At 38.4% G+C, this 72,089-nt stretch overlaps 3 non-coding genes across 3 annotated transcripts; 2 read left to right on the plus strand and 1 right to left on the minus strand.

Moving 5' to 3' along the window:
- Positions 1 to 13,936: 13,936 nt before the first annotated feature.
- Positions 13,937 to 14,040, plus strand: LOC148576186 (small nucleolar RNA R71). Its single transcript, XR_015902779.1, has one exon. It is a non-coding gene; the product is annotated as a small nucleolar RNA R71 (small nucleolar RNA).
- A 17,498-nt stretch (positions 14,041 to 31,538) lies between these two features.
- Positions 31,539 to 31,646, minus strand: LOC148576187 (small nucleolar RNA R71). The gene has a single exon (XR_015903840.1). It is a non-coding gene; the product is annotated as a small nucleolar RNA R71 (small nucleolar RNA).
- A 17,503-nt stretch (positions 31,647 to 49,149) lies between these two features.
- LOC148576188 (small nucleolar RNA R71) lies at positions 49,150 to 49,253 on the plus strand. The gene has a single exon (XR_015904030.1). It is a non-coding gene; the product is annotated as a small nucleolar RNA R71 (small nucleolar RNA).
- The last annotated feature ends 22,836 nt before the right edge of the window (positions 49,254 to 72,089 follow it).

A 72,089-nucleotide genomic window follows, 5' to 3' on the forward strand; every position in this document is an offset into this window, starting at 1 on the left:
CCATTGGCCATGTCTAATCTTTTGGACCGAAGCTTTCACATAAAGCTTGGTTGGCTATTAATCCATGTCTAAATTTTTGGACCGAAGCTTTAGACTAACATTGCATGATTCCTGGAATTCTTATTAAAAATTTTGAATTTATTTATTTTCTTCTTCCAATTAATTTTCGAAAAATCCAAAAAAATTAATAAAATCATAAAAACCAAAAATATTTTGTGTTTCTTGTTTGAGTCTTGTGTCAATTTTTAAGTTTGGTGTCTATTGCATATTTTTAATTTTCACTAAAATTTTCGAAAATTCATGCATGTGTTCTTCATGATCTTCAAGTTGTTCTTGATGATTGTCTTTGTTTGATCTTGTGTTTTTCTTGTTTTGTGTCTTTTCTTGTTTTTCATGTGCATTTTTGAATTCTTATTGTCTAAAAGTTAAAAATTTTTAAGTTTGGTGCCTTGCATGTTTTTCTTTTCTTAAAAATTTTCAAAAATATGTTCTTGATGTTCATCATGATCTTCAAAGTGTTCTTGGTGTTCATCTTGACAGTCAAAGTGTTCTTGCATGCATTGTTGTTTTGATCTTAAATTTTTATGTCTTGTGTCTTTTAGTAGTTTTTTCTCTCCTCATTAAAAATTAAAAAAAATCAAAAAAATATCTTTCCCTTATTTTGCTCATAATTTTCAAAACTTTTCAAAATTTGGTTGTTTCTTATTAGTCAAGTCAAAATTTCAATTTAAAACTTCAATATTTTTCAAATCTTTTTCAAATATCAAACCATTTTCATTTTTCTTTCCTGGTTTTCGAAAATTTTAAAAATTAATTTTCAAAATCTTTTTCGTATTTTTATCTCATATTTTTGAAATTAATGCTAACATTTAATATTTTGATTCAAAAAAATTTTCAAGTTGTTACTTGCCTATTAAGAATGGATCAATCTTTAAATTCTAAAATCATATCTTTTAGTTTCTTATTAGTCAAGTAATCAACTTTAATTTCAAAATCAAATCTTTTTAGTTTCCTTTTCAATTCTTTTTCAAAATAAATTTCAATCATATCTTTTTCAAAATCAATTTCAAAATCTTTTCTAACTTCTTATCTTTTCAAAATTGATTTTCAAATATTTTTCAATTAACTACTTGACTTTTTGTTTGATTTTAAAAGTTTACTATTTCAATTATATCTTTTTCAAAACTACCTAAACTACCTCTCTCTCTCTCTCTCTCTCTCTCTCTAATTTTCGAAAACTACTAACCCCTTTTTCAAAATTCTTTTTAATTAACTAATTGATTTAAATTCCAATTTTATTTTATTTCTCTTTTTAAATTTCGAATAATAACCAATAATTAAAATAAAAACAAAAATATTTTCCTTTTATTTTAATTCAAAATTCAAATCCTCTCTCTCATCTCTTTCTATTTATTTATTTATTTACTAACACTTCTCTTCTTCTTATAATTCGAACCCTCTCTCCCTCTCTGTGTTTAAATTCTTTATCTTCTCTCTTCTTCATTCTACTCTTCTATTCTTCTACTCACATAAAAAAATCTCTATACTGTGACATAGAGGATTCCTATTCTTTTCTGTTCTCTTCTTTTTCATATGAGCAGGAGCAAGGATAAGAAGATTCTTGTTGAAGCTGATTCGGAACCTGAAAGGACTCTAAAGAGGAAGCTAAGAGAAGCTAAAGCACAACACTCTAGAGAAGACCTGACAGAATTTTTCGAAAAAGAAGAAGAGATGGCCGAACCCAACAACAATGGTGGAGATGCAAGGAAGATGTTTGGTGACTTTATTGCACCCTCTTCTGACTTCTGTGGAAGGAGCATCTCAATTCCTGCAATTGGAGAAAACAACTTTGAGCTTAAGCCTTAATTAGTTTCTCTAATGCAACAGAATTGCAAGTTTCATGGACTTCCATTGGAAGATCCTCATTAGTTCTTAGCTGAATTCTTGCAAATCAGTGACACTGTTAAGACCAATGGGGTTAATCCTGAGGTCTACAGACTTATGCTTTTCCCCTTTGCTGTAAGAGACAGAGCCAGGACATTGTTGGACTCACAACCTAAAGATAGCCTGAACACTTGGGAAAAGTTGGTCAATGCTTTCTTGGCCAAATTCTTTCCACCTCAAAAGTTGAGTAAGCGTAGAGTGGAAGTCCAAACCTCCAAACAGAAGGAAGGTGAATCCCTCTATGAAGCTTGGGAAAAATACAAGCAATTGATCAGAAGGTGTCCTTCTGACATGTTTTTAGAATGGAGCATCATATGTATATTCTATGATGGTCTATCTGAATTGTCCAAGATGTCATTGGACCACTCTACTGGAGGATCTCTTCATCTGAAGAAGATGTCTGTAGAAGCCCAGGAACTCATTGAAATGGTTGCAAATAACCAGTTCATGTACACTTCTGAAAGGAATCCTGTGAATAATGGGACAACTCAGAAGAAAGGAGTTCTTGAAATTGATACTCTGAATGCAATATTAGCTCAGAATAAAATATTGGCTCAGCAAGTCAATATGATTTCTCAGAGTCTATCTGGAATGCAAGCTGCAACAGGCAGTACTAAGGAAGCTTCCTCTGAAGAAGAAGCCTATGACCCTAAGAATCCTGCAATGACAGAGGTGAATTACATGGGAGAATCCTATGGAAACACCTACAATCCTTCATGGAGGAATCATCCTAATCTCTCATGGAAGGATCAACAGAAGTCTAATCAAGGCTTCAATAATAATAATGGTGGGAGAACACGGTTTGGCAATAGCAAACTTTTTCCATCATCTTCTCAGTAACAGACAGAGAATTCTAAGCAGAGCCACTCTGACTTAGCAATTGTAGTCTCTGATCTATCTAAGACCACCATCAGTTTCATGACTGAAGCAAGGTCCTCCATTAGAAATTTGGAGGCACAAGTGGGTCAGCTGAGTAAAAGAGTTACTGAACTCCCTCCTAATACTCTCCCAAGCAATACAGGAGAGAATCCAAAAAGAGAGTGCAAGGCCATCCATATAACCACCATGGCCGAACCTAGAGAGGAGGGAATGGCAGTGATTTCCACTGAGGAAGACCTCAATGGACATCCACTGGCCACTAAGGAGTTCCCTATTGAAGAACCAAAGGAATCTGAGGCTCATATAGAGACCATAGAGATTCCACTAAACTTACTGTTGCCATTCATGAGCTCTGATGAGTATTCTTCATCTGAAGGGGATGAAGACATTGTTGAAGAGCAAGTTGCTCAGTATCTAGGAGCAATCATGAAGCTGAATGCCAAGTTATTTGGTAATGAGACTTGGGAGGATAAACCCCCATTGCTCATTAATGAACTAATTGATCTGGTTCAACTGAAATTACCTCAGAAGAAACAGGATCTTGGAAAGTTCTTAATACCTTGTACCATAGGAACCATGACCTTTAAGAAGGCTCTGTGTGACCTTGGGTCAAGTATAAACCTCATGCCCCTCTCTGTAATGGAGAAACTAGGGATCTTTGAGGTGCAAGCTGCAAGAATCTCACTAGAGATGACAAACAATTCAAGGAAACAGGCTTATGGACTTGTAGAGGATGTCTTAGTGAAGGTTGAAGGCTATTACATCCCTGCTGACTTCATAATCCTAGAGACTGGGAAGGATGAAGATGAATCCATCATCCTTGGAAGACCCTTCCTAGCCACAGCAAGAGCTGTGATTGATGTGGACAGAGGAGAGTTAGTCCTTCAAGTGAATGAGGACTACCTTGTGTTTAAGGCTCAAGGATCTTCTTCTGTAACCATGGAGAGGAAGCATGAAAAGCTTCTCTCAATACAGAGTCAAACAGAGCCCACACACTTAACTTCTAAGTTTGGTGTTGGGAGGCCAACATCAGGCTCTGAGTCTCTGTGAAGCTCTCTAAGAGCTCACTGTCAAGCTATTGACATTAAAGAAGCACTTATTGGGAGGCAACTGGTGCGCAGAAATTGTGATCGTTCATTCTTTGGTAACGGCGCTGAAAACTTAATACGCACGTTCATAATCTTAGTTCTTTGTCACAACTTCGCACAACTAACCAGCAAGTGCACTGGGTCGTCCAAGTAATAAACCTTACGTGAGTAAGGGTCGATCCCACGGAGATTGTCGGCTTGAAGCAAGCTATGGTCACTTTGTAAATCTCAGTCAGGCAGATTCAAATGGTTATGGTGAATTGATAATTAAAATATAATTTAAAATATAAAATAGGATAGAGATACTTATGTAATTCATTGCCGAGAGTTTCAGATAAGCGTATAGAGATGCTTTTGTTCCTCCTGAACCTCTGCTTTCCTGCTGTCTTCATCCAATCATTCCTACTCCTTTCCATGGCAAGCTTATGTAAGGCATCACCATCGTCAATGGCTACATCCCATCCTCTCAGTGAAAATGGTCCAAAATGCACTGTCACCGCACGGCTATTCATCTGTTGGTTCTCGATCATACTGGAATAGGATTCCGTAATCCTTTTGCGTCTATCACTACGCCCAGCACTCGCGAGTTTGAAGCTCGTCACAGCCATCCCTTCCCGGATCCTACTCGGAATACCACAGACAAGGTTTAGACTTTCCGGATCTCAAGAATGGCCGCTAATAATTCTAGCCTATACCACGAAGACTCTGATCTCATGGAATGGAAGGCTCGGTTGTCAGGCGAGGCAACCATGCGTCATGAACCAGGAGGTTAAGAGATACGCACTTAAGCTATTGCAAGTAGAACGGACATGGTTGTCAAGCACGCGTTCATAGGTGAGAATGATGATGAGTGTCACGGATCATCATCTTCCTCAGGTTGAAGAACAAGTGTATATCTTAGATAAGAAATAGGCTTGAGTTGAATCGAAAAATAATAGTACTTTGTATTAATTCTTGAGGAACAGCAGAGCTCCACACCTTAATCTATGGTGTGTAGAAACTCTACCGTTGAAAATACATAAGAACAAGGTCCAGGCATGGCCGAGAGGCCAGCCTCATGATCTCAAAACTAAACATCCAAAGATGTTCCAAAAGATCCCAAATACAATAGTAAAAAGTCCTATTTATGCTAAACTAGTTACTAGGGTTACAAAGATAAGTAAATGATGCTGAAATCCACTTCCGGGGCCCACTTGGTGTGTGCTTGGGCTGAGCATTAAAGCTTTCACGTGGAGAGGTCTTTCTTGGAGTTAAACACCAGTTTGTAACGTGTTTCTGGCGTTTAACTCCAGAATAGGGCTGAGAGCTGGCATTGAATGCCAGTTTGCATCGTCTAAACTCGAGCAAAGCATGAACTATTATATATTTCTGGAAAGCCCTGGATGTCTACTTTCCAACAAAATTGAGAGCGTGCCATTTGAATTTTTGTATCTCCAGAAAATCCACTTTGAGTGCAGGCAGATTAGAATCCAACAGCATCTGCAGTCCTTCTTCAGCCTCTGAATCTGATTTTTGCTCAGGTCCCTCAATTTCAGCCAGAAATTACCTAAAATCACAGAAAAACACACAAACTCATAGTAAAGTCCAGAAATGTGATTTTTAATTAAAAACTAATAAAAATATACTAAAAACTAACTAAATCATACTAAAAACTATGTAAAAACAATGCCAAAAAGCGTATAAATTATCCGCTCATCACAACACCAAACTTAATTTGTTGCTTGTCCCCAAGCAACTGAAAACCAAATAGGATAAAAAGAAGAGAATATACTATAAATTCCAAAATATCAATGAAACTTAGCTCCAATCAAATGAGCGGGACTAGTAGCTTTTTGCCTCTTGAATAGTTTTGGCATCTCACTTTATCCATTGAAGTTCAGAATGATTGGCATCTATAGGAACTTAGAATTCAGATATTGTTATTGATTCTCCTAGTTCAGTAAGTTGATTCTTGAACACAGCTACTTTATGAGTCTTGGCCGTGGCCCTAAGCACTTTGTTTTCCAGTATTACCACCGGATATATAAATGCCACAGACACATAATTGGGTGAACCTTTTTAGATTGTGACTCAGCTTTGCTAGAGTCCCCAATTAGAGGTGTCCAGGGTTCTTAAGCACACTCTGTTTTTGCTTTGGACCTCGACTTTAACCGCTCAGTCTCAAGTTTTCACTTGACACCTTCACGCCACAAGCACATGGTTAGGGACAGCTTGGTTTAGTCGCTTAGGCCAGGATTTTATTCCTTTAGGCCCTCCTATCCATTGATGCTCAAAGCCTTGGATCCTTTTTATTACCCTTGCCTTTTGGTTTTAAGGGCTATTGGCTTTTTGCTCTTGCCTCTTGGTTTAAAGAGCTTTTGGCCTTTTCTGCTTGCTTTTTCTTTTTTTTTTCACCATTTTTCTTTTTGTTTTATTTTTTTTCGCAAGCTTTTGTATTCACTGCTTTTTCTTGCTTCAAGAATCATTTTTATGATTTTTCAGATTATCAAATAACATGTCTCCTTTTTCATCATTCTTTCAAGAGCCAACATATTTAACATTCATAATCAACAATTTCAAAAGACATATGCACTGTTCAAGCATTCATTCAGAAAACAAAAAGTATTGTCACCACATCAAAATAATTAAACTAATTTCAAGGATGAATTCGAAACCATGTACTTCTTGTTCTTTTGTAATTAAAACATTTTTCATTTAAGAGAGGTGATGGATTCATAGGACATTCATAGCTTTAAGACATAGACACTTAAAAACTAATGATCATATAGTGAAGACATAAACATAAATAAAACATAAAGCATAGTAAACAAAAAACAGGAAAATAAGAACAAGGAGATTAAGGAACGGGTCCACCTTAGTGAGGGTGGCGTCTTCCTCTTCTTGAAGAACCAATGGTGCTCTTGATTTCCTCTATGTCCCTTCCTTGTCTTTGTTGCTCCTCCCTCATAGCTCTTTGATCTTCTCTAATCTCATGGAGGATGATGGAGTGCTCTTGGTGTTCCACCCTTAGTTGTCCCATGTTGGAACTTAATTCTCCTAGGGAGGTGTTGATTTGCTCCAAATAGTTTTGTGGAGGAAAGTGCATCCCTTGAGGCATCTCAGGGATTTCATGGTGAGAAATTTCTTCATGCTCTTGTTGAGGTCCATGATCTCTTGTTTGCTCCATCCTTTACTGCAGAGGTGGCAGATGAGGTGAGGAAAGGCTAAACTTGCCAAAGTAGAGGACTTGTCAGCCACCTTGTAGAGTTCTTGAGGTATAATCTCATGAACTTCTACTTCCTTCCCAATCATGATACTATAGATCATGATGGCCCGGTCTATAGTAACTTCAGACCGGTTGCTAGTAGGAATGATTGAGCGTTGAATAAACTCCAACCATTCTCTAGCTACAGGCTTAAGGTCCAGTCTTCTCAATTGAACCGGCTTGCCTCTTGATTCAACTTTCCGTTGAGCTCCTTCCACACATATGTCCATGAGGACTTGGTCCAACCTTTGATCAAAGTTGACCCTTCTAGTGTAGGGGCGTGCGTTTTCTTCCATCATTGGCAAGTTGAACGCCAGCCTTACATTTTCCGGACTGAAATCTAAGTATTTTTCCCGAACCATGGTAAGCCAATGCTTTGGATTCGGGTTCACACTTTGATCATGGTTCCTAGTGATCCATGCGTCTGCATAGAACTCTTGAACCATTAAGATCCCGACTAGTTGAATGGGGTTGGTGAGAACTTCCCAACCTCTTCTTCGGATCTCATGTCGGATCTCTGGATACTCATTCTTTTTGAGCTTGAAAGGAACCTCAGGGATCACTTTCTTCTTGGCCATAACTTCATAGAAGTGGTCTTGATGGACCTTTGAGATGAATCTCTCCATCTCCCATGACTCAGAGGTGGAAGCAATTGCCTTCCCTTTCCTCTTTCTTGAGGTTTCTCTGGCATTAGGTGCCATTAATGGTTGTGGAAAAATAAAAAGCAATGCTTTTACCACACCAAACTTAAAATGTTTGCTCGTCCCCGAGCAAAAGAAGAAATAAAGAAGGAGAAGAAGAAGAGAAATGGGGGATAGGGAGAGAGGTTTGTATTCGGCCAAGGCGAAGAAGAAAGGGTTGTGTTGTGTGAAAATGAAGAAGGGATGAGGGGTTTATATAGGAGTGGGGGGAGGTTTAGGGTTCGGCCATTAGGGTTGGGTTTGGGAGGGAAAATAGTTTGAATTTTAGAGGTAGGTGGGGTTTTTTGGGGAAGAGAGGTGGATGTGAATGGTGGAGAGGTGATGGGAAAGAGTGAGTGAGGTGATTGGTGAAGGATATTTGGGGAAGAGAGTTATAAAAAGTTGTGAAGAGGAGAGAAGAAGTGGTGGGGATCCTGTGGGGTCCACAGATCCAGTGTGGCCAAGGACTTAACATCTTTGCTCCAATTAGGCGTGTAAAATGCCCTTGCTGTGCAATCCTGGCGTTTAATGCCAGACTGCTGCTTGTTTCTGGCGTTAAACGCCCAAATGTAGCCTGTTTCTGGCATTTAACGCCAGGTAGATGCTTGTTTCTGGCGTTAAATGCCAGCTTGGTGCTTGTTTCTGGCGTTAAACGCCAGAATGCTCCTCCTCCAGGGTGTGCTATTTTTAATGCTATTTTTTATTTTGTTTTTTAATTTTCAGTTGTTTTTGTGACTCCACATGATCATCAACCTAATAAAACACGAAATAACAAAAAGAAAATAAAATAGATATGATTAAATAACATTGGGTTACCTCCCAACAAGCGCTTCTTTAATGTCAATAGCTTGACAGTGAGCTCTCATGGAGCCTCACAGATAATCAGAGCAAGGTTGGAACCTCCCAACACCAAACTTAGAGTTTGAATGTGGGGGTGCAACACCAAACTTAGAGTTTGGTTGTGGCCTCCCAACACCAAACTTAAAGTTTGACTGTGGGGGCAGCATCCTGGTGCTGAACGCCCAGAACAAGCATGGTTCTGGCGTTCAACGCCAGAAATGGCAACAAATGGGCGCTGAACGCCCAGAGTTGTGTGCAAGGGCATTTTACATGCCTAAATTGGTGCAGGGATGTAAATGCCTTGACACCTCAGGATCTGTGGACCCCACAGGATCATCTCAGGATCTGTGAACCCCACAGGATCATCTCAGGATCTGTGGACCCCACAGGATCCCCACCTACCTCATCATCTCTCTTTCCATTCATGATCATCCCTTCTGTTTTCCATTTACCACTCACATCCATCCATCTCCTCCATATCTTCTTCTTCTTCTTCTATTCTTTCTTCTTTTGCTCGAGGGCGAGCAACATTCTAAGTTTGGTGTGGTAAAAAGCATAGCTTTTTTGTTTTTTTTCATAACCATTGATGGCACCTAAGGCCAGAGAAGCCTTTAGAAAGAGGAAAGGGAAGACAAAAGCTTCCATCAAGGGTCTATAGCTCAGTGGTAGAACATTTGACTGCAAATCAAGAGATCCCTGAGATACCTCAGGGGATACATTTTCTTCCACACAATTATTGGAAGCAACTAAGGGTGGAACATCAAGAGCACTCCATCATCCTTCATGAAATCAGAGAAGATCTAAAAGCAATGAAGGAGGAGCAGCAAAGACAAGGAAGAGACATAGAAGAGCTCAAGGACATCACTAAGGTGGACTCATTCCTTGTTCTTACTTTCTCGGTTTTTCGTTTTCTATGTTATGTGCTTATCTATGTTTGTGTCTTCATTACATGATCATTAGTAGTAGTAATTATGTCTTAAAGTTATGAATGTCCTATGAATCCATCACCTCTCTTAAATGAAAAAATATTTTAATTCAAAAGAACAAGAAGTACATGAGTTTCGAATTTATCCTTGAACTTAGTTTAATTATATTGATGTGGTGACAATGCTTCTTGTTTTCTGAATGAATGCTTGAACAGTGCATATGTCTTTTAAAGTTGTTGTTTAAGAATGTTAAATATGTTGGCTCTTGAAAGAATGATGACTAGGAGACATGTTATTTGATAATCTGAAAAATCATAAAAATGATTCTTGAAGCAAGAAAAAGCAGCAAAGAACAAAGCTTGCAGAAAAAAAAAAGAGAAAAAAAAATAGGCGAAAAAAAAATAGAGAAAAAGCAAGCAGAAAAAGCCAGAGCTCTTAAAACCAAGAGGCAAGAGCAAAAAAGCCAATAACCCTTAAAACCAAAAGGCAAGGGCAAATAAAAAGGATCCCAAGGCTTTGAGCATCAGTGGATAGGAGGGCCTAAAGGAATAAAATCCTGGCCTAAGCGGCTAAACCAAGCTATCCCTAACCATGTGCTTGTGGCGTGTAGGTGTCAAGTGAAAACTTGAGACTGAGCGGTTAAAGTCAAGGTCCAAAGCAAAAAAAAAAAGAGTGTGCTTAAGAACCCTGGACACCTCTAATTGGGGACTTTAGCAAAGCTGAGTCACAATCTGAAAGTTTCACCCAATTATGTGTCTGTGGCATTTATGTATCCGGTGGTAATACTGGAAAACAAAGTGCTTAGGGCCACGGCCAAGACTCATAAAGAAGCTGTGTTCAAGAATCATCATACTGAACTAGGAGAATCAATAACACTATCTGAACTCTGAGTTCCTATAGATGCCAATCATTCTGAACCTCAATGGATAAAGTGAGATGCCAAAACTATTCAAGAGGCAAAAAGCTATAAGTCCCGCTCATTTGATTGGAGCTATGTTTCATTGATAGTTTGGAATTTATAGTATATTCTCTTCTTTTTATCTTATTTGATTTTCAGTTGCTTGGGGACAAGCAACAATTTAAGTTTGGTGTTGTGATGAGCGGATAATTTATACGCTTTTTGACATTGTTTTTAGTATGTTTTTAGTAGGATCTAGTTACTTTTAGGGATGTTTTCATTAGTTTTTATGTTAAATTCACATTTCTGGACTTTACTATGAGTTTGTGTGTTTTTCTGTAATTTCAGGTATTTTCTGGCTGAAATTGAGGGACTTGAGCAAAAATCAGATTCAGAGGTTGAAGAAGGACTGCTGATGCTGTTGGATTCTGACCTCCCTGCACTCAAAGTAGATTTTCTGGAGTTACAGAACTCGAAATGGCGCGCTTCCAATTGCGTTGGAAAGTAGACATCCAGGGCTTTCCAGTAATATATAATAGTCCATACTTTGGTCAAGAATAGACGACGTAAACCGGCGTTCAACGCCAGCTCTCTGCCCAAATCTGGCGTCCAGCGCCAGAAAAGGAGCCAAAACCAGAGTTGAACGCCCAAACTGGCACAAAAGCTGGCGTTCAACTCCACAAATGGCCTCTGCACGTGCAACACTCAAAGCCCAGCCCAAGCACACACCAAGTGGGCCCCGGAAGTGGATTTATGCATCAATTACTTACTCATGTAAATCCTAGTAGCTAGTTTATTATAAATAGGACATTTTACTAGTCTTTTTGACCATCCGGGATTGTATTTTGATCCTGTGATCACGTTTTGGGGGCTGGCCATCTCGGCCATGCCTGGACCTTCACTTTTGTATTTTCATACGGTAGAGTTTCTACACTCCATAGATTAAGGTGTGGAGCTCTGCTGTTCCTCAAAGATTAATGCAAAGTACTACTGTTTTTTATTCAATTCATCTTATTTCGCTTCTAAGATATCCATTCGCACCCAAGAACGTGATGAAGGTGATGATTATGTGTGACGCTCATCACCATTCTTCCCTATGAACACGTGCCTGACAAACACTTCCGTTCTACATGAATTAAGCTAGAATGAATATCTCTTAGATCTCTTAATCAGAATCTTCGTGGCGTACGCTAGAATGATGGCGGCATTCAAGAGATTCTGGAAAGTCTAAACCTTGTCTGTGGTATTCCGAGTAGGATTCAATGATTGAATGACTGTGACAAACTTCAAACTCGCGAGTGCTGGGTGTTAGTGACAGACGCAAAAGGAGGGTGAATCCTATTCCAGCATGATCGAGAACCGACAGATGATTAGCCGTGCTGTGACAGAGCATGTGAGCATATTTTTCACTGAGAGGAGGGGATGTAGCCACTGACAACGGTGATGCCCTTGCATAAAGCCAGCCATGGAAAGGAGTAAGACTGATTGGATGAAGACAGCAGGAAAGCAGAGGTTCAGAGGAACGAAAGCATCTCTATACGCTTATCTGAAATTCTCACCAATGATTTACATAAGTATTTCTATCTTTACTTTTATTAATTAATTTCGAAAACTCCATACTATTTTATATCTGTCTGACTGAGATTTACAAGGTGACCATAGCTTGCTTCATACTGACAATCTCCGTGGGATTCGACCCTTACTCACGTAAGGTATTACTTGGACGACCCAGTGCACTTGCTAGTTAGTTGTATCGAAGTTGTGAACCATGGTATTGGCACCATATTCTTGGTGCCACTGCCAGGGAAAGAAAGAGCCATGAATTTTACATAATTAAAGTGTAATCACGATTACGCGCACCAAGTTGCTCACGTTGCCAGGGATTGTTTGAGCCTGGACATCACAATTTCGTGCACCAGTTACAGAAGGAGAACCTTGAGTCTTAAACACAAGGTAGTCCTCATTCAGTTGAAGGACCAATTCTCCTCTGTCCACATCAATCACAGCTTTTGCTGTGGCTAGGAAGGGTCTTCCAAGGATGATGGATTCATCCTCATCCTTCCCAGTGTCTAGGATTATGAAATCAGCAGGGATGTAAAGGCCTTTGACCTTTACTAACACGTCCTCTACCAGTCTATAAGCCTGTTTTCTTGAGTTGTCTGCCATCTCTAATGAGATTCTGGTAGCTTGCACCTCAAAGATCCCTAGTTTCTCCATTACAGAAAGTTGCATTAAGTTTATTCCTGACCCCAGGTCATACAGAGCCTTCTCAAAGGTCATGGTACCTATGTTATAGGGAATTAGGAATTTACCAGGATCCTATTTCTTTTGAGGTAATTTCTGCCTATCCAATGCATTTAGTTCATTGGTGAGCAAGGGAGGTTCATCTTTCCAAGTCTCATTACGAAATAATTTGGCATTCAGCTTCATGATTGCACCAAGGTACTTAGTAACTTGCTCTTCAGTAACGTCTTTATTCTCTTCAGAAGAAGAATACTCATCAGAGCTCATGAAGGGCAGAAAGAGGTTCAATGGAATCTCTATGGTCTCTAGATGAGCCTCAGATTTCTTTGGTTCCTCAAAGGGAAACTCTTTATTGGTCACTGAACGTCCCAGGAGGTCTTCCACACTAGGATTCACGTCCTCCTCCTCCCTTGTAGGTTCAGCCATGATGATCAAATCAATGGCCTTGCACTCTCTCTTTGGATTTTCTTCTGTATTGCTTGGGAGAGTACTAGGAGGAGTTTCAGTGACTCTTTTACTCAGCTGGCCGACTTGTGCCTCCAAATTTCTAATGGAGGACCTTGTTTCATTCATGAAACTCACAGTGGCCTTAGATAGATCAGAGACTATATTTGCTAAGCTAGATGGATTCTGCTCAAAATTCTCTATCTGTTGCTGAGTGGATGATGGAAAAAGTTTGCTATTGCTAAACCTGTTTCTCCCACCATTATTAAAGCCTTGTGTGAGGCTTTTGTTGATCCTTCCATGAGAAATTTGGATGATTTCTCCATGAGGGATTATAGGTGTTTCCATAGGGTTCACCCATGTAATTCACCTCTGCTATTGCAGGGTTCTTAGGATCATAAGCTTCTTCTTCAGAAGATGCCTCTATAGTACTGTTGGATGATTCCTTCAATCCATTCAGAGTTTGAGAGATCATATTGACTTGCTGAGTCAATATTTTATTCTGAGCCAATATGGCATTCAGAGTATCAATTTCAAGAACTCCCTTCCTCAGAGACGTCCCATTACTCACAGGATTCCTTTCAGAAGTGTACATGAACTGGTTATTTGCAACCATGTCAATGAGTTTCTGAGCTTCTGCAGGCATTTTCTTTAGGTGAATGGATCCACCTGCAGAATGGTCCAATGACATCTTTGATAATTCAGATAGACCATCATAGAATATATCCAGGATGGTCCATTCTGAAAGCATGCCAGAAGGACACTTTTTGGTCAGTTGCTTGTATCTCTCCCAAGCTTCATAGAGGGATTCACCTTCTTTCTGTCTGAAGGTTTGAACATCCACTCTAAGCTTACTAAGCTTTTGAGGAGGAAAGAACTTGGCTAAGAAAGCTGTGACCAGCTTATCCCAAGAGTTCAGGCTATCTTTAGGTTGAGAATCCAACCATATTCTAGCTCTGTCTCTTACAGCAAACAGGAAAAGCATCAGCCTGTAGACCTCGGGATCAACCCATTGGTCTTAACAGTATCACAGATCTACAAGAATTCAGTTAAGAACTGAAAAGGATCTTCTGATGGAAGTCCATGAAACTTGCAGTTTTGTTGCATCAGAGAAACTAATTGAGGCTTTAGCCCAAAATTGTTTGCTCCAATGGCAGGGATTGAGATGCTTCTTCCATGCAAGTTGGAATTTGGTGCAGTAAAGTCACCAAGCATCTTCCTTGCATTGTTATTATTTTCGACCATGTCTCCTTCTTTTTCAAAAATTTCTGTCAGATTTTCTCCAGAGAGTTGTGCTTTAGCTTCCCTAAGCTTCCTCTTTAGAGTCCTTTCAGGTTCAGGATCAGCTTCAACAAGAATATTCTTATCCTTGTTCCTGCTCATATGAAAAAAAAGAAAACAGAAAAGAAAATATGGAATCCTCTATGTCACAGTATAGAGATTCCTTATGTAAGTATAAGAAGAGAAGAATAGAAAAAGGAAAAGATAAGAATCCAAACACAGAGGGGAAGAGTGGGTTTGAATTCTTGAGTGAAAGAGGGGTGTTAGTAGATAAATAAATAAATAGAAGGGGATGAGTGATAAGAGAATTCAAAAATTAAATAAAATAAAATAAAAATATTTTTATTTTTAATTTAAAAATTAAAGTTAAAATTCGAAAATTTTTAAATGAAATTAAATTAAATTAAATTTTAAAACAATTAGTTAATTAAAAAGGAATTTTGAAAAAGAGGGAAGGGATTTTCGAAAATTAGAGGGAGAGAGTTAGTTAGGTAGTTTTGAAAAAGATAAGAATCAAAGAAAAAGTTAAGTGGTTAATTGAAAAAGATTTGAAAATCAAATTTTGAAAAGATAAGAAGTTGGAAAAGATTTTGAAATTAATTTTGAAAAAGATGTGATTGAAATTTATTTTGAAAAAGATTTGAAAAAGAAATTTAAAAAGATTTGATTTTAAAAATTAAAGTTGATTACTTGACTAACAAGAAACAAAAAGATAGTATTTTAAAATTTAAAGATTGAACCTTTCTTACTAGGCAAGTAACAAACTTAAAATTTTTGAATCAATCACATTAATTGTTAGCATTAATTTCGAAAATATGAAATAGAAATAAGAAAAAGATTTTGAAAATCAATCATAAAGTTTTCGAAAATATGAAAGAAAAATTGAAAAAGATTTGATTTTTGAAAAAGATTTGAAAAAGATAGAATTTTTAAATTGAAAATTTGATTTGACTCATAAGAAACAACTAAATTTTAAAAACTTTTTGACTAAATCAAACCAAATTTTCGAAAATTTATGAAAAGAAGAAAAGGGAAAGATATTTTTTTTATTTTTGAATTTTTAATGAAGAAAGAGAAAAACATCAAAAAGACTCAATGCATGAAAATTTTGGATCAAAACAAATGATGCATGCAAGAACACTATGAATGTCAAGATGAACACCAAGAACACTTTGAAGATCAAGATGAACATCAAGACTTATTTTTGAAAATTTTTAAGAAAAGAAAAACATGCAAGACACCAAACTTAGAAATTTTAAATTTTGAGACATTAATAATTCAAAAATGCAAATGAGAAACAAGAAAAGACACAAAACAAGAAATTTTAAAGATCAAACAAGAAGACTTACCAAGAACAACTTGAAGATCATGAAGAATGCAATGCATGGATTTTCGAAAAATGCAAGAAAGAGATAAACATGCAATTGACACCAAACTTAAAAACTGACACAAGACTCTAACAAGAAACATCAAATTATTTTTTTTGATTTTGTGATTTTATTAAAATTTTTGGTAGTTTTCGAAAATTATTTGGAAAAAGGAAAATAAGGATTGCAAAATTTTTAATAGGAATTCCAGGAATCTTGCAGTGTTAGTCTAAAACTCAGGTCCAGGAATTAGACATGGCTTACTAGCCAGCCAAGCTTTCAGTGAAAGCTCCGGTCCAAAACACTAGACATGGCCAATGGCCAGCCAAGCTTTAGCAGATACAAATCAGACATATAACAGCTAATACTTCATTCAACTTGCTTCTGTGCTGATGAGTGGAAGCCTCGGTCCAAAAGAACTTAGACATAGCTTTACAGCTAGCCAGGCTTCAACATATCTCATGAAACTCTAGAATTCATTCTTAAAAATTCTGAAGAACATAAATTAAATTTTTTTTTGGAAAATATATTATTTTTTCTTTCGAAAATAAGAATAATAAAAACAAAAAGATTAAAATTAAAGTAAAATTACCTGATCTGAGCAACAAGATGAACCATCAGTTGTCTAAACTCGAACAATCCCTGTCAACGGTGCCAAAAACTTGGTGCGCAGAAATCGTGATCGTTCATTCCTTGGTAACGACGCTGAAAACTTAATATGCACGTTCATATGTGTTTCAATGGATTAATGCAATTACTACTGTTTTCTATTCAATCACGCTTGATTCTGTTCTAAGATACTCACTCGTACTTCAATATAGAGAATATGATGATCCGTGACACTCATCATTATTCTCAAAATCTATGAACGCGTGCCTGACAACCACTCCCATTCTATCTGAGCTCAACGTAGTCATTGGGCGATAGCTTGAGTGCGTATCTCTTGGGTCTCTAATTCACGGATCGAGTCCGTGAGATCTGAACCTTCGTGGTAGAGGTTAGTACCAATTGGCAGCATTCCTGGCATCCAGAAAGTCTAAACCTTGTCTTTGGTATTCCGAGTAGGATCTAGGAGGGGATGACTGTGACGAGCTTCAAACTCGCAAATGTTGGGTGCAGTGACAGTGTGCAAAAGGATAGAGAGATCCTATTCCGACGCTAGTGAGAACCGACAGATGATTAGCTGTGCAGTAGCTGTATTTGGTATTTTTCATCCGAGACGAGAGATCCGACAGTTGATTAGCCGTGCAGAAATCATACCTGGTATTTTTCATCCGAGAGGATCATACAGCCTGCCATTGAAGGAAGCCATGCGTGTTTGGAGAAGAAGACAGTAGGAAAGCAGAGATTCAGATGACAGAGTATCTCCGGAACCTCAACCTGTTCCTCGTTACTGAATCACAAGTACCATTTATTTCATGTTATTTACTTTTCATAAACAAAATCAATTTTAACATTAATCTCCTGACTAAGATTTACAAGATAACCATAGCTTGCTTCAAATCGACAATCTCCGTGGGATCGACCCTTACTCACGTAAGGTATTACTTGGACGACCCAGTGCACTTGCTGGTTAGTTGTGCAGAGTTATGAAAAGTGTGATCACAATTTTGTTCACCAAGTTTTTGACGTTGTTGCCGGGGATTGTTTGAGTTTGGACAACTGACGGTTCATCTTGTTGCTTAGATTAGGAAAAATTTATCTTTTTGGTTTAGAGTCACTAAAATTGCGTCTTCTATTATTATTTTTGGATAAAATTTTAAAATCCTCGTTTTCCTTTTTCTAGATTTTTTTTCAAAATTTTCCATATAAATAAATAAAAACCAATAAACTAATAATTGAGTCTTTTGTTTGAGTTTAGTTTCATGTTTTAAATTTGGTGTTAATTGCATGTTTTTATTTTTATTCATATTTTTTTAATTACATGTTCTTAGTTCTTTATTGATCTTCAAATTGTTCTTGATAGTTTTCCTTATTTGATCTTTAAATTTTCTTGTTTGGTATCTGTTGCTGTTTATCTTATACATTTTCGAATTATTAGTATCTAGAGTATAAAAATTTTAAATTTGGTATCCTTTGTGTTTTTATTTTCTTAAAACTTTTCAAAATTTGTTCTTGGTGTTCATCTTAACATTCAAAGTTTTCTTGTTTGTTTTCTTTGTTTTGATCTAAAAATTCTAAGTTTGGTGTCATTTTATTGTTTTTGCCTTTCCTCATTAAATTCAAAAAAAAAAAAAATATCTTTTCCCTTATTTACTCATCATTTTCGAATTTCTTAGGTTGACTTAGTTAAAATTTTTAAAATTTGGTAGTTTCTTGTTAGTCAAGTTAAAATTTCAATTTTAAAAATTTATCTTTTTAAATCTTTTTTCAAAACAATTTTTTTTCAATTTTCTTTTTTATATTTTTCAAAAATCTTTTATAAAATTTGTCAAAATCTTTTTAATTAATTAATTATTTTAGTTTTCCATTTTTTTTTAATTTTCGAAACTTATACCATTTTTTCCATTTACTTTATTTTAATTTCTTTAATTTCAAATTAGCATTAAATAAATAAAATAAAAACAAAAATATTTTAATTTTTCTTTTATTCTATTTTTATTTTTCAAAACATAATCCTTCTTCCACATCATTTTCCTTTCTCCATCATAGACCTAAGTGGAACTGAACAGTCCAGAAGGACTCTGGGGTCATATGCTAACCCCACTACTGCTTCATATGGGAGTAGTATCTTCATACCCCCATCAGGGCCAGCAGTTTTGAGCTAAACCCTCAGCCCATTATCATGGTGCAGCAAAATTGCCAGTATTCTGGTATTCCACAGTAAGAACCTACTGAGTTTCTGGCACAGTTCTTACAAATTGCTGACACAGTACGTGATAAAAAAGTGGATCAGGATGTCTACAGATTATTACTGTTTCTATTTGCTGTAAAGGATCAAGCTAAGAGGTGGTTAAATAACCAACCCACAGCAAGCATAAGAACATGGAAATAGTTATCAGACAAATTCCTGAATCAATATTTCCCTCTAAAAAGGATGACACAGCTAAGGCTGGACATCCAAGGCTTTAAACAAGAGGATAATGAATCTCTTTATAATGCCTGGGAGAGGTATAGAGAGATGCTAAGGAAATGCCCCTCTGAAATATTTTCAGAATGGGTGCAGTTAGACATCTTTTACTATGGGCTTACAAAAAAGGCCCAGATGTCTCTAGACCACTCAGCTGGTGGATCTATACACATGAGAAAGACAATTGAAGAGGCTCAAGAGCTCATTGATACAGTTGCTAACAATCAGCATCTGACTTAAGCAGTGAGTCCTCCATGAAGGAATAGGCTAAAGCACTATCCACTGAACTTAGTTCTCCAGAACAAGTTGTTAAACTCAATCAACAATTGCTTTTTATAATAAAACAGTTAGCAGAATTCAAAGAGATTTTACAAGACACTAAGAATCCCAACAAGAATGTGGAAGCACAATTGGATCAGACAAGACAATAGCTATCTAAACAGATAACAGAAGAGTGCCAAGCTGTTCATTTAAGAAGTGGGAAGACACTGAATGCCTCAACTCAAGGCAGCAGAAAGCCAAGAAAGGAACAACTGAAAGAGGATGACCAAGCCAGTGCCCAAAATCCCTCTGAGGACAGTAAGAGCCCAGAGAGGAATTCTAGCGTTCAAACGCCAGAAAAGGGTGAAAAAGTGGCATTAAACGCCCATACAACACACAATTCTGGCGTTCAAACGCCAGTAAGGGGTCAGACACCTACAAGTACGGATAACAACCCCCTTAAGCAGGCTTCTCCAACCACTTCTGTAGGAGGTAAATCTGCAGTAACTAAGGTTGAAGAATATAAAGCCAAGATGCCTTATCCTCAGAAACTCCGCCAAGCGGAACAGGATAAATAATTTGCCTGCTTTGCAGACTATCTCACGACTCTTGAAATAAAGATTCCATTTGCAGAAGCACTTGAGCAAATACCCTCTTATGCTAAGTTCATGAAAGAGATCTTAAGTCATAAGAAGGATTGGAGGGAAGCTGAAAAAGTTTTCCTCACTAAAGAATACAGTGCAGTCATTCTAGAAAGCTTACCAGAGAAGCTTAAAGATCCCGAAAGCTTTATGATACCATGCACATTAGAGGATGCTTGTATCAAGACAGCTCTATGTGATCTTGCGGCAAGTATCAACCTAATACCTGCATCCACTATCAAAAAGCTTGGCTTGACTGATGAAGTTAAACTAATCCAGATATGCCTCCAACTTGCTGATGGCTCCATTAAAATTCCATTAGGCATAATTGAGGACATGATTGTCAAAGTTGGGCCATTCACCTTTCCCACTGACTTTGTAGTGCTGGAAATAGAGGAGCACAAGAGTGCAACTCTCATTCTAGGAAGACCTATCCTAGCAACTGGATGAACCCTCATTGACGTCCAAAAAGGGGAGATAACCCTGAGAGTCAATGAGGACGAGTTTAAGTTGAATGCTGTCAAGGCTATGCAGCATCCAAACACATTAAAAGACTGCATGAGCGCTGATATCATTGACTCCCTGGTGGAAGAGGTCAATATGACTGAGAGTCTCGAATCAGAGCTAGAGGACATTTTTAAAGATGTTCAGCTTGATCTGGAGGAACCAGAGAAAACAGAAGAACCTCTGAAAACTCCTTAGAAAGTGGAAAAGCCTCCTAAACCTGAGATCAAACCACTACCACCATCCCTGAAATATGCATTTCTGGGAGAAGATGACACTTTTCTTGTGATCATAAGCTCTACTTTAGAACCACAGAAAGAGAAAGCATTAATTCAGGTGCTAAGGACATACTAGACAGCTCTTGGGTGGTCCATAAGTGATCTTAAGGGATTAGCCCAGCCAGATGCATGCACAAGATCCTATTCGAGGATGATGCTTAGCCAGTGGTTCAACCACAGAGGCAGCTGAATCCAGCCATGAAGAAGGTGGTGCAGAAAGAGGTCACTAAGCTACTAGAGGTTGGGATTATTTATCCTATTTCTGATAGCCCCTGGGTGAGCCCTGTCCAAGTTGTCCGCAAGAAGGGAGGCATGACAGTGGTTCATAATGAAAAGAATGAACTGGTTCCTACAAGAACAGTTACAGGGTGGTGTATGTGTATTGACTACAGAAGGCTCAATACAGCCACCAGAAAGGATCATTTTCCTTTACCATTCATAGACCAGATGCTAGAGAGACTAACAGGTCATGAATACTACTACTTTTTGGATGGCTATTCAGGTTACAACCAAATTGCAGTAGATCCTCAGGACCAAGAGAAAACAGCATTCACATGTCTATCTAGAGTATTTGCCTATAGAAGGATGTCATTTGGTCTGTGCAATGCACCTGCAACCTTTCATAGGTGCATGCTCTCTATCTTCTCTGATATGGTAGAGAAATTTCTGGAAGTCTTCATGGATGACTTCTCAGTATTTGGAGACTCATTCAGTTCCTGTCTTGACCATCTAGCACTTGTTCTGAAAAGGTGCCAAGAGACTAACTTGGTTTTAAACTGGAGAAATGTCACTTCATGGTGACTGAAGGAATTGTCCTTGGACACAAAATTTCAAACAAGGAAATAGAGGTAGATTAAGCTAAGGTAGAGGTAATTGAAAAATTACCACCACCTGCCAATGTTAAAGCAATCAGAAGCTTTCTAGGGCATGCAGGATTCTACAGGAGGTTTATAAAGGATTTTTCAAAAATTGCAAAACTTCTGAGCAATCTGCTAGCTGCTGACATGTCATTTGTCTTTGACACAGAGTATCTGCAGGTGTTTGAAACTCTGAAAGCTAAGCTGGTCACAGCACCAGTTATTTCTGCACCAGACTGGGCATTACCATTCGAACTAATGTGTAATGCCAGTGACCATGCCATTGGTGTAGTATTGGGACAGAGGCATGACAAGCTTCTGCATGTCATTTATTATGCTAGCCATGTTTTAAATGACGCACAGAAGAACTACACAACCACAGAAAAGGAGTTGCTTGCAGTGGTTTATGCCATTGGCAAGTTCAGATCTTATTTAGTAGGCAAAAGTGATTGTGTACACTGACCATGCTGCTCTAAAATATCTCCTCACAAAGCAGGATTCAAAACCCAGACTCATAAGATGGGTGCTGCTTCTGCAAGAGTTTGATATAGAAATAAGAGATAGAAAAGGGACCGAGAACCAAGTAGCTGATCACTTGTCCCGAATAGAACCAGTAGTAGGAGCGTCCCTCCCTCCTACTGAGATCTTTGAAACCTTTCTAGATGAGCAACTCTTTGCCATTCAGGAGGTACCATGGTTTGCAGACATTGCAAACTTTAAAGCTATGAGATTCATACCTAAAGAGTACAGTAAGTAGCAAACGAAAAAATTGATTTCTGATGCTAAGAACTACTTGTGGGATGAACCATATCTCTTTAAGAGGTGTGCCGACGGAGTAATCCATAGATGTGTGCCTAGAGAAGAGGCACAGAAGATCCTATGGTATTGCCATGGATCTGAATATGGAGGACATTTCAGAGGTGAGCAAACAGCCACAAAAGTTCTCCAATGTGGCTTTTACTGGCCTACTCTCTATAGAGACTCCCGAGAGTTTGTACATAACTGTGACAGTTGCCAGAGAGCTGGTAATCTGCCTCACGGTTATGCCATGCCTCAGCAAGGGATCTTAGAGATTGAGTTGTTTGATGTATGGGGTATTGACTTTATGGGACCTTTCCCACCATCATATTCAAACACTTATATTCTGGTGGCAGTAGACTATGTATCTAAATGGGTAGAGGCAATTGCATCACCCACTAATGATACTAAGACAGTGATGAAGTTCCTCCAGAAGTATATCTTCAGCAGGTTCGGTGTCCCTAGGATACTGATCAGTGATATAGGCACTCATTTCTGCAATAAACAGCTTGACTCTGCTCTGGTCCAATATGGAATTAACCACAAAGTGGGGATTTCATATCATTCACAGACAAATGGGCAGGCTGAAGTCTCAAATAGAGAACTAAAATGAATCCTGGAACGGATGTAAGTACATGTAGAAGGGATTGGTCAAGAAGTCTGGATGATGCTCTATGGGCATACAGAACAGCATTCAAGACCCCTATAGGGACCTCTCCATACCAGCTTGTGTATGGAAAAGCCTATCATCTGCCAGTGGAACTGGAACACAAAGCCTACTGGAAAACTAAATTCTTCAACCCTGATGCTAAGGTAGCTGGAGAGAAAAGATTACTCCAGTTGAATGAGCTAGAAGAGTTCAGACTCAATGCTTTCGAAAATGCTAAAATTTACAAGGAGAAAGCAAAAAGATGGCACGACAGAAAGCTGTCATCTAGAGTCTTTGAGCCAGGACAGAAAGTTCTGTTGTTTAACTCCAGGCTCAGATTTTTTCCTGGGAAATTAAAATCCCGGTGGAATGGACCATATGTGATTACAAGTGTGTCACCATATGGATACGTAGAGCTTCAGGATATTGACTCTGACAAAAAGTTCATTATTAATAGACAGAGAGTCAAACATTATCTTGAAGGCAATGTTGAGCAACAGTGCTCAAAACTGAGACTAAATTAACAGCTCAGTAAAAGTCCAGCTAAAGACAATAAAGAAGCGCTTGCTGAGAGGCAACCCATCCATTAAAAAAATTAGATGTTTATAACAATTATATAAGTCCATTTAATTTTGTTATTCATGTTTGTTAATGTTTTTCAATGAACAAGTCAAGGAAATAAAGGTTCAGAACACAAAGCAGAGGAATCACAGAGAAAAAGAGCTCACTGGCGTTAAAACGCCAGTAAAGAGGCAATTTGGGCATTAAACTCCAGAATGGCTACTATTCTGGGCGTTTAACGCCAGAAAAGGTATCATTCTGGGCGTTAAATGCCAGAATAGGCAGCATTCTGGGCGTTCAGAAAAACGCCCAAAATGGCCACCAGATGGGCGTTAAATGCCAGAATGGCTATCATTCTGAGCGTTTAACGCCAGCACAGTAAGAGCGAGGTAATTTCATTTCCAATTCAAATTCTTTTCGAATTTTCATGTTTTAATTCATAATTTTCTGCATAAAAATATTACAAACAGTCACTTTTTAATTTCCATTCCCAAAAATTAATAATCTTATAAATTCTTTTTAATTCTTTTCCAATTCTTTGCAATTCTTTTTCAAAACATTTTTGAAAACTCATTTATCTTTCCAATTTCTTTTCAATTTTTTTTAATTCATTCATATTATATTTTATTTCTTAGATGCATAAACAAAAATTCAGATTTGACTTCTTCATATCTTTTTCAAATCTTTCATATTTTACAAATTGTATCTTTCATCAATCATATCTTCCTATCTTATCTTTTTCAAAAATAAATTGAAACCCATTCCCTCCCTCCCTTTTACATACACATTCGGCCAGCCCCTCCTCCCTCATCATTCGAATCCTTCTCTCCATCTATTCTTCTTCTTTCTTTTTATTTTTGCTTGAGGACAAGCAAATCTCTAAGTTTGGTGTGATTCCCGTGATCCCTGAGCTAAAACAAACAAATCTCATGGCTCCCAAAGGAAGACAAACCACTTCAAGAGGCAAGAAAGAAAGCAATCCAAAGCCACTGTGGAAGCATGAGAATTTCTGCACCAAAGAACATGCAGACCATTACTTCAAAATTGTGTGCAGAAGATCAGTGATCTCGGAAGTTAGGTTCAATCTGAAAGAAGATGATTACCCGGAGATCCAAGAACAGATTCAAAATAGGGGCTGGGAAGTCCTGGCTAATCCTGAGATACATGTTGGAAGAAACATGATCTAGAAATTCTATGCAAATCTGTGGATGACAGATAAGCAAAGATTAGAGGGAACTGCTTTCCACTCCTTTCAGACCATGGTCAGAGGAAAGATTATTTACTTCCACTTTGACAAGGTGAGAGAAGTTCTCAAGCTTCTTCAACTACAAGATAATCCAAAATCCTTTAATAGGAGAATGGCTAAAGATAAAAGGCTAGACCAAGTTCTAGAGGACATATGCCTCCCTGGAACCGAGTGGATTACCAATACAAAAGGTGTCCCAAACCAGCTAAAGAGAGGAGATCTCAAACCAGTTGCTAGAGGTTGGCTGGATTTCATTGGCGTTCTATACTCCCAACCAGCAACTGTTCTGAAGTCACTGTCAAGAGAGCAATGATGATTCACTGTATTATGCTGGGGAAAGAAGTAGAGATTCATCAGCTGATTCCTGGTGAAATTTACATATTTGCAAACAAAGAATCCACTGATGCTAAATTGGCTTACCCAAGCTTGATCAGTCTGTTATGTAAAGATGCTGGGGTGAAGATAGGCGTGGATGAATATATCCCAGTTGAACGCCCAATCACCAAAAAGGTGATGGATGGACCTCAAGTTCAAGACAACTCCATCAAGAGGAGGGCACATGAGCTCCTCCCAGAAATTTCTCAATTTGAATATTGGACCCGCTTAGAAGCATCTGTCACCAAGCTGCAAGAAACTATGGATCAACTCAAAGAAGAGCAGCAGAATCAAAACAGCATGCTCTGCAAACTGCTCAAAGAATAAGAGAAACAAGGGCGTGAGATATAGGAGCTGAAGCGCCAGAAGCTGCCCCTTGAAGAGCTAGACGTCCCACAGATTGAAGGAGCAAGTATCTCTGAAAATAAAGGTTGTTGAGTCCTAACTCTGTGATAACTTTTGTCATTAGAGACATATTTTAAGAGTTACATGAGCATTAGTATGAGAGTCATTTATTTTTATGTCTTTAATTTCCTTTCTTTTATTGTCATTTGTCTGCTTTTATGTTTAGTTTCTATCTTGTTTTTATTTTTATTACATGATTATTAGTGTTTAGTGTCTATGTCTTAAAGCTATGAATGATTCCATGAATCCCTCACCTTTCTTAAAAGAAATTTTTTTTTTCAAAAGAACAAGAAGTGCATAATTTCAAAATTTATCTTGAAATTAGTTTAATTATTTTGATGTAGTGACCATACTTCTTATTTTCTGAATGAATGCTTGAATAGTGCATATTTTTTATAGTGAAGTTTATGAATGTTAAAATTGTTGGCTCTTGAAAGAATAATGAAAAAAGAAAAATGTTATTGATAATCTGAAAAATCATAAAATTGATTCTTGAAGCAAGAAAAAGCAGTGAAAAACACAAAGCTTGCGAAAAAATGGCGAAAAAAAAAGGAAAAAAGCAAGCAGAAAAAGCCAGTAACTCTTTAAACTAAAAGGCAAGGGTAAAGAGGATCCAAGGCTTTGAGCATTAATGGATAGGAGGGCCCAAAGGAATAAAATCCTGGCCTCAGTGGCTAAATCAAGCTGTCCCTAACCATGTGCTTGTAGCGTGAAAGTGTCAAGTGAAAAGCTTGAGACTGAGCGGTTAAAGTCATGGTCCAAGGTAAAAAGAGTGTGCTTAAGAGCTCTGGGCACCTCTAATTGGGGACTCTAGCAAAGCTGAATGGTGCACGAAATTGTGATCTCAATGGTGCCAACAACTTGGTACGCATAATTGTAATCTCAACTCTTTTTCACAACTTCGCACAACTAACCAGCAAGTGCACTGGGTCGTCCAAGTAATAAACCTTACGTGAGTAAGGGTTGATCCCACGGAGATTGTCGGCTTGAAGCAAGCTATGGTCATCCTTGTAAATCTCAGTCAGGCGGATTCAATTGGTTATGAGGTTTTGATAATTAAAACATAAATAAAATATAAAATAAAATAGAAATACTTATGTAATTCATTGGTGGGAATTTCAGCTAAGCGTATGGAGATGCTTTGTTGCTTCTGAACTTCTGCTTTCCTGTTGCCTTCTTCCAATCATGCGTTACCTCCTTCCATGGCAAGCTGTATGATCCTCTCGGATGAAAACAAATCCATCTGCGCTGTCACCGTAGGGCTAATCATCTGTCAGTTCCCGCTAGCATCGGAATAAGACCATTGTCTTTTTGCACACTGTCACTTGTGCCCCACATTCGCAGGTTTGAAGCTCATCACAGTCATTCCTTCCCAGATCCTACTCGGAATACCACAAACAAGGTTTAGACTTTCCGGATCCTGGATCCTACCCGGAATACCATAGACAAGGTTTAAACTTTTCGGATCCCAGGAATGCTGCCAATGGTTCTATCCTATACCACGAAGGTTCTAATCTTAGATTAGAAACCCAAGAGAATATACTCCAGCTGTCGTCCAATGACTACGTTGAACATCATGTAGATCGCTTTGTGGTTGTCAGGCACACGACCTTGGTGATGCACACGGAAACTTGTCTCTCAACAATTTTCCTTCGGCAAGTGAACCAAATTGTCGTCAAGTAAAAACTCACAATAGAGTGAGGTCGAATCCCACAGGGATTGATTGGTCAAGCAACTTTAATTAGAAGAATGTTCTAGTTGAGCGAAGCAGAATTTGGTTTGAGTGTTGCAGGAAATTAAATGGCGAGAAAGTAAATAGTAGAAAATGTAAATGCCGAAAGTAAAGAGCTGAAAGTAAATTGCAGAAGGTAAATTGCAGAATTTAAATGGGAATGGGGAAGATGCTTGATGAGCGGATAATTTATACGCTTTTTGACATTGTTTTTAGTATGTTTTTAGTAGAATCTAGTTACTTTTAGGGATGTTTTCATTAGTTTTTATGTTAAATTCACATTTCTGGACTTTACTATGAGTTTGTGTGTTTTTCTGTGGTTTCAGGTATTTTCTGGCTGAAATTGAGGGACTTGAGCAGAAATCAGATTCAGAGGTTGAAGAAGGACTGCTAATGCTGTTGGATTCTGACCTCCCTGCACTCAAAGTGGATTTTCTGGATTTAAAGAACTCGAAATAGCGCGCTTCCAATTGCGTTGGAAATTAGACATCCAGGGCTTTCCAGAAATATATAATAGTCCATACTTTGGCCAAGAATAGATGACGTAAACTGGCGTTCAATGCTAGCTTTCTGCCCAAATCTGGCGTCCAGCGCCAGAAAAGGTGCCAAAACCAGAGTTGAACGCCCAAACTGGCACAAAAGCTGGCGTTCAACTCCAAGAAGGACCTCTACACGTGAAACACTCAAGATCAGCCCAAGCACACACCAAGTGGGCCCCAGAAGTGGATTTATGCATCAATTACTTACTCATGTAAACCCTAGTAGCTAGTTTATTATAAATAGGACATTTTACTAGTCTTTTTGACCATCTTTGGTCTCAGTTTTAATCCATTGTTCATCTTAGGAGACTATTGATCACGTTTTAGGGGGCTGGCCATCTCGGCCATGCCTGGACCTTTCACTTATGTATTTTCAACGGTAGAGTTTCTACACTCCATAGATTAAGGTGTGGAGCTCTGCTGTTCCTCAAAGATTAATGCAAAGTACTACTGTTTTCTATTCAATTCATCTTATTTCGCTTCTAAGATATCCAATTCGCACCCAAGAACGTGATGAAGGTGATGATTATGTATGACGCTCATCACCATTCTCCCCTATGAACCCGTGCCTGACAAACACTTCCGTTCTACATGAAATAAGCTAGAATGAATATCTCTTAGATCTCTTAATCAGAATCTTCGTGGCATAAGCTAGAATGATGGCGGCAATCAAGAGAATCCGGAAAGTATAAACCTTGTCTGTGGTATTCCGAGTAGGATTCAATGATTGAATGACTGTGACGAGCTTCAAACTCGCGAGTGCTGGGCGTTAGTGACAGACGCAAAAGGAGGGTGAATCCTATTCCAACATGATTGAGAACTAACAGATGATTAGCCGTGCTGTGACAGAGCATGTGAGCATATTTTTCACTGAGAGGAGGGGATGTAGCCACTGACAACGGTGATGCCCTTGCATAAAGCCAGCCATGGAAAGGAGTAAGACTGATTGGATGAAGATAGCAGGAAAGCAGAGGTTCAGAGGAACGAAAGCATCTCCATTCGCTTATCTGAAATTCCTACCAATGATTTACATAAGTACCTCTATCCCTATTCTATTATTTAGTATTCGAAAACACCATTATCAATTTATATCTGCCTAACTGAGATTTGCAAGGTGATCATAGCTTGCTTCATACCAACAATCTCCGTGGGATTCGACCCTTACTCACGTAAGGTATTACTTGGACGACCCAGTGCACTTGCTGGTTAGTTGTATCGAAGTTGTGAACCATGGGATTGGCACCATGTTCTTGGCGCCAGTGCCAGGGAAAGGAAGAGCCATGAATTTTCCATAATCAAAGTGTAATCACGATTGCGCGTACCAAGTTGCTCACGTTGCCAGGGATTGTTTGAGCCTGGACATCACAATTTCGTGCACCAAGTTTTTGGCGCCGTTGTCGGGGATTGTTCGAGTTTGGACAACTGACGGTTCATCTTGTTGCTCAGATTAGGTAATTTTCTTTTTATTTTCTTTTCAAAAATTTTTCAAAAATCTTTCAAAAATTTTTCTTTTGTTTTCGAAAAAAAAATAATATAAAAATGTTTTCAAAAAAAAATTTTATTCAAAATTTTTAAGAATGAATTCTAGTGTTTCATGAAGCATGTTGAAGCCTGGCTGGCTGTAAAGCCATGTCTAATTCCTTTGGGAATGAGTATGTTAGGCGTGTCATGTCTGAATTACATGCTGAAGCTTGGCTGGCCATTGGCCATGTCTAGTGTTTTGGACCGGAGCTTTCATTGAAAGCTTGGCTGGCTAGTGAGCCATGTCTAATTCCTGGACTGAAGCTTTAGACTAAGAATGCAAGATTCCTGGAATTCATGTTAAAAATTTTGGAATCCTTATTTTTTCTTTTTCATATAATTTTCGAAAAAATCTAAAAAAAAAAAAACTAGAAAATCATAAAAATCAAAAATATTTTTTGTTTCTTGTTTGAGTCTTGAGTCATGTCATAAGTTTGGTGTCAATTGCATGTGCATCCTGCATTTTTCGAAAACTTCATGCATTCATAGTGTTCTTCATGATCTTCAAGTTGTTCTTGGTAAGTCTTCTTGTTTGATCTTGATGATTTTTTGTTTTGTGTCTTTTCATGTTTATCATATGCATTCTTGAATTCTTAGTGTCTAAGCATTAAAGAATTCTAAGTTTGGTGTCTTGCATGTTTTCTTTGCATTAAAAAATTTTCAAAATTGTGTCTATGATGTTCATCTTGACATTCATAGTGTTCTTGGTGTTCATCTTGACATTCATAGCATTCTTGCATGCATCACATGTTTTGATCTAAAAATTTCATGCATTGCATCATTTTAGTGTTTTTCTCTTGCATCATAAAAATTCAAAAATAAAAAAATATCTTTCCCTTTTTCTCTCATCAAATTCGAAAATTTGGGTTGACTTTTTCAAAAATTTTTAAAATCAAGTTGTTTCTTATGAGTCAAATCAAATTTTCAATTTGAAAATCTTATCTTTTTCAAAATCTTTTTCAAAAATCAAATCTTTTTCAAAATTCTTAGTTATTTTCGAAAATTCCAAAAATATTTTTCAAAAATCTTTTTCTTATTTTTATATCAAATTTTCGAAAATAACATAATCAATTAATGTTTTGATTCAAAAATTTGAAGTTTGTTACTTGCTTGTTAAGAAAGATTCAAACTTTAAGTTCTAGAATCATATCTTGTGATTTCTTATGAATCAAGTCATTAATTGAGATTTTAAAAATCAAATCTTTTTCAAAACTAATTTCTAAAATATCTTCTTATCTTACCTTTTTCAAAAAGTTGGTTTCAAAATATCTTTTCTAACCTCCTAACTTCTTATTTTTTCAAAATTTGTTTCAACCAACTAACTAACTTTTTGTTTATTTCTTATCTTTTTCAAAACCACCTAACTAACTCTCTCTCTCTCATTTTCGAAAATATCTTCCCCCTTTTTCAAAATTTCTTTTTAATTTATTAATTATTTTTTAAATCTTAATTTTCGAAAATTACTAACATTTTTTAAAAACTATTTTCAAAAATCACTAACTCTTTTTCAAAAATATTTTTCGAAAATTCTCTCTCTCCCATCTTATTCTATTTATTTATTCATTTACTAACATCTCATCTCACATCTCAACCCTCCTCACAGTTGTGTTTCTTCCATTATATTACATTCTTTGTCTCCCCCTTTTCTTCCACTCACACAGGGATCCCTATACTATGGTATAAAGGATCTCTATTGTTATTATTATTTTTTCTGTGCCCTCTTCTTTGTCATATGAGCAGGAGCAAGGACAAGAATATTCTTGTTGAAGCAGATCCAGAACCTGAAAGGACTCTGAAGAGAAAATTAAGAGAAGCTAAAATACAACAATCCAGAGATAACCTTTCAGAAATTTTCGAACAGGAAGAGGAGATGGCAGCCGAAAATAATAATAATGTAAGGAAGATTCTTGGTGACTTTACTGCACCTAATTCCAATTTACATGGAAGAAGCATCTCCATTCCTGCCATTGGAGAAAACAACTTTGAGCTGAAACCTCAATTAGTTTCTCTGATGCAGCAGAACTGCAAGTTTCATGGACTTCCATCTGAAGATCCTTTTCAGTTCTTAACTGAATTCTTGCAGATATGTGATACTGTTAAGACTAATGGAGTAGATCCTGAAGTCTACAGGCTCATGCTTTTCCCCTTTGCTGTAAGAGACAGAGCTAGATTATGGTTGGATTCTCAACCCTAAGACAACCTGAACTCTTGGGATAAGCTGGTCACGGCTTTCTTAGCCAAGTACTTTCCTCCTCAAAAACTGAGCAAGCTTAGAGCTGATGTTCAAACCTTCAGACAGAAAGAAGGTGAATCCCTCTATGAAGCTTGGGAAAGATACAAACAGTTGACCAAAAAGTATCCTTCTAACATGCTTTCAGAATGGACCATCCTGGATATATTCTATGATGGTTTATCTGAGCTATCAAAAATGTCACTGGACACTTCTGCAGGTGGATCCATTCACCTAAAGAAAACGCCTGCAGAAGCTCAAGAACTCATTGACATGGTTGCTAATAACCAGTTCATGTACACTTCTAAAAGGAATCCTGTGAGTGATGGGACGCCTATGAAGAAGGGAGTTCTTGAAGTTGATACTTTGAATGCCATATTGGCTCAGAATAAAATATTGACTCAGCAAGTCAATATGATCTCTCAGAGTCTGCATGGAATGCAAGCTGCATCCAACAGTACTCAAGAGGATTCTTATGAAGAAGAAGCTTATGATCCTGAGAACCCTGCAATAGCAGAGGTGAATTACTTAGGTGAACCTTATGGAAACACCTATAACTCATCATGGAGAAATCACCCCAATTTCTCATGGAAGGATCAAAAGCCTCAACAAGGCTTTAATAATGGTGGAAGAAACAGGTTTAACAATAATAAACCTTTTCCATCATCCACTCAGCAACAGACAGAGAACTCTGAACAAAATGCTTCTAATTTAGCAAATCTAGTCTCTGATCTATTTAAGGCCACTGTGAGTTTCATGAATGAAACCAGGTCTTCCATTAGAAATTTGGAAGCACAAGTGGGCCAGCTGAGTAAAAGGATCACTGAAATCCCTCCCAGTACTCTCCCAAGCAATACAGAAGAGAACCCAAAAGGAGAGTGCAAGGCCATTGACATAAGCACCATGGCCGAACCTACAAGGGGAGTGGAGAACGCAAATCCCAAGGAGGAAGACCTCCTGGGACGTCCAGTGATCAATAAGGAGCTTCCCTCTGAGGAACAAAAGGACTCTGAGGCTCATCTAGAGACCATAGAGATTCCATTGAACCTCCTTATGCCCTTCATGAGCTCTGATGAGTATTCCTCTTCTGAAGAGAATGAGGATGTTACTGAAGAGCAAACTGCCAAGTTTCTTGGTGCAATCATGAAGGTGAATGCCAAATTATTTGGCATTGATACTTGGGAAGTTGAACCTCCCTTGTTCATCAATGAACTAAGTGATCTGGATCAACTGACATTGCCTCAGAAGAGACAGGATCCTGGAAAGTTCATAATACCCTGTACCATAGGCACCATGATCTTTAAGGCTCTATGTGACCTTGGTTCAGGAATAAACCTCATGCCCCTCTCTATAATAGAGAAACTGGGAATCTATGGGGTGCAAGCTGCTAAAATCTCATTAGAGATGGCAGACAGTTCAAGAAAACAGGCTTATGGACAAGTAGAGGACGTGTTAGTAAAGGTTGAAGGCCTTTACATCCCTGCTGATTTCATAGTCCTGGACACTGGAAAGGAAGAGGATGAATCCATCATCCTAGGAAGACCATTCCTAGCCACAGCAAGAGCTGTGATTGATATGGACAGAGGAGAATTGATCTTTCAATTAAATGAGGACAACCTTGTGTTTACAACTCAAGGATCTCTCTCTGCATCCATGGAGAGGAAGCAGAAAAAGCTTCTCTCAAAGCAGAGTCAAACAAAGCCCCCACAGTCAAACTCTAAGTTTGGTGTTGGGAGGCCACAACCAAACTCTAAGTTTGGTGTTGAACTCCCATATCCAAACTCTAAGTTTGGTTTTGGAGAGTCTCAACAATGCTCTGAACATCCGTGAGGCTCCATGAGAGCCCACTGTCAAGCTATTGACATTAAAGAAGCGCTTGTTGGGAGGCAACCCAATTTTTATTTATCTAACTATATTTTTCTTAGTTATATGTCTTTATAGGTTCATGATCATGTGGAGTCACAAAACAAACAAAAAAAAAATCAAAAACGGAATTAAAAACAGCAGAAGAAAAATCACACCCTGGAGGAGCATCTGTCTGGCGTTCAAACGCCAGAACAGAGCATGGTTCTGGCGCTGAACGCCCAGAATGGGCAGCATCCTGGCGCTGAACGCCCAGAACAAGCATGGTTCTGGCGTTCAACGCCAGAAATGGCAGCAAATGGGCGTTGAACGCCCAAAATGGGCACCAACATGGCGCTGAACGCCCAGAGTTGTGTGCAAGGGCATTTTACATGCCTAAATTAGTGCAGGGATGTAAATGCCTTGACACCTCAGGATCTGTGGACCCCAGAAGATCATCTCAGGATCTGTGGACCCCACAGGATCCCCACCTACCTCATCATCTCTCTTTCCATTCATGATCATCCCTTCTGTTTTCCATTTACCACTCACATCCATACACCCACTACCTTCAAAATTCAACATCTCTCTCTCACCCAATCCCACCCACATGGCCGAATACACACTCCCATCCATCTCCTCCATATCTTCTTCTTATTCTTCTATTTTTTCTTCTTTTGCTCGAGGGCGAGCAACATTCTAAGTTTGGTGTGGTAAAAGCATAGCTTTTTTGCTTTTTTTTTCCATAACCATTGATGGCACCTAAGGCCAGAGAAACCTCTAGAAAGAGGAAAGGGAAGACAAAAGCTTCCATCAAGGGTCTATAGCTCAGTGGTAGAACATTTGACTGCAAATCAAGAGATCCCTGAGATACCTCAGGGGATACATTTTCTTCCACACAATTATTGGAAGCAACTAAGGGTGGAACATCAAGAGCACTCCATCATCCTTCATGAAATCAGAGAAGATCTAAAAGCAATGAAGGAGGAGAAACAAAGACAAGGAAGTGACATAGAAGAGCTCAAGGACATCATTGGTTCCTCAAGAAGGAAATGCCACCATCACTAAGGTGGATTTATTCCTTGTTCTTATTTCTTCTGTTTTTCGTTTTCTATGTTATGTGCTTATCTATGTTTGTGTCTTCATTACATGATCATTAGTAATTAGTAACTTTGTCTTAAAGTTATGAATGTCCTATGAATCCATCACCTCTCTTAAATGAAAAATATTTTAATTCAAAAGAACAAGAAGTACATGAGTTTTGAATTTATCCTTGAACTTAGCTTAATTATATTGATGTGGTGACAATGCTTCTTGTTTTCTAAATGTATGCTTGAACAGTGCATATGCCTTTTGAAGTTGTTGTTTAAGAATGTTAAATATGTTGGCTCTTGAAAGAATAATGACTAGGAGACATGTTATTTGATAATCTGAAAAATCATAAAAATGATTCTTGAAGCAAGAAAAAGCAGCAAAGAACAAAGCTTGCAGAAAAAAAAATTAGGCGAAAAAAAAATAATAAATAGAAAGAAAAAGAAAAAGCAAGCAGAAAAAGCCAAAAGCTCTTAAAACCAAGAGGCAAGAGCAAAAAGCCAATAACCCTTAAAACCAAAAGGCAAGGGCAAATAAAAAGGATCCCAAGGCTTTGAGCATCAGTGGATAGGAGGGCCTAAAGGAATAAAATCCTGGCCTAAGCGGCTAAACCAAGCTGTCCCTAACCATGTGCTTGTGGCGTGTAGGTGTCAAGTGAAAACTTGAGACTGAGCGGTTAAAGTCAAGGTCCAAAGCAAAAAAAGAGTATGCTTAAGAACCCTAGACACCTCTAATTGGGGACTTTAGCAAAGCTGAGTCACAATCTAAAAAGGTTCACCCAATTATGTGTCTGTGGCATTTATGTATCCGGTGGTAATACTGGAAAACAAAGTGCTTAGGGCCACGGCCAAGACTCATAAAGAAGCTGTGTTCAAGAATCATCATATTGAACTAGGAGAATCAATAACACTATCTGAACTCTGAGTACCTATAGATGCCAATCATTCTAAACTTCAATGGATAGAGTGAGATGCCAAAACTATTCAAGAGGCAAAAAGCTACAAGTCCCGCTCATCTGATTGAAGCTATGTTTCATTGATAGTTTGGAATTTATAGTATATTCTCTTCTTTTTATCCTATTTGATTTTCAGTTGCTTGGGGACAAGCAACAATTTAAGTTTGGTGTTGTGATGAGCGGATAATTTATACGCTTTTTGACATTGTTTTTAGTATGTTTTTAGTAGAATCTAGTTACTTTTAGGGATATTTTCATTAGTTTTTATGTTAAATTCACATTTCTGGACTTTACTATGAGTTTGTGTGTTTTTCTGTGATTTCAGGTATTTTCTAGCTGAAATTGAGGGACTTGAGTAGAAATCAGATTCAGAGGTTGAAGAAGGACTGCTGATGCTGTTGGATTCTGACCTCCCTGCACTCAAAGTGGATTTCTGGAGCTACAGAACTCGAAATGGCGCGCTTCCAATTGCGTTGGAAAGTAGACATCCAGGGCTTTCCAGAAATATATAATAGTCCATACTTTGGACAAGAATAGATGACGTAAACTGGCGTTCAACGCCAGCTTTCTGCCCAAATCTGGCGTCCAGCGCCAGAAAAGGAGCCAAAACCAGAGTTGAACGCCCAAACTGGCACAAAAGCTGGCGTTCAACTCCAAGAAGGACCTCTACACGTGCAACACTCAAGCTCAGCCCAAGCACACACCAAGTGGGCCCCGGAAGTGGATTTATGCATCAATTACTTACTCATGTAAACCCTAGTAGCTAGTTTATTATAAATAGGACATTTTACTAGTCTTTTTGACCATCTTTGGTCTCAGTTTTAATCCATTGTTCATCTTAGGAGACTATTGATCACGTTTTAGGGGGCTGGCCATCTCGGCCATGCCTGGACCTTTCACTTATGTATTTTCAACGGTAGAGTTTCTACACTCCATAGATTAAGGTGTGGAGCTCTGCTGTTCCTCAAAGATTAATGCAAAGTACTACTGTTTTCTATTCAATTCATCTTATTTCGCTTCTAAGATATCCAATCGGACCCAAGAACGTGATGAAGGTGATGATTATGTGTGACGCTCATCACCATTCTCCCCTATGAACACGTGCCTGACAAACACTTCCGTTCTACATGAAATAAGCTAGAATGAATATCTCTTAGATCTCTTAATCAGAATCCTCGTGGCGTAAGCTAGAATGATGGCGGCATTCAAGAGAATCCGGAAAGTCTAAACCTTTTCTGTGGTATTCCGAGTAGGATTCAATGATTGAATGACTGTGACGAGCTTCAAACTCGCGAGTGCTGGGCGTTAGTGACAGACGCAAAAGGAGGGTGAATCCTATTCCAGCATGATCGAGAACCGACAGATGATTAGCCGTGCTGTGACAGAGCATGTGAGCATATTTTTCACTGAGAGGAGGGGATGTAGCCACTGACAACGGTGATGCCCTTGCATAAAGCCAGCCATGGAAAGGAGTAAGACTGATTGGATGAAGATAGCAGGAAAGCAGAGGTTCAGAGGAACGAAAGCATCTCCATTCGCTTATCTGAAATTCCTACCAATGATTTACATAAGTACCTCTATCCCTATTCTATTATTTAGTATTCGAAAACACCATTATCAATTTATATCTGCCTAACTGAGATTTGCAAGGTGACCATAGCTTGCTTCATACCAACAATCTCCATGGGATTCGACCCTTACTTACGTAAGGTATTACTTGGACGACCCAGTGCACTTGCTGGTTAGTTGTATCAAAGTTGTGAACCATGGGATTGGCACCATGTTCTTGGCGCCAGTGCCAGGGAAAGGAAGAACCATGAATTTTCCATAATCAAAGTGTAATCACGATTGCGCGTACCAAGTTGCTCACGTTGCCAGGGATTGTTTGAGCCTGGACATCACAATTTCGTGCACCAATGCTCATAAAAGTAAATTGCAGAAATTAAAGAGAATGGGTAAGATCAGAGATGGGGATTCATTGGGCTTAGGAGATGTTGCATTCTCTGGATCAAATTCATTTTCATCTCTTCCTCAATCAATGCATTCATTGATCTCCTTGGCAATCTTAAGTGATCGAATTCCAATTCTTTGGCAATTCAATCTCTCAAATCTTGATCAATAGCCAATTCCTTGGTCAATTGCTCATGAGAAGAGATGAAGTATGGTCACTGATTATACCACATGCATTCCCAAATCAAGTGTTAGTAGGATTATAGTCACCATATCCAACCAACCCCAATTTGGTCCAACATGAGAAAGCATTTCTAGCATGATCTCTTCATTCCTCTTCCAAGGTTCAGAAGAGATCCAAGTATGAATAGCTTCTTTTCCAAGATAACTACCCAATTGGATGAAGATTGAAAGCTTTCTAGTAAAATCAAGAGAAAAGATAGAAGAAGAGTAATGAAAACTAGTATTGATCCATCAAATTACAATAGAGCTCCCTAACCCAATGAAAGGGATTTAGTTGTTCATAGCTCTGGAAATAGAAAACAAAGATGGAGAATACATCATGAAAATTAGAACTAGAAGTGCAGAGAAAGTAAATTATACAAAGAGTAGTTCCCAATTTCTAAATCCCCCAAAAAGCTCCTTTTTTCCTAATTCAAAACTACCCCTATATATACTACTCTTCTGATCTTCTAGTTGGTTCTTCAAGTCTTGGATATGGGCCTTTGGATCTTGAGTTTGAAGCAGTTTTCTTCTACAGTGGGCTTAGCTTTACTTGCAGAGAGAAAGTGTGAAGTAGGCAGGGTGTTTAGCTCAGGACGTTAGTGGCGTTAACGTTAAGTGAGAGTGTGGGTTCGAGAACGTTAGTGACAATCACCTTTTTCACTAACGTTCCTCACCCAGGGATGGTCCATGTTAACTTCAACGTTAGTGGCACTAACGTGACCACTGACGTTGCCTCTTGGTCCTTCGCACACATTATTGGGACTCACATTTCCCAATAACGTTGAGAGTCTTCCCTTCCCCTTACGTTAGAGTCCACGTTAACTAGGTTAACGTGGCTTTTAACGTAAGCTTGCCAATCCTTCGAGAACGTTAGTGACACTTACCTTTGTCACTAACGTTCCAATGTGCCCCTACTTCCCACGTTAGAGTCCACGTTAACTAGGTTAACGTACGTTAACTAGGTTAACGTGGCTTCTAACGTAGCAATGATAGTCATTTCCAACGTTAGTGAGAAAGGTGAGTGTCACTAACGTTGGCTCATCATTCCCTTATCCACGTTAGCTTCCACGTTAATTAAGTTAGCATGGGAGTTAACGTTGCTCACATTGGCTCATTCCAACGTTAGTGACAAAGGTGAGTGTCACTAACGTTGGCGATTCTTGCTCCCTCCACGTTAGCTTCCACGTTAACTAAGTTAACATGGGAGTTAACGTGGCTTATTGTGGCTTAGCTCAACGTTAGTGACAAAGGTAAGTGTCACTAACATTGGCTTCTCTTTTGCTTCTCAACATTAGAGTCCACGTTAACTGAGTTAACGTGGCTCTTAACGTGGCCAATTGTGAGCTTGGTCCAACGTTAGTGACAAAGGTAAGTGTCACTAACGTTGGCTTCATTTCTTTCTTCCACGTTAGAGTTCACGTTAACTTAATTAACGTGACTCTTAACGTGGGCTATTATGGCTTCGAGGGCGTTATTGGCAATTACTTTTCTCATTAACTTTGCAAGTTACTCCCATTCCACGTTCGAGGTCACGTTAGTTAGACTAACGTGGCTGCTAACGTGGTTCTTCTTTGCTTCCTTTGTCCTGAAATCAAGCAATAAAGTGCATCAAAGCTCTAGTCCCAGTCATGGGAAATGCATCATCCAGTTTGTCATTAAATTCATGCAAAATCCTCATGAAATCATGTAAAGTGCACAATGTATGCTTGAATCAAGATGTAAGTGAAATTCTATCCAAAACTTGCTTATTCCCTAAGAAAGTGCATGAAACTACCCTAAAAACAATAAAGAAAGGGTCAGTAAAACTGGCCAAAATGCCCTGGCATCACATGGCTAAGCGAGTAACAAAGATTGGGTGATTGTCACGGGTCACCCCTTCATTCTGACTTAACTGAATTAAGTATGAGAGTATATCTTGGAGAAGAAGTAGGCGTGAATTGAATTGAAAACAGTAGTAATTGCATTAATTCATGAAGAACAGCAGAGCTCCACACCTTAATCTATGGGGTGTAGAAACTCCACCGTAGAAAATACATAAGAGAAAATAGTCTAGGCATGGCCGAATGGCCAGCCTCCAAGTCCAAGGTCTAAGGACTAAACGTTCAGAGATGTAAGAAGATATTCCAAAGATGTCAAATAAATCTCTAAAAGTAGTTTTTATACTAAACTAGTAGCCTAGGTTTACAGAAAATGAGTAACTAAGTGCAGATAGTACAGAAATCCACTTTCGGGGTATACTTGGTGTGTGCTTGGGCTGAGCATTGAAGCTTTTTCGTGCTTGGGCTGTTCCTGGAGTTAAACGCTAGCTTTGGTGCCAGTTTGGGCATTTTACGCCAGAATATTTTAGGCTGACTTTGAACACCAGTTTGGGCCATCAAATCTTAGACAAAGTATGGACTATTATATATTTCTGAAAAGCCCAGAATGTCTACTTTCCAACGCAATTAAGAGCGCGTAAATTGGGCTTCTGTAGCTCTAGAAAATCCACTTTGAGCGTAGGGAGGTCAGAATCTAACAACATCTGCAGTCCTTTTTCAGCCTCTGAATAAGATTTTTGCTCAGGTCCCTCAATTTCATCCAGAAAATACCTGAAATTACAGAAAAACACACAAACTCATAGTAAAGTCTAGAAATTTGATTTTTGTATAAAAAAAATAATAAAAATATAATAAAAAGTAATTAAAACATACTAAAAACTATGTAAAAACAATGCCAAAAAGGGTATAAATTATCCGCTCATCACAACACCAAACTTAAATTGTTGCTTATCCTCAAGCAACTAAAAACAAAATAGGATAAAAGAAGAGAATATACTACGAATTCCAAACTTATCAATGAAGATTAGCTTCAATTAGATGAGCGGGACTTGTAGCCTTTTTACTTCTGAACAGTTTTGGCATCTCACTTTATCCTTTGAAGTTCAGAATGATTGGCATCTATAGGAACTTAGAATTTAGATAGTGTTATTGATTCTCTTAGTTCAGTATGTTGATTCTTGAACACAGCTACTTTATGAGTCTTGGCCATGACCCTAAGCTTTTTGTTTTCCAGTATTACCACCGGATACATAAATGCCACAGACACATAACTGGGTGAACCTTTTCAGATTGTGACTCAGCTTTGCTAGAGTCCCCAGTTAGAGGTGTCCAGAGCTCTTAAGCACACTCTTTTTTTTTTTTTGCTTTGGACCACGACTTTAACCGCTCAGTCTCAAGCTTTTCACTTGACACATTCAAGCCACAAGCACATGGTTAGGGACAGCTTGGTTTAGCCGCTTAGGCTAGGATTTTATTCCTTTGGGCCCTCCTATCCATTAATGCTCAAAGCCTTGGATCTTTTTCTACCCTTGCCTTTTGGTTTAAAGGGTTACTGGCTTTTTCTGCTTGTTTTTTATTTTTATTTTTATTTTTATTTTTTTCACATTTTTCCTTTTTTTTCGCAAGCTTTTTCTTATTCACTGCTTTTTCTTGCTTCAAGAATCAATTTTATGATTTTTCAGATATCAATAACATTTCTCCTTTTTCATTGTTCTTTCAAGAGCCAACAATTTTAACATTTATAAACAACAAATTCAAAAATATTCACTGTTCAAGCATTCATTCAGAAAACAAAAGGTGTTGTCACCACATCAAAATAATTAAACTAATTTCAAGATAGTATTCGAAACCATGTACTTCTTGTTCTTTTGCAATTAAAAACATTTTTCATTTAAGAAAGGTGATGGATTCATAGGACATTCATAGCTTTAAGGCATAGACACTAGACACTAATGATCATGTAATAAAGACATAAACATAAATAAAACATAAAGCATAGGAAACGAAAAAACAGAAAATAAAAAACAAGGAAATTAAAGAACGGGTCCACCTTAGTGATGGCGGCTAGTTCTTCCTCTTGAAGATCTTATGGAGTGCTTGAGCTCCTCAATGTCTCTTCCTTGCCTTTGTTGCTCCTCCCTCATGGCTCTTTGCTCTTCTCTAATTTCATGGAGGAGGATGGAATGCTCTTGGTGCTCCATCCTTAATTGTCCCATGTTGGAACTCAATTCTCCTAGGGAGGTGTTGATTTTCTCCCAATAGTTTTGTGGAGAAAAGTGCATCCCTTGAGGCGTCTCAGGAATTTCATGATGAGGAATTTCCTCATGCTCTTGTTGAGGTCCATGAGTGGGCTCTCTTGTTTGCTCCATCCTTTACTTAGTGATGGGCTTGTCCTCTTCAATGAGGATATCTTCCTCTATGACAATTCCAACTGAATTGCATAGGTGACAAATGAGATGAGGGAAGGCTAACCTTGCCAAAGTAGAGGGTTTGTCTGTCACCTTGTAGAGTTCTAGGGATACGTTCTCATGAACTTCTACTTCCTCTCCGTTCATGATACTATGGATCATGATGGCCCGGTCTATTGTAACTTCAGACCGGTTGCTAGTAGGAATTATGGAGCGTTGGATGAACTCCAACCATCCCCTAGCCACTGGTTTAAGGTCTAGCCTTCTTAGTTGAACCGGCTTGCCTCTTGAATCTCTCTTCTATTGGGCACCTTCCACACAAATGTCCATGAGGACTTAGTCCAACCTTTGATCAAAGTTGACTCTTCTAGTGAAAGGGTGAGGGTCTCCTTGCATCATTGGCAAGTTGGATGCTAACCTCACATTTTCCGGACTGAAATCCAAGTAGTTCTCCCGAACCATTGTGAGCCAATTCTTTGGGTTCGGGTTCACACCTTGGTCATGGTTCCTAGTGATCCATGCATTAGCATAGAACTCTTGAACCATTAAGATTCTAAATTGTTGAATGGGGTTGGTAAGAATTTCCCAACCTCTTCTTTGAATCTCATGTCGGATCTCCGGATATTCACTCTTTTTGAGCTTGAAGGGGACCTCAGAAATCACCTTCTTCTTGGCCACAACTTCATAGAAGTGGTCTTGATAGACCTTTGAGATGAATCTCTCCATCTCATATGACTCAGAGGTGGAAGCAATTGCCTTCCCTTTCCTCTTTCTAGAGGTTTCTCTGGTCTTTGGTGCCATTGATGGTTATGGAAAAACAAAAAGCTTTAGCTTTTCCCACACCAAACATAGAAGATTTGCTCGTCCTCAAGAAAAAGAAGAAAGAAAAGAGTAGAAGAAGAAGAAATGGAGGAGATGGAGGGTTGGTGTAGGTTCGGCCAAGGGGGGAGTATTGTGTATGATGTGTGAAATTGAAGGTGGTATGGAGGGGTATTTATAGGGTAAGGGAGAAAGGGTTTTCGGCCATGTGTGGGTGGGTTTGGGAGGGAAATGGTTTGAATTTGAATGGTGAGGTAGGTGGGGTTTAATGATAGATAGATGTGAGTAGTGAAGAGAGTATGGAGAAGAGGGTAAGATTTGATAGGTGAATAGTGTTTGGGAAAGAGGTATTGAGGTGATTGGTCAAGGGTGTATGGAGAAGAGTGTTATGGAAAGGTGTGAAGAGGAGAGAAGAAAAAGTGGAGTAGGTGGGGATCCTGTGGGGTCCACAGATCCTGAGGTGTCAAGGAATTTGAGTTCCTGCACCAATCTGGCATTCAAATGCCCATTCTGTGCCAACTCTGGCGTTTAACGCCAGCTCTGCTACCTTTCTGGCGTTAAATGCCCAGAGTGCTGCCCATTCTGGTGTTTAACACCCAGAATGCTGCCAAGTGTAACGACCCAACTTCCGGTATGCTATGGTCATACAAGAAGCTAAGTGTTACCAACTTGTTCTTCCTAATTATTAACTATTACTTAATGTATAAGCCTGTTCCTTGTTAGAACGTTATTAGTTTTATGAGTAACTTTTTTTTTACTTATATCGTTGCGAGCGAGGGAGTAAAATAAATAAGCACACACAGATAATAATAATAAGGAAGCGTAAAGAAACATATAACACAGCTAAAATTATACATAATGTATACTATAACAAAATATGTAGCGTTCACAAAAGATCAAGTTAGTTTACATCCTCGTCATCCTACGTAGCTAATATATACACGACACTCCCAGGGCCTGGCCCATACAGAAAGCCGCTAAACTAGCGCCCAGGCTAGCCTAACCACTATATAGCTCCTAGCTCTCGGGTGTACTAACACAAGTGAGAGACTAACTAACAGATAATGTCAGACTAGAGTGTCATCAAAAGAATGCCCCTACGGCTGTCAAGCTATATCTACATGTGGCCGTTTGGAGAATCGTCGTGAGGCTCGTCCATCTCCTCATCCTGCTCTATCTCTATCCCAGGATCCTCCTCTTCCTCATCGTCCGCAACTACAGCTATACCCTCAGATCCACCAGAAACACTGCTGTCACTATGTACAATACCATTCACGAGCATAGGTCCGTTCGCGTATATAGGGGTTACCCCACCGTCCGATAGTGCCGGCTCATCAAGCTGTGGAAAGTCGGGGATCGGCTCAGGGGAAAATCCCACTCTGGTGGTATCACAGGTACGTAGTCACCAGCTAACTCGGGGTCATCAGGAATGACAGGCTCAGATACCGCCTCATTCAAAGGTTGAGCTGGTATAGGGGGTTCGGGATCATCAGGAAAAGGATGTACAGGTGCGTCAGGATGTAACCAGGATAAGGGAAAGTCGTAAGGAGCATCGGGGTCAAAATGCGGGATATACAGAGGATGTTGGAAGGGACAGTTTCATAATGCGTAACGTCTCATACGAGGCTTCGTACTCAAAATGTAGTAACCATAGTACACTCGGTCCTTATAAATGTAAAGGTCTTTGAGTTCATAGAATATCACGCCTGTTTTCCATCTGATGGGGGAGAAGAGAGAAGGGGGTAAGAACTGGAGAGTTTTTAGTAGGGCCGGGGTTATTAGTTAAGTTCATTAATTCTATGTTGTTTAGCAGATAAATAGCAGAATACCGAGAAGCAGTGAATAGAAGAAATAGATAACTAGAGAAAATAGAGAAAATAGAAAGCAAAACACAAAAAAGAGAATACAAGAAAACAAAACACAGACACAGTGAATAGAATACAAACAAAGAAAGCATACATTCAAACAACAACCATAACAGAGTAAATGCGCAACCAATTATGATGCATGTCTAGCCCTAGTGCAGGTAATGAGCTCATTTGTCGGTTACATACCCGCTCCCGACGTTACCCAGAGTCCTTTGACCAGGTAAGGCTTCCTTGTTGGCTATACCCCTGTGTACAGGAAATAACCCCTCTACCACCACAGGGTCCACTGCACGCAGGAAATAACACATCTGCCACTGCAGGGATGTATGCCGACACACCTTCTGTATGCAGGAAATAACACCTCTGCCACTATAGAAATGGAACAGGTGGTCACGGTACTTCTGTAGCAGGAAATAACCCCTCTGCCTTACAGAAATAAAATATGGATCTGTACCGCAGGAAAGCATTTCTCAATGGTCGCACCATTATCTATCTGACTGCCACAATGCAGCAGATGAACATATAGATATCTCTGAGGTTGCCTTAATGCAACAAATGACCTCTCAATAGGTCCTCTGCTCTTTATCATATTACTCTCTTCGCTTCGTCTCTTTATTCTGCTCTGTTTGTTCTTTTCTCTGCGCTTCCTTACTTTATTCTGCTTTCTCTGTTTAACGTATGTATTTAAAGCTTATGTAAATTTCGGTATGAATAGTTAGCCTATCCCAAGTATAGGTTCATTAAGTCTATACTGAAATAGTTTAACTTTTCATATAATACCTAACCCTATTCGCAATTCAAGGACTAACTATGTTGCCCTAGTTCGTTCACTAGTCTCTGTCTGTTTTTCTGTCATTAAAACTTTACAGACTTTTTCTTTAGTTTTTATCTTTTCTTTAACTTTTTATCTTTTCTTTATCTTTGCCTCACTATCATGTTATTACCACTCCCTAAGTGTTTTATGAAGGTAATTATGAGATTCTGCACTTAAAGTTGTCTTTCTAAAGCTTTTACAGAAAACTGCCTTTTCCGTATTATTTTATTATTTTTATTAAAATATTATTTTTAATTAAATATTATTATTTAATATTTTATTATTATTTATTATTTTAATACTAAATTTTCGAAAATTAACTTACCTTTTACTTTTAACCTTTAAAATTCACTTGTTACCACCCGTAACTTTTAATATTTCTACTTTTACCACCCTAACTTCCAGAAATTACCATATAACCCCTTAAACACCAAAAATTTTACTTCCTTGCCCTTTCTAAGATCTAAAAAGTGTTTTTAAATGTTCTTCACCACACTCAAAGTTTTCTTCGTGTTCTTCGTATATTCTTCAAATTCTTTCTCTGTTTTTACCCGTTTTTCAGTCTTTTCAGCAACCGATTTTTACCAAAATTTAAAATAAATTTCCAGCCACTAAAACCCCATTTTTTCTACATGATTTTAACACAAATTGAACCCCAATTTAGGGCCTAGGGTTTCGTTTACCAGCTGCTCCAAGAACACACATTCATAGCTTGAATTTCATCAAATTTCATCAAATTTTCACCAAAATTTCAACAAGAATTACTCATACAAACAATCAATTTCAAGCACAGCCAAACCATATCATAATCACACAAATCAAACACAATCAATCAAGATTAAATTCTTCAATCCCTACCTGGTTTTGCTGCTCCTAATTTGGTTAGACTTTTAGGTGGTCATTAAGCACTTTTTCCTCCTAAATCACATCAAGAACAACTTTAAAACTCTAAACCATCAACAAAACAAACTTCAGCAGCATCTTAGGAAGGTTATCCTTACCTTAAACGTGCAGGAAATCAAAGATCTTTGGCCCACAAGTCAAGCTAAGCAAGAGATCTAAGGAAGAACATCAAGAAAATACTTGTTTAAGCATGTTTCCTTGAAAACCGAATTGAAGAGAGAGGGAGACAGCCATCTCACCTTATTTCCAGCCTTGATAAGTCATGGTTATGTAGAGAAAGAAGAGAGGATCATTTTGGTTGGATTGAAATTTTGATTTGAGTTTTAGTTCAGCAGAAATCAAGCTTTGAAGATTTGGAACTAAGAACTTTTCTCTCTTTTTCTCTCTTGAGAATTTCGGCCACAAGGTGAAAATGAACCAGCCTTGGGGGTTTTGGGGGTGTAGGGTGAGTTGTGATTGGTTGGCTTGGAGGTGGATTAGAATAATATTAAAATATCTCAGGTGTATAACTACTAAAACTAGATGTATCAGAACACTTGTGAAAACATCTCTAAAAATTATTTTCTGAGCTACTAGCATAAATGACACTAGTAACATATTTATCATGAGAATAAAACATGTATGATGAGGCCTTAGCATTGCTAAAGTCATCAGAGAGTGCTGGTGCTAAGCTTCACCAGTAAACTGTGAACCCGATTAAACCGATTTTCTATTTTTAACTAAAACTGACCAGGTAACCTTATAATATCATTCAAGAAGATTCTAATACTAATATAATGATAATATTATCCTATTATCTCTCTTTTCTCATGAATCAATTCTGGTTCGTCAAACTGAGACTACTTACAAAAATCAGAATTAAAACTCCTAACCGGTACGGTTCAAAAACTAGGTTCTTCGTGATTGCGTTATCGAGCTTGCCTCAGAAGAGGTTCTAGCTTAAAGATGACATGATGACAATGAGTATATTATAGGTGTTCCCTTTTCTAATCTTCCAGAGAAATTCGTGCCTTTAGAAAAGATCTCGCGTACTCGAAAATCAGGGTTGTTACACCAGGCTGGGCGTTAAACGCCCATTCTGCTATCCTTACTGGCGTTTAAACGCCAATAAGCCTGTCTTCCAGGGTGAGCTATTTTTAATGCTATTTTTCATTATGTTTTTTATTTTTCAACTATTTTTGTGACTTCACATTATCATCAACCTAAAGAAAACATAAAATAACAATGGAAAATAAATAAATATAATTAAATAACATTGGGTTGCCTCCCAACAAGCGCTTCTTTAATGTTAATAGCTTGACAGTGAGCTCTTAGAGAGCTTCACAGAGACTCAGAGCTTGATGTTGGCCTCCCAACACAAAACTTAGAAATTGAGTGTGGGGGCTCTGTTTGACTCTGTATTGAGAGAAGTTTCTCATGCTTCCTCTCCATGGTTACAGATGGAGATCCTTGAGCCTTAAACACAAGGTAGTCCTCATTCAATTGAAGGACTAACTCTCCTCTGTCCACATCAATCACAGCTCTTGCTGTGGCTAGGAAGGGTCTTCCAAGGATGATGGAATCATCTTCATCCTTCCCAGTGTCTAGGATTATGAAATCAGCAGGGATGTACAGGCCTTCAATCTTCACTAAGACATCCTCTACAAGTCTACAAGCCTGTTTTCTTGAATTGTCTGCCATCTCTAGTGAGATTCTTGCAGCTTGCACCTCAAAGATCCCTAGTTTCTCTATTACAGAGAGTGGCATGAGGTTTATACTTGATCCCAGGTAACACAGAGCCTTCTCAAAGGTCATGGTGCCTATGGTACAAGGTATTAAGAACTTTCTAGGATCATATTTCTTCTGAGGTAATTTCAGTTTAACGAAATCATTTAGTTCATTGATGAGCAATGGGGGTTCATCCTCCCAAGTCTCATTACCAAATAACTTGGCATTCAGCTTCATGATTGCTCCCAGACATTGAGCAACTTGCTCTTCAGCAATATCTTCATCCTCTTCAGAGGAAGAATACTCATCAGAGCTCATGAATGGCAATAGTAGTTTAATGGAATCTCTATGGTCTCTGTATGAGCCTCAGATTCCTTTGGTTCCTCATTAGAAAACTCCTTGGAGGCCAGTGGATGTCCATTGAGGTCTTCCTCACTGGAAATCACTACCTTTCCCTCCTCTCCAGGTTCGGCCATGGTGGTTATATTGATGGCCTTGCACTCTCTTTTTGGATTCTCTTCTGTATTGCTTGGGAGAATACTGGAGGGAGTTCAGTAACTCTTTTACTCAGTTGACCCACTTGTGCCTCCAAATTTCTTATGAAGGACCTTGTTTCAGTCATGAAACTGAGAGTGGTCTTAGATAGATCAAAGACTACAGTTGCTAAGTCAGAGTGGCTCTGCTTAAAATTTTCTATCTGTTGCTGAGAAGATGATGGAAAAGGTTTGTTATTGCCAAACCGTGCTCTCCCACCATTATTGTTACTGAAGCCTTGATTAAGCTTCTGTTGATCCTTCCATGAGAGATTTGGATGATTCCTCCATGAAGGATTATAGGTGTTTCCATAGGATTCTCCCATGTAATTCACCTCTTCCATTGCAGGATTCTCAGGGTCATAAGCTTCTTCTTCAGAGGAAGCTTCTTTAGTACTGCCTGATGTAGCTTGCATTCCAGACAGACTCTGAGAAATCATATTGACTTGCTGAGTCAATATTTTGTTCTGAGCCAATATGGTATTCAGAGTATCAATTTTAAGAACTCCTTTCTTCTGAGTTGTCCCATTATTCACAGGATTCCTTTCAGAAGTGTACATGAATTGGTTATTTGCAACCATCTCAATGAGTTCCTGGGCTTCTGCAGGCATCTTCTTCAGATGAAGAAATCCTTCAGCAAAGTGGTCCAATGACATCTTGGACAATTCAGACAGACCATCATAGAATATACATATGATGCTCCATTCTGAAAATATGTCAGAAGGACACCTTCTGATCAATTGCTTGTATCTTTCCCAAGCTTCATAGAGGGATTCACCTTCCTTCTGTCTGAAGGTTTGGAATTTCACTCTAAGCTTGCTCAACTTTTGAGGTGGAAAGAATTTGGCCAAGAAAGCATTGACCAGCTTTTCTCAAGAGTTCAGGCTATCTTTAGGTTGTGAGTCCAACCATGTCCTAGCTCTGTCTCTTATAGCAAAGGGGAAAAGCATAAGTCTGTAGACCTCAAGATTAACCCCATTGGTCTTAACAATGTCACAGATTTGCAAGAATTCAGCTAAAAACTGATGAGGATCTTCCAATGGAAGTCCATGAAACTTGAAATTCTGCTACATTAGAGAAACTAATTGAGGCTTAAGCTCAAAGTTGTTTGCTCCAATTGCAGGAATTGAGATGCTTCTTCCACAGAAGTCAGAATAGGGTGCAATAAAGTCACCAAGAATCTTCCTTGTATCTCTACCATTGTTATTGGGTTCGGTCATCTCTTCTTCTTTTTCGAAAAATTTTGTCAGGTCCTCTCCAGAGTGTTGTGCTTTAGCTTCTCTTAGCTTCCTCTTTAGAGTCCTTTCAGGTTCCGGATCATCTTCAACAAGAATGTTCTTATCATTGCTCCTGCTCATATGAAAAAGAAGAGAACAGAAAAGAATAGGAATCCTCTATGTCACAATATAGAGATTCCTTTATGTGAGTAGAAGAACAGAAGAGTAGAATGAAGAAGAGAGAAGATGAAGAATTCGAACAGAGAGAGAGAGAGAGAGGGTTCGAATTATAAGAAGAAGAGAAGTGTTAGTAAATAAATAAATAAATAGAAAGAGATGAGAGAGAGAGAATTCAAATTTTAAATTAAAATAAAAGGAAAATATTTTTGTTTTTATTTTAATTATTAGTTAGTATTCAAAAATTAAGAGAAGAAATAAAATAAAATTTGAAAACTAAATAAATTAATTAATTAAAAAGATTTTTGAAAAAAATGATTAGTGATTTTCGAAAATTGGAGAGAGAAATAGTTAGGTAGTTTTGAAAAAGATATGATTGAAATAGTAAACTTTTAAAATCAAACAAAAAGTTAAGTAGTTAATTGAAAAAGATTTGAAAATCAATTTTGAAAAGATAAGAAGTTAGAAAAGATTTTGAAATTGATTTTGAAAAATATATGATTGAAATTTATTTTGAAAAAGATTTGAAAAGGAAATTTAAAAAGATTTGATTTTGAAAATTAAAGTTGATTACTTGACTAACAATAAACTAAAAGATATGATTTTAGAATTTAAAGATTGATCCTTTCTTAATAGGCAAGTAACAACTTGAAAAATTTTTGAATCGAAATATTAATTGTTAGCATTAATTATGAAATAAAAATAAGAAAAAGATTTTGAAAATCAAATTTTTAATGTTTTTGAAAATGTTAAGAAAAATGAAAAAGATTTTATTTTTGAAAAATATTTGAAAAGAAAAAAAATTTTAAATTGAAATTTTGACTTGACTAACAAGAAACAACTAAATTTTAAAACTCTTTGACTAAATCAATTCAAAATTTCGAAATTTATGAGAGGAATAAGGGAAAGATATTTTTTTAAAATTTTTGAATTTTAATGAGGAAAGAGAAAAACACAAAAATGAAACAAAACATGAAAATGCAAGATCAAACAAAGAAATTCATCAAGAACAACTTGAAGATCATGAAGAACATAATGCATGTATTTTTCGAAAATTTAAAGAAAAATTAAAATATGCAATTGACACCAAACTTAAAATTTGACACAATACTCAAACAAGAAACATGAAATTTTTGGTTTTTATGGTTTTATTAAATTTTTTTGTATTTTTCAAAAATTATTTTGAATAAGAAAGTAAAGAAATTCAAAATTTTTAATACGAATTCCAGGAATCATGCAATGTTAGTCTAAAGCTTCAGTCTAAAAAGATTAGACATGGCTAGCTAAGCTTCAGCAGGACATTACATACAACATCCAAATTGATGGGAATCAACTAGCTCCTGTGATGATAAAAGCATCATCTGAAACTCTAGAATTCATTCTTAAAAATTCTTAAGTCATAGAATAATTTATTTATTTTATTTTTTTTAAAATTTTTCAAAATTAAAATTTAAAAGCTTAAACATAAAACAAAATTACCTAATCTGAGCGACAAGATGAACCGTCAGTTGTCCAAACTCGAACAATCCCCAACAACGGCGCCAAAAACTTGGTGCACGAAATTGTGATCTCAATGTCGCCAACAACTTGGTACGCACAATTGTAATCTCAACTCTTTTTCACAACTTCGCACAACTAACCAGCAAGTGCATTGGGTCGTCCAAGTAATAAACCTTACGTGAGTAAGGGTCGATCCCACGGAGATTGTCGGCTTGAAGCAAGCTATGGTCATCCTTGTAAATCTCAGTCAGGCGGATTCAATTGGTTATGAGGTTTTGATAATTAAAACATAAATAAAATATAAAATAAAATAGAAATACTTATGTAATTCATTGGAGGGAATTTCAGCTAAGCGTATGGAGATGCTTTGTTACTTCTGAACTTCTGCTTTCCTATTGCATTCTTCCAATCATGCGTTACCTCCTTCCATGGCAAGCTGTATGATCCTCTCGGATGAAAACAAATCCATCTGCACTGTCACCGCAGGGCTAATCATCTGTCGGTTCCCGCTAGTGTCGGAATAAGACCATTGTCTTTTTGCACACTGTCACTTGTGCCCCACATTCGCAGGTTTGAAGCTCGTCACAGTCATTCCTTCCCAGATCCTACTCAGAATACCACAGACAAGGTTTAGACTTTCCGGATCCTGGATCCTACTCGGAATACCACAGACAAGGTTTAGACTTTCCGGATCCCAGGAATGCTGCCAATGGTTCTAGCCTATACCACGAAGGTTCTAATCTTAGATTAGAAACCCAAGAGAGTATACTCCAGCTGTCGTCCAATAACTACGTTGAACATCATGTGGATCTTTTTGTGGTTGTCAGGCACGCGACCTTGGCTAAGCGAGTAACGAAGATTGGGTGATTGTCACGGGTCACCCCTTCATTCTAACTTAATTGAATTAAGTACGAGAGTATATCTTGGAGAAGAAGTAGGCATGAATTGAATAGAAAATAGTAGTAATTGCATTAATTTATGAAGAACAGTAGAGCTCCACACCTTAATCTATGGGGTGTAGAAACTCCACTGTAGAAAATACATAAGTGAAAATAGTCTAGGCATGGCTGAATGGCCAGCCTCCAAGTCCAAGGTCTAAGGACTAAATGTCCAGAGATGTAAAAAGATATTCCAAAGATGTCAAATAAATCTCTAAAAGTAGTTTTTATACTAAACTTGTAGCCTAGGTTTACAGAAAATGAGTAACTAAGTGCAGATAGTGCAGAGATCCACTTCCGGGGACCACTTGGTGTGTGCTTGGGCTGAGCATTGAAGCTTTTTTATGCTTAGGTTGTTCCTGGAGTTAAACACCAGCTTTCGTGCTAGTTTGGGCGTTTAACTCCAATTCTGATGCCAGTTTGGGCGTTTTACACCAGAATGTTTTAGGCTGACTTTGAACGCCAGTTTGGGCCATCAAATCTCGGGCAAAGTATGGACTATTATATATTGCTGGAAATCCCAGGATGTCTAATTTCCAACGCGATTAAGAGCGCACCAATTAGGCTTCTGTAGCTCTAGAAAATCCACTTTGAGTGCAGGGAGGTCAGAATCCAACACCATATGCAGTCCTTTTTCAACCTCTGAATCAGATTTTTGCTCAGGTCCCTCAATTTTAGCTAGAAAATACCTGAAATCACAGAAAAACAAACAAACTCATAGTAAAGTCCAGAAATGTGATTTTTGCATAAAAACTAATAAAAATATAATAAAAAGTAATTAAAACATACTAAAAACTATGTAAAAACAATGCCAAAAAGGGTATAAATTATCCACTCATCACTGAGTCACAATCTGAGAAGGTTCACCCAGTCATGTGTCTGTCGCATTTATGTATCCGGTGATAATACTGGAAAACAAAATGCTTAGGGTCACGGCTGGTGCACGAAAATTACTTCACACTATGTAATTCCGCACAACTAGCGAGCAAGTGCACTGGGTCGTCCAAGTAATACCTTACGTGAGTAAGGGTCGAATCCCACGGAGATTGTTAGCTTGAAGCAATCTATGGTTATCTTGGAACTCTTAGTTAGGAAAACAATTCACTTATCAAATTGAATTACGAAAAATGAGAGAGTATGAAATAAATACTTATTATGCAGTAATGGAGAATATGTTGGGGTTTTGGAGATGCTTTGTCTTCTGAATTTCAGCTTTTCTCTTGTATTCCTCTTCCCTCATGCATGCAAAAGTGCAAAGTTCCTTCCATGGCAAGCTCTATGTAAGGTGTCACCGTTGTCAATGGCTACTTCCCATCTCCTCAGTGAAAATGGTCCTAATGCTCTGTCACAGCACGGCTAATCATCTAGAGGTTCTCGATCATACTGGAATAGGATTTACTATTCTTTTGCGTCTGTCACTACGCTCAGCACTCGCGAGTTTGAAGTCCGTCACAGTCATCCAATCCCAGAATCCTACTCGGAATACCACAGACAATGTTTAGACTTTCTAGATTCTCCTGAATGACGCCATCAATTCTAGCTTATAACACGAAGATTCTAATTATGGAATCTAAGAGATACTCATTCAATATAATATAGAACGGAGTTGGTTGTCATGCACACGTTCATGGGTTGAGGAAGGTGATGAGTGTCACGGATCATCACCTTCTCCATAATTAAGCGCGAATGAATATCTTAGATAGGAACATGCATGTTTGAATGGAAAATAGAAGTACTTGCATTAATTCATCGAGACGCTGCAGAGCTCCTCACCCCCGACAATGGAGTTTAGAGACTCATGCCATCAAAGAGTACAAAGTTCAGATCTAAAAATGTCATGAGGTACAAAATAAATCTCTAAAAGTTGTTTAAATACTAAACTAGTAACCTAGGTTTACAGAAAATGAGTAAACTATGATAGATAGTGCAGAAATCCACTTCTGGGGCCCACTTGGTGTGTGCTGGGGCTGAGACTAAAGCTTCTCACGTGCCTGGGCTGTTTTGGGCATTCAACGCCAGGTTGTAACCTGTTTCTGGCGTTGAACTCCAACTTGTAACCTATTTCTGGCGCTGGACGCCAGACTGCAACATGAAACTGGCGTTGAACGCCAGTTTACATCGTCTATCCTTGAGCAAAGTATGGACTATTATATATTGCTGGAAAGCCCTGGATGTCTACTTTCCAACGCAATTGGAAGCGCACCAATCGGACTCCTGTAGCTCCAAAAAATCTATTCCGAGTGCAGAGAGGTCAGAATCCAACAGCATCAACAATCCTTTTTCAGCCCGAATAAGATTTTTGCTCAGCTCCCTCAATTTCAGCCAGAAAATACCTGAAATTACAGAAAAGCACACAAACTCATAGTAAAATCCAGAAATATGAATTTTTCCTAGAAACTAATGAAAATATACTAAAAACTTAACTAAAACATCCTAAAAACTACATGAAATTAACCCCAAAAAGCGTATAAAATATCCGCTCATCACAACACCAAACTTAAACTGTTGCTTGTCCCCAAGCAAATAGACAAATAAAATAGAATACAAATAAGTCACGAAGCAATAATATCTCAGAGTTTTTGAGTGAAGCTCAGATTCTAATTAAATGAGCGGGACTAGCAGCTTTTTGCTTCCGAATAGTTTTGGCATCTCGCTTTATCCATTGAAGCTCAGAATGATTGGCATCTATAGGAACTTAGAATTCAGATAGTGTTATTGATTCTCCTAGTTCAGTATGTTAATTCTTGAACGCAGCTACTTTTATGAGTCCTGGCCGTGGCCCTAAGCACTTTGTTTTCCAGTATTACCACCGGATACATAAATGCCACAGACACATAATTGGGTGAACCTTTTCAGATTGTGACTCAGCTTTGCTAAAGTCCCCAATTAGAGGTGTCCAGGGTTCTTAAGCACACTCTTCTTTTTGCTTTGGACCTTGACTTTAACCGCTCAGTCTCAAGTTTTCACTTGACACCTTCACGTCACAAGCACATGGTTAGGGACAACTTGGGTTTGCCACTTAGACCAGGATTTGATTCCCTTAGGCCCTCCTATCCACTGATGCTCAAAGCCTTGGATCCTTTTTACTACCCTTGCCTTTTGGTTTTAAGGGCTATTGGCTTTTTCTGCTTGCTTTTTTTTTTTGCAAGCTTTGTATTCACTGCTTTTTCTTGCTTCAAGAATCATTTTTATGATTTTTTAGATTATCTATAACATGTCTCATGTTCATTATTCTTTCAAGAGCCAACATATTTAACATTCAAGAACATCAAATTCCAAAGACATATGCTCTGTTCAGGCATTCATTCAGAAGGCAGAAAGCATTGCCACCACATGTAAATAATTAGAATTTGTTTTATTAAAAATTCGAAAAATATTGCCTCCTTATTCTAAAGAAAATCTTCTATTTTATTCATGTTTAATGATGATGAGAAAAATAAATTATAGCTTAATTGGAGATAAAATAACTACTAATTACCACTATAACTTCTAAGGTAAAACTAAAATAAGAAAAATTATCACAGAGTTAAGGTTAAGATTAGAGCTCAACAACCTTGGGTTTGGGATGTGGATGTTCCTCTAGTCTGTGGAGTGCTTGTTCCTTCAAGAGATAACTTCTGACGCTTCAGTTCCTTTAAGTCACGCCCTTGCTCTTCTTGTTCCCTGAGCAGTTTGCAGAGCATACTGTTTTGATTTTGCTGTTCTTCCTTTATTTGGTCCATAGATTCTTGCAACTTGGTGACAGATGCTTCAAGCTGTTCCCAATATTCAAATTGAGGGACTTCCGGGAGGAATTCTTGCGCCCTCCTCTTGATGGGGTCATCCTGCATTTGTTATTTTTCTATTGTGGTTTTAGTGATTGGTTGCTCCACTGAGATGTACTCCGTTATTACCATCCTTACTCCAGCATCTTTACAGAGCATAGAGATTAAGCTTGGATAAGCCAACCTGGCATCTTTGGAGTTCTTGTTTACAAGTATGTAAAATTCAGATGGAATCAGTTGATGAACTTCCACTTCTTTTCCCAATATAATGTAATGGATCATCACTGCTCTTTTGATGGTGACTTCAGAACGGTTGCTAGTGGGCAATATAGAACGCCCAATGAAGTCCAGCCATCCTCTGGCGACTGGTTTGAGATCTTCTCTCTTGAGTTGATTTGGGACACCCTTGCTGTTGGTGGTCCACCTGGCTCCAGGGATGCATATATCCTCTAGAATCTTATCCAGGCCCTTGTTTGTTCTCATCATTCTCCTATTGAAGGAGTCTGGGTCATCTTTCAGCTGAGGTAGTTTAAAGATCTTCCTGATTTTGTCAGGGTGGATGTGAACAATCTTTCCTCTGACCATAGTCCGATAGTCATAGAGGGCAGTTCCAGATATTCTCTGCCTGTCTGTTTGCCACAGATTAGCGTAGAACTCCTGAACCATATTCCTTCCCACTTTTGTTTCAGGATTAGCTAGGACTTCCCAGTTCCTGTTTCGAATCTGCTCTTGGATCTCCGGATATTCATCTTCCTTCAGATCTAACTTGACTTCCGAGATCACTGATCTTAGACCCATTATTTTGTAGTAATGGTCTGAATGTTCTTTGGTTAAGAACTTCCCTTGATTCCAAAGTGGTTTTGGAATACTCTCTTTCTTGCCTCTTGGAGTGGTTTGTTTTCCTTTAGGAGCCATGATCTTAGTGGCTATAATTTAGTGATCACGGATAAACACACAAAACTTAGAGGTTTGTTTGTCCTCAAGCAAAAGAAAAGAAAGAAGAGGGATAGAAGGAGAGCTAGTGTCGAATGGTGTATGAGAGGAGGGAGGCCGAATGTGGATTTAAAAGGGAGGGGGGTGGGTTTTTGAAAATTTTAAAAAAAGATAAGATAGAAGATATGATTTAAAAAAAATAAGTATGATATGAAAAGATGTGATTTAAAATTGAAAAGATATGAAAGATATTTGAAAAAGATAAATTTGGATTTTGAAAAAGATAGTGTGGAGATTTGAAAAAGATATTGATGAGTTGAAAGGATTTTAGAAGGAAAAGAGATAGATTTGTTTTGGAAATTTTTGAAAAAGAGTTGGATTGGATTGAAAAAGAATTTGTGTTTATGGATTAAGATACATTTGATATTTTTAAAGTAGGATTTTTAGAAATTAGGGATTTTAGAAATCAGGGTTTGTAACATGTTTATGCAAGAAATCATGAATTGAAACATCAAAATTAAAATTAAAATGAAAAATATGATGTAAAAATGAATTTACCTCCTCCCCACCATCCTGGCGTTAAACGCCCAAACGCTGCATGTTTTGGGCGTTTAACGCCCAATTGCTGCTTCTCCTGGGCGTTCAACGCCCAGCTGTTGCTTCTTTCTGGCGTTGAACGCCAGGAACTCCTTTGTCACTGGGCGTTTTTCTGAACGCCCAGGATGCTGTAAATCTGGCGTTAAACGTCCAGAAAGAGCTTCTTTCTGGCGTTTAACGCCCAGATAGCTATCCTTACTGGCGTTCAACGCCCAGTGGATGCTTCTTTTGGGCATTGAATGCCCAAAACAGACTTTTACTGGCGTTTTCTTGCCAGTGAGGTCTCTTTTTCTGTTTTGTGTGCTGAATCCTTCTGTAACCCTGTGAACTTATACGATTGACTCTTTACCTTAGTAGTAATGAACTTTATATAAACAAATAAAAATCAAGAATAGGACAAAATAACAGAAAAAGTCTTCCCAATGGCTGGGTTGCCTCCCAGCAAGCGCTTCTTTATTGTCTTTAGCTGGACCTTGCTGAGCTTTTAATCTAACTTCAGCCTTGAGCACTCTTGCTCAACATTGCCTTCAAGATAGTGCTTGATTCTCTGTCCATTAACAATGAACTTCTTATCAGAATCAATGTCTTGAAGCTCCACATAACCATATGGTGATACACTTGTAATCATATATGGTCCCCTCCACCGGGATTTCAGTTTCCCTGGGAATAGCCTGAGCCTAGAGTTAAACAACAGAACCTTTTGTCCTGGTTCAAAGATTCTAGATGACAGCTTTCTATCATGCCACCTTTTAGATTTCTCTTTATAAAGCTTGGCATTTTCGAAAGCAGTGAATCTGAATTCCTCTAGCTCATTCAGCTGGAGCAATCTTTTTTCTCCAGCTAATTTGGCATCAAAGTTTAGGAATCTGGTTGCCCAGTAGGCCTTATGTTTCAGTTCCACGGGCAGGTGACAAGCCTTACCATACACAAGTTGGTACGGAGAGGTCCCTATAGAAGTCTTGAATGCTGTTCTGTAAGCCCACATAGCATCATCCAAGCTTCGTGCCCAATCCTTTCTACGGGTACTTACAGTCCGTTCCAGGATTCTTTTCAGTTCTCTGTTAGAAACTTCAGCTTGCCCATTTGTCTGTGGATGATATGGAGTCGCCACCTTGTGGCGAATCCCATACTGGACCATGGCAGAGTAAAGCTGTTTGTTGCAGAAGTGAGTGCCCCCATCACTGATTAGTACCCTAGGGACACCAAACCTGCTGAATATATATTTCTGGAGGAACTTCAGCACTATTTTAGGATCATTGGTGGGTGTGGCAATGGCCTCTACCCATTTTGATACATAGTCAACTGCCACCAGAATATAAGTGTTTGAGTATGATGGTGGGAAAGGCCCCATGAAATCAATTCCCCATACATCAAACAACTCAATCTCCAAGATTCCTTGTTGAGACATGGCATAACTTTAAGGCAAATTACCAGCTCTCTGGCAACTGTCACAGTTACGTACAAACTCTTGGGAATCTCTGTAGAGTGTAGGCTAGTAGAAACCACATTGGAGGACCTTGGTGGCTGTTCGCTCACCTCCGAAATGACCTCCATATTGTGACCCATGGCAATGCTATAAGAAGCTCTGTGCTTCTTCTCTAGGCACACACCTATGGATTATTCCGTTTGCACATCTCTTAAAGAGATAGGGTTCATCCCACAAGTAGTACTTTGCATCAGAAATTAATTTTTTCTTTTGTTGCCTACTGTACGCTTTGGGTATGAACCTTGCAGCTTTATAGTTTGCAATGTCTGCAAACCATGGTGTTTTCTGAATGGCGAACAAATGCTCATCCGGAAAGGTTTCAGAGATCTCAATAGAGGGAGAGGGCGCCCCTTCTACTGGCTCTATTCGGGAAAGATGATCAACCACTTGGTTTTCTGTCCCTTTTCTGTCTCTTATTTCTATATCAAACTCTTGCAGAAGTAATACCCATCTTATAATCCTGGGTTTTGAATCCTGCTTTGTAAGTAGATATTTAAGAGCAGCATGGTCAATGTACACAATCACTTTTGATCCTACTAAGTATGATCTAAACTTGTCAATGGCATAGAACACTGCAAGCAATTCCTTTTCTGTAGTTGTGTAATTTTTCTGGGCATCATTTAAAATACGGCTAGCATAATAAATGACATGCAGAAGTTTGTCATGCCTCTACCCCAGTACTGCACCAATGGCGTGATCACTGGCATCACACATTAATTCGAATGGTAATGTCCAGTCTGATGCAGAGATAACTGGTGCTGCGACCAGCTTAGCTTTTAGAGTTTCAAACGCCTGCAGGCACTCTGTGTCAAACAAAAATGGCATGTCAGCAGCTAGCGGGTTGCTTAGAGGTTTTCCAATTTTTGAAAAATCCTTTATAAACCTCCTATAGAATCCTGCATGCCCCAGAAAGCTTCTGATTGCCTTAACATTGGCAGGTGGTGGTAATTTTTTAATTACCTCTATTTTAGCTTGATCCACCTCTATTCCCTTGTTTGAAATTTTATGCCCAAGGACAATCCCTTCAGTCACCATAAAGTGACATTTTTCCCAGTTTAAAACCATGTTGGTCTCTTAGCATCTTTTCAAAACCAGTGTCAGGTGATCAAGACAAGAGCTGAATGAGTCTCATATACTGAGAAGTCATCCATGAAGACTTCCAGAAATTTTTCCACCATATCAGAGAAAATAGAGAGCATGCATCTCTGAAAGGTTGCAGGTGCATTACACAACCCAAATGGCATCCTTCTGTAAGCAAATACTCCAAATGGACATGTGAATGCTGTTTTCTCTTGATCCTGGGGATCTACTACAATTTGGTTGTAGCCTGAATAGCCGTCCAAAAAGTAGTAATAATCATGACCTGCTAGTCTCTCTAGCATCTGGTCTATGAATGGTAAAGGAAAATGATCTTTCCTGGTGGCTGTATTGAGCCTTCTGTAGTCAATACACATGCGCCACCCTGTAACTGTTCTTGTGGGAACTAGTTCATTTTTTTCATTATGAACCACTGTCATGCCTCCCTTTTTGAGGACAATTTGAACAAGGCTCATCCAGGGGCTATCAGAAATAGGATAAATAATCCCAGCCTCCAGTAATTTGGTGACCTCTTTCTGCACCACTTCCTTCATTGCAGGATTTAGCCGCCTCTGTGGTTGAACCACTGGCTTAGCATTGTCCTCCAATAAGATCTTGTGCATGCATCTAGCTGGACTTATGCCCTTAAGGTCATTTATGGACCACCCAAGAGCTGTCTTATGTGTCCTTAGCACTTGAATTAGTGCTTCCTCTTCTTGTGGATTTAAAGCAGAGCTTATGATCACTGGAAAAGTATCACCTTCTCCTAGAAATGCATATTTCAGGGATGGTGGTAATGGTTTGAGCTCGGGTTTAGGAGGTTTTTCCTCTTCCTGAGGAAATTTCAGAGACTCTTTCAATTTCTCTGAACCCTCTAGATCAGGCGGAACATCTTTAAAGATGTTTTCCAGCTCTGATTCGAGACTCTCAGCCATGTTGATCTCCTCCACCAAAGAGTCAATAAGATCAACTTTCATACAGTTTTTTGGTGTGTCTGGATGCTGCATGGCATTGACAGCATTCAACTTAAACTCATCCTCATTGACTCTCAGGGTGACTTCCCCCTTTTGAACATCAATGAGAGTTCGTCCAGTTGCTAGGAAAGGTCTTCCTAGAATGAGAGTAGCACTCTTGTGCTCCTCCATCTCCAGCACTATGAAGTCAGTGGGAAAGGCGAATGGCCCAACCCTGACAATCATGTCCTCAATCACGCCTGATGGGTATTTAATGGAGCCATCAGCAAGTTGGAGTCATATCCGGGTTGGTTTAACTTCTTCAGTTAAACCAAGCTTTCTGATAGTGGATGCAGGTATTAGGTTAATGCTTGCCCCAAGATCACATAAGGCTGTCTTGGTGCAATTACCCTCTAATATGCATGGTATCAGGAAGCTTCCGGGATCTTTAAGCTTTTTAGGGAAGCTTTTCAGAATTACTGCACTGCATTCTTCAGTGAGGAGAACTTTTTCAATTTCTCTTCAATCCTTCTTATGACTTAAGATCTCTTTCATGAACTTGGCATAAGAAGGTATTTGCTCAAGTACTTCTGCAAATGGAATCTTTATTTCAAGAGTCTTGAGATAATCTGCAAAGCGATCAAATTGCTTATCCTGCTCCTCTTGGCGGAGTTTTTGAGGATAAAGTATCTTGGCTTTATATTCCTCAACTTTGGTTGCTGCAGGTTTATTTCCTACAGAAGTGGTTGAAGAAGCCCTTTTAGAGGGGTTGTCATCAGCACTTGTTTGTGTTTGATCCCTCACTGGCAATTGAGTGCCAGGGTTGGAAGCTGGAGTGACGTTAGATGCCAACTCCTTATATGTTCCTGGCGTCTGAATGCCAGAACTGTGCTTCCTTTGGGCGTTCAACGCCAGTTCCTTGCTTGTTTCTGGCGTTGAACGCCAGTCCTGAGCATGGTTTGGGCGTTCAGCGCCAGCCTTCCACCCAATTTCTGGCGTTTTAGCGCTAGAATTATTTTTTCTCGGGCTCTTACTGTCCTCAGATGGAATTTGGGTAGTTTTCTCATTTCTTGGCTTCCTGCTGCCTTGAGTGTTTTCCTACTTCTTAATTGAACTGCTTGGCATTCTTCTGTTATTTGTTTTGATAGCTGCTGCTTTGTTTGCTTTAATTATTCTTCCATATTTATATTAGCCATCCTTGTCTCTTGTAGTCTCTCCTTGAATTCGGTTAACTGTTTTATTAGAAAATCCAATTGCTGATTGAATTCAGTAGCTTGTTCAGCAGGACTGAGTTTAGTAGTCACTGTTTTAGCCTCTTCCTTCATGGAAGGTTCGCTGCTTAAGTACAGATGCTGATTTCTGGCAACTGTATCAATGAGCTCTTGAGCTTCTTCAATTGTCTTCCTCATGTGGATAGATCCACCAGCTGAGTAGTCTAAAGACATCTGAGCTCTTTCTGTAAGCCCATAATAGAAGATGTCTAGCTGAACCCACTCTGAAAACATTTCAGAGGGGAATTTTCTTAGCATCTCTCTGTATCTCTCCCAGGCATCATAAAGAGATTCATTATCTCCTTGTTTAAAGCCTTGGATGTCCATCCTTAGCTGTGTCATCCATTTTGGAGGAAAGTATTGATTCAGGAATTTTTCTGTCAGCTGTTTCCATGTCTTTATGCTAGCCTTAGGTTGGTTATTTAACCACCTCTTAGCTTGGTCTTTTACAGCAAATGGGAACAGTAATAATCTGTAGACATCCTGATCTACTTCCTTATCATGTACTGTGTCATCAATTTGTAAAAACTGTGCCAGAAACTCTGTAGGTTCTTCCTGTGGAAGACCGGAATACTGGCAACTTTGCTGCACCATGATAATGAGCTGAGGATTCAACTCAAAGCTACTGACTCCAATGGAGGGTATACTGATACTACTCCCATATGAAGCAGTGGTGGGGTTAGCATATGACCCCAGAGTCCTTCTGGACTGTTCATTTCCACTTAGATCCATGATGGAGAAAGGGAGATGATGTAAAATAGAGAAAAAATATTTTTATTTATTTATTTATTTATTTTAAAAATAAAATAAATTAAAATAAAATAAATAAAAATGGGTGAAGATTTTCGAAAAATGGAGAGAGAGAAAGAAAAAAATGGTTAGGAAGTTTTGAAAAAGATATGATTGAAAGGATTTGATTGGAAAAGATATGATTTGAAAAAGATATGATTTTTAAATTTGATGACTAATTTAATGCTAATTTTTCGAAAATTATAAGTAGAATAAAGAAAATATATTATTATTATTATTATTTTTTATTTTTGAATTTTATGATGAAAGAGAAAAACACACAAAAGACACACAACTTAAAATTTTTAAATCTAATGCTCCTTGTTTTAAAAAATTTTGGAGGAAAAATACCAAGGAACACCAAACTTAAAAATTTTAAGTTCAAAACACAAGGAAGACTCAAGAACACTTTGAAGAATCACAAGAACAACAAGAACATGAAGGAGGAACACCAAACTTAAAATTTTTAGAAAACTAAACTAAAATTTTTGAAAATTATAAAAAGATTAACAAGAAAACACAAAACTTAAAGTTTGGCACAAGATTTAATCAAAGAAAATTATTTTTGAAAAGAAAGATTTTAAAAAGAAGATACCCAATTACCAAGAACTTTAGACCAATGCTCTAGCCAATTGGGCAGTAAATGTAACACTTGTTTTGAAGAAGTATTTTTAATAACTAAGAATAAAACTTTTTTGAAAACTAATGTTTTGAAAAGGCACAAGAAAAACAAGAAAAGATGCAGATCAAGAAAAATAAACAAGAACAACTTGAAGATGAAGAAAGAACAAAGAACACAAATTTCGAAAAAAAAAATTTTTTTAAAGAAAATAAAAATATGCAATTGACACCAAACTTAAAATATGAAACTAAACTCAAACAGAAGAACTCAATTATCAGTTTATAAAATTTTTGAAAAATTAAAAAAAAAGGAGAAAATAAGGATTTAAAAAAAAAAGAAAATTTCAACCAAAAACAATAATAGAAGACTCTAAACCAAAAAGAAAAATTTTTCCTAATCTAAGCAACAAAATAAACCGTTAGTTGTCCAAACTCGAACAATCCCCAGCAACGGCGCCAAAAACTTAGTGCACGAAAATTACTTCACACTATGTAATTCCGCACAACTAACCAGCAAGTGCACTGGGTCGTCCAAGTAATACCTTACGTGAGTAAGGGTCGAATCCCACGGAGATTGTTGGCTTGAAGCAATCTATGGTTATCTTGTAACTCTTAGTCAGGAAAACAATTCACTTATCAAATTGAATTACGAAAAATAAGAGAGTATGAAATAAATACTTATTATGCAGTAATGGAGAATTTGTTGGGGTTTTGGAGATGCTTTGTCTTCTGAATTTCAGCTTTTCTCTTGTATTCCTCTTCCCTCCTGCATGCAAAAGTGCAAAGTTTCTTCCATGGCAAGCTCTATGTAAGGTGTCACCGTTTTCAATGGCTACTTCCCATCTCCTCAGTGAAAATGGTCCAAATGCTCTGTCACAGCACGGCTAATCATCTAGAGGTTCTTGATCATACTGGAATAGGATTTACTATCCTTTTGCGTCTGTCACTACGCCCAGCACTCGCGAGTTTGAAGCCCGTCACAGTCATCTAATCCCAGAATCCTACTCGGAATACCACAGACTAGGGGTGTTCATAAAAAAACCAAAATGTGGTTAACCGGTTAAAAAACCATAACCACATTTTGGTTAACCAGTTTAATGGAACAATTTAAAAACCATATCCATATTTTTTAGAATTGGTTAACCAAAACCAAATTAAAAAAAACCGGTTTTTAACCGGTTAACCAAAACCAAAACCAAATTAAAATCAAAACTTAATTTCAAAACAAAATTACATACTCTTTCTCTCTCTCTCTCACTCTCTCTCTCTCTCTCTCACCCTTCCTCTCCCTTTCTCTCTCCCTCCCTCTCCCCCTTACTCTCTCTTTCTCTCTCTCTCTCCCTCCCTTCTTTCTCTCTCTCTCTCTCTCTTTCTCTCTCTCTCTCTCCTCTTTCTCTCCCTTCTCTCTCTCCTCCTATCTCTTTTTTCCTACTCTCCCTCCTCTCTCTCTCTCTCTCATTTTCCTCTTTCTCCTCCTCTCCTTTTCTCTCTCCCTATTCTCTCTCTCTCTCTCTCTCTCTATTCTCTATCCCCTTCTCTCTCTCTTCTTTTCCCCCTATTTCTCTCCCTTTTCCCTCTCTCCCCTTTCTTTCCCCCCTCTCTCTCCCTTCTCTCTCTAACTCATTTTTCTCTTTATCTCCTCTCTTCTTTCCTTCTCTCTCCGCATCTCTCTCTCTCTCTCCCTCTTTCTCTCTTCCTCTCTCTCCCCTATCTCTCTCTTTCCCTATCTTCCTCTCTTTCTCTCTCTCTCTCCCCTCTTCCTCCTCTCTCTCTCCCCTCCCTCCCTCTCTCTCTCTCTCTTTCTCTCTCTCTCCACCTCGTCTTTTTTTCTCTCTCCCTTGTCTCTCTATCCTTCTCTCCCTCTCTCTCCCCTTCCATCTTTCTCTCTCTCCCTCTCTCTTTCTCTCCTTCTCTCTCTATCTCTCTCTCCTTCTCTCCGCTCTATCACTTCCTCTCTCTCTCTCTCTCTCTCTCTCTCTCTCTTTCCTTGCCCTCTTTCTCCCCCTCATCTCTCTCTTCCTCTCTCTCCTCCCCTTTTTCTCTCTAATCATCTCTCCCCTTTTTCTATCTCTCCCCTCCTCTCTCTCTCTCTCCTCTCCTCTCCTTCTCTCTCTCTCTCTCCCATATCTCTCTACTTTCTCCTCTCTTTTCCCTTCTCTCTCTCTTTCTCTCTCTCTTTCTTTCTCTCTCCCCTCTCCTTCCTCTCTCTCTCTCTTTTTTCTTTTCTCTCTTTCTCTCTCTCACTCATCTCTCTTTCCTTTTCTTCTTTCTCTCTCTCCTCCTCTTCCTCTCTTCATTTTCTCTCCTTCTCCTCTTTCTTTTCTTACTCTCTCTTTTCTCTTTCTCTCTCAACCTTCTCTCAATCTATATCCCTCTTCTATCTCTTTTCTCCTCTTCTCTCTAAAGCGAGAGAGAAGAGAGAGAGAAGGCGAAGATAAAGGAGGAGAAAGAAAAAAAGGAGAGAGATAAGAAGAGAGAAGAAGGATAAGAGAGAGAGAAGCAGAGACAGAAAAAGGACAAAGAGAGAGAAAGAGAGAGGGGAGAGAGAGGGGATGAGGAGAGAGAAGGAGAGAGAGACAGAAAAAGAGAAGGATAGAGAGAAAAGAGAAGAGGGGAGAGAGAAGGAGAGAGGGAGAGGAAGGGAGAGAGAAAGAGGGAGGGGGAGAGAGAGAGCATGGGGAGAGAGAGGGAGAGAAGGATAGAGAGAACGAAAGGGGAGGGGGAGAAAGAGGGGGAAGGGGAAGGGGAGAGAGAGAGAGATAGAGAGGAGGGGGAGAGAGAAGAGAAAGAGAGGAGGAGAGAGAAAAATGGGAGAGAGAGAGAGAGAGAGAGAGAGAGAGAGAGAGAGAAAAGAAAGAGAAGAGGAGAGAGAGAGAGAGAAAGAGAAAAAATTATTTATAGAAAATATTGAAAAGAGATAAGAAAGAAAAAGGAACGAAAGCAATGGAAGGGACTTCATTATTTACAAATGTTACTCGTATCATTTAGAAAGAAAAAAATTAGATTAAAAAAATTCAATTAAAAAAATTCAATTAAAAAAAGGTTTAAAATTTTGGATTTTTGTATGTAAAAATATTAATTTTTGTGTAAAAATCTATTTTTACATGTAAAAACCAATTTTATGGTATAAAAACCAATTTTTCCAAAAACCGGTTTTTTGTGTAAAAATTTGGGTTTTATATGTAAAAATATTAATTTTTGTGTAAAAATATATTTTTACATGTAAAAACCAATTTTATGGTATAAAAACCAATTTTTTAGTACAAAAACCGATTTTTTTGTGCAAAAACCGGTTTTTTGGTGCAAAAACCGGTTTTTTGGTGTAAAAACCGGTTTTTTGGTACAAAAACCGATTTTTTATATAAAAACCGGTTATTTTTTTAAAAACCGGTTTTTATTTTAATAACCGGTTAAAAACCGATTTTGAAATTCACTAACCGGTTAATAACCGGTTTCATCATGAAAAACCAATTTGGTTAATTAACCAATACTATATTTTTGGTTAACCAAAAAACTGGTTTGGTTTTTGGATTAACCAAACCATGAACACCCCTACCACAGACAAGGTTTAGACTTTCCGGATTCTCCTGAATGACACCATCAATTCTAGCTTATACCACGAAGATTCTGATTATGGAATCTAAGAGATACTCATTCAATCTAATATAGAACGGAGGTGGTTGTCATGCACACGTTCATGGGTTGAGGAAGGTGATGAGTGTCACGGATCATCACCTTCTCCATAATTAAGCGCGAATGAATATCTTAGATAGGAACAGGCATGTTTGAATGGAAAATAGAAGTACTTGCATTAATTCATCGAGACGCTGCAGAGCTTCTCACCCCCAACAATGGAGTTTAGAGACTCATGCCGTCAAAGAGTACAAAGTTCAGATCTAAAAATGTCATGAGGTATAAAATAAATCTCTAAAAGTTGTTTAAATACTAAACTAGTAACCTAGGTTTACAGAAAATGAGTAAACTATGATAGATAGTGCAGAAATCCACTTCTGGGGCCCACTTGGTGTGTGCTGGGGCTGAGACTAAAGCTTCTCACGTGCCTGGGCTGTTTTGGGCATTCAACGCCAGGTTGTAACCTGTTTCTGGCGTTGAACTCCGACTTGTAACCTATTTCTGGCGCTGGACGCCAGACTGCAACATGGAACTGGCGTTAAACGCCAGTTTACCTCATCTATCCTTGAGCAAAGTATGAACTATTATATATTTCTGGAAAGCCCTGGATATATACTTTCCAACGCAATTGGAAGCGCGCCAATTGGACTTCTGTAGTTCCAAAAAATTCATTCCGAGTGCAGAGAGGTCAGAATCCAACAGCATCAGCAATCCTTTTTCAGCCCGAATCAGATTTTTGCTCAGCTCCCTCAATTTCAGCCAGAAATTACCTGAAATTATAGAAAAGCACACAAACTCATAGTAAAGTCCAGAAATATGAATTTTTCCTAGAAACTAATGAAAATATACTAAAAACTTAACTAAAACATCCTAAAAACTACATGAAATTAACCCCAAAAAGCGTATAAAATATCCGCTCATCAATGGCCAAGACTCATAAAGTAGCTGTGTTCAAGAATCAACATACTGAACTAGGAGAATCAATAACACTATCTGAATTATGAGTTCCTATGGATGCCAATCATTCTGAACTTCAAAGGATAAAGTGAGATGCCAAAACTGTTCAGAAGTAAAAGGCTACTTGTCCCGCTCATCTAATTGGAACTAAGCTTCATTGATATTTTGGAATTTATTGTATATTCTCTTCTTTTTATCCTATTTTGTTTTTAGTTGCTTTGGGACAAACAATAATTTAAGTTTGGTGTTGTGATGAGTGGATAATTTATACCCTTTTTGGCATTATTTTTACGTAGTTTTTAGCATGTTTTAGTTACTTTTTATTATATTTTTATTTGTTTTTATGCAAAAATCACATTTCTGGACTTTACTATGAGATTATATTTTTTTGTGATTTCAGGTATTTTCTGGCTGAAATTGAGGGACCTGAGCAAAAATCTAATTCAGAGGCTGAGAAAGGACTGTAGATGCTATTGGATTCTGACCCTCCTGCACTCGAAATGGATTTTCTAGAGCTATAGAAACCCAATTGGCGCGTTCTCAATTGCGTTGGAAAGTAGACATCTTGGACTTTCCCGAAATATATAATAGTCCATACTTTGCTCGAGATTTGATGGCCCAAACTGGCGTTAAATGCCAGCCAGAGACCCTTTTCTTGAGTAAAACGCCAAAACTGGCACCAAAACTGGAGTTAAACGCCCAAACTGGCACCCAAGCTGGCGTTTAACTCCAAGAATGGCCTATGCATGTGAAAGCTTCAATGCTCACCCCTAGCACACACCAAGTGGCCCCGGAAGTGGATTTCTACACTATCTGCACTTAGTTACTCATTTTCTGTAAACCTAAATTACTAGTTTAGTATAAAAACTACTTTTAGAGATTCATTTTGATAACTCATGACATTTTACATTTCATATTTTATCTTCTACGGCATGAGTCTCTAAGCCCCATAGGCGGGTGTGAGGAGCTCTGCTGTGTTTCAATGGATTAATGCAATTACTACTATTTTTTATTCAATCACGCTTGATTCTGTTCTAAGATACTCACTTGTACTTCAATATAGAGAATATGATAATCCATGACACTCATCATTATTCTCAAATCTATGAACGCGTACCTGACAACCACTCCTGTTCTATCTGAGCTCAACGTAGTCATTGGGCGACAGCTTGAGTGCGTATCTCTTGGGTCTCTAATTCACGGACCGAGTCTGTGAGATCAAAACCTTCGTGGTAGAGGTTAGAACCAATTGGCAGCATTCCTGGGATCCAGAAAGTCTAAACCTTGTCTTTGGTATTCCGAGTAGGATCTGGGAGGGGATGACTGTGACGAGCTTCAAACTCGCGAATGTTGGGCGCAGTGACAGTGTGCAAAAGGATAGAGAGATCCTATTCCGACGCTAGTGAGAACCGACAGATGATTAGCTGTGTGGTAGCTGTACTTGGTATTTTTCATCTGAGACGAGAGATCCAACATTTGATTAGCCGTGCAGAAATCGTACCTGGTATTTTTCATCCGAGAGGATTATACAGCCTGCCATTGAAGGAAGCCGTGCGTGTTTGGAGAAGAAGACAGTAGGAAAGCAGAGATTCAGATGACAGAGCATCTCCAGAAACTCAACCTGTTCCTCGTTACTGAATCACAAGTACCATTTATTTCATGTTATTTACTTTTTATAAATAAAATCAATTTTATCATTAATCTCCTGACTAAGATTTACAACATAACCATAGCTTGCTTCGAACCGACAATCTCTGTGGGATCGACCCTTACTCACGTAAGGTATTACTTGGACGACCCAGTGCACTTGCTGGTTAGTTGTGCGGAGTTGTGAAAAGTGTGATCACAATTTTGTGCACCACATGCCAAGCCAACATTCCAGCAAAGAAGATTGAAGAGTTCTACATGGGCGTGGCACGCCAATCTTGGGCGTGGCACGCTAGGGTATATGCCAGCATGACTTCTTCTCATTCAAATAAACATATCTTGCGCTATACAACTCCAAATGGAATGATTCTAGTTTCATTAAAAAGTAGACATCCAGAGCTTTTCAACCATATATAACACTTTATGATGGACACTGAAATTGAGGAAGATATTGACCCCCAAAACACAAGGAGTACAACACATCCCTGCAGAGATACCAGCCTGACCTCTTCATCTTTAAAGGAACATAACTTGAGTTTTAGAGGTCCAAATGATGCTATTTTTATGGAATTGGAAAGCTGACATCTAGATATTTTCAACGATATAGAACACTTTATGGTGGATGTTAAACCTGAAGATGAAATAGACCATTCTTTCAGCATCACAAACTTGGGCATGGCACGCCAGTTCGAGGGCATGGCACGCCAATTCTTTTCCCAAAAAGGGCGTGGCACACCAGGTCTTGGGCATGGCAAGCCAGTTCTAATGGACAGAGAGGAAGATTTAGTGCATCATTGAAGGCATGGCACGCCAATAATGGGCGTGGCATGCCAGTTTCACAATACAAGGGGCTTGGCACGCCAAGAATGGGCGTGGCATGCCGGGCCACACGCCAACCTGACCTCTTCACCTTCAATAAGACATAACTTGAGCTACAAAGGTCCAAATGAGTTTATTTTAGTGGCTTTAAAAACCCGACATCCTGGGCTTTCCAACAATATATAACACTTTATAGTGGACATTCATTTTGAGGCCCAAACAATTCCATTCTTTCAGCATTGTAAAGTGGGTCATACTCCAGTGAGAAATTTCTATTGAGCGTGGCACTTGAAACCATACGCCAACTTCTCCTTGCAGCCCCCAACCATCAACCAAGCGCACTCCAACTCTGATTCAAGCCACAATTTCCAACCAATCAAGGCCACAAGAAGCATCTAGAATAGTTCATTTTCATTTCATTGTAATTTGCTTTCAATTTCATTTAAGTTTGTAATTTAGGAGAGCCTATATAAAGGCCTTAGTTTCATAGAATAGGGATATATAGAATTCTGGACACAATTGGGGGAGTGGGTCTTTGAACCCCTCCCTTCCCACACTTCTCTTCTCCTCCATGTTCTTCCATATCACTTTGTAAATATTATAGTTACTAACTCTTTCCATTGGGAAAGAGAGCTCTATTGCAATTTAATGGATTAATTTGTTTTTCTTCTTGTTCTTCTCGTCATCTCTCTTTGATTTACTAGAAAGATTTCGTTCTTCATTTTAGCATTCAATTATCTTGGAAAAGAGATTGAGTGTAATTGGGTTTTATGTGAACCTTGGAAGAGGAATCATAAAACCATGCTTGAAATCCTTTCTCAAAATTGAGTAGATTTGGGTTTTGGGTTGGATATTGTGACATTTAATCTTCCCAATACTTGGATTTTGGAAAGTGTATGGTATAATCAGAGACCCCAAGCTTATCTCTTTTCATGAGCAATTAGATCAAGGAATTAGCTATTGATTAAGATTGGGGAGATTGAATCACCAAGGAATTAGGGTTCAATCACTCATGATTGCCAAGAGGTCAATGAGTAGCATGATTGAAGATGAGATGATAATATGATTGGTCTGGAGAATGCAATACCTCTTGATCCCAATGCCCCATTTTCCTATTTAGTTCTAACTATTTACTTTCCAGCACTTTACGTTCTTGCACTTTACTTTCTTGCACTTTATTTTTCTTGCCATTTACTTTCTTGCACTTTATTGGTTTTCTTTACTTTCATGTCATTTACATTTCCTTGTTGCTTATCATCACAATTATGATCGTCT

This window comes from Arachis ipaensis, chromosome B1 (assembly GCF_059453495.1).
Source record: "Arachis ipaensis isolate K30076 ecotype BB chromosome B1, ASM5945349v1, whole genome shotgun sequence".
In the NCBI taxonomy this organism is placed as follows: Eukaryota; Viridiplantae; Streptophyta; class Magnoliopsida; order Fabales; family Fabaceae; genus Arachis; species Arachis ipaensis.